Source organism: Diceros bicornis, chromosome 17 (genome assembly GCF_020826845.1).
Source record: "Diceros bicornis minor isolate mBicDic1 chromosome 17, mDicBic1.mat.cur, whole genome shotgun sequence".
NCBI lineage: Eukaryota > Metazoa > Chordata > Mammalia > Perissodactyla > Rhinocerotidae > Diceros > Diceros bicornis.
This window is the reverse complement of record NC_080756.1, coordinates 51065790-51137878: the sequence shown is the minus strand read 5'-3', so window position 1 is coordinate 51137878 and position 72089 is coordinate 51065790. Positions and strand designations below refer to the sequence as shown.

The 72089-nt window shown below is 36.4% G+C and overlaps 2 protein-coding genes across 2 annotated transcripts; both read right to left on the bottom strand.

Annotated features, from left to right (window-relative positions):
• Window positions 1-1687: 1687 nt before the first annotated feature.
• LOC131416332 (killer cell lectin-like receptor 2) lies at window positions 1688-15943 on the bottom strand. The gene is made up of 7 exons (XM_058558800.1): window positions 15842-15943; window positions 14315-14431; window positions 12804-12893; window positions 11618-11857; window positions 9769-9911; window positions 8191-8297; window positions 1688-1843 (listed from the first exon to the last, which is right to left on the bottom strand). Exons 2-7 carry the CDS (start codon window positions 14427-14429, stop codon window positions 1696-1698), a joined length of 843 nt encoding a protein of 280 aa, XP_058414783.1. The 5' UTR covers window positions 14430-14431; window positions 15842-15943; the 3' UTR covers window positions 1688-1695.
• A 13542-nt stretch (window positions 15944-29485) lies between these two features.
• LOC131416333 (killer cell lectin-like receptor 2) lies at window positions 29486-44222 on the bottom strand. Its single transcript, XM_058558801.1, has 6 exons — window positions 44108-44222; window positions 42942-43031; window positions 41463-41702; window positions 39619-39761; window positions 37093-37199; window positions 29486-30738 (listed from the first exon to the last, which is right to left on the bottom strand). The coding sequence occupies exons 1-6, from the start codon at window positions 44220-44222 to the stop codon at window positions 30591-30593; spliced, it is 843 nt and encodes a 280-aa protein (XP_058414784.1). The 3' UTR covers window positions 29486-30590.
• Between the last annotated feature and the right edge of the window lie 27867 nt (window positions 44223-72089).

The following is a 72089-nucleotide window of genomic DNA, read 5'->3' as shown; positions in this document are numbered from 1 at the left end:
ATGGGCAAATGATTGAACAGACACTTGGCTGAACAGAATATATACAAATGACCAATAAACACTAAAAAGAAGCTCAATGTCATTAGTCTTCAGGGAAATGCAAATTAAAAACCACAATGAGATACCATTACACATCCACCATAGTGGCTAAAATTAAAATGACTGAGAATATCAAGTCTTGGCAATCATATGAGGCTACTGGAACTCTCATATGTTGCTACTGGGAGAAGAAAATGATGCAACCACATTGGAAAACAAACTAGAAATTTCTTATAAAAGTAAACATGCACTTACCATAAGATTCAACAATCAAATTCCTAGGTATTTAATAAAAAGAAATGGAAACACATGTCCACACAGAGACTGGCACATAAGTGTTCATGGTAGGTTTATTCATAATAGCCAAAAACTGGAAACACATCAAATGTCCATAGGTGGATGAACAAATTATGGTATATCCATACAATGGAATACAACTTAGTAAGAAAAAAATTAACTAATGATACACAAAAGAACATGAATTAATTTCAAAAACATGCTGAGCAAAAAGAAGCCAGATACAAAAGAGCACGTGATGTATGAAATTCTACAATAGGCAACACTTATTTATAGTGACAGAAAGCATATCACTGGTAGCCTGGGGCCAGATGGGTGGAGAGGGGCAGAAAAGAACTTTTGGAGGAGATGAAAATGTTATGTGTCTTGATTTTATGGTGTTTGAGAAGTGTATACATTTGTTAAAAACCCATTGATCTCATGATTTAAAGTTGATGCATTTTACTGCATGAAAGTATAAATCTAAAGTTGATTTTTAAATGTTAAGGTCAAGAAAGACAAAAAGTCCCGAAGAACTGTCCCAGATTAAAGGAGACTAAAGTGACATCACAACTAAATGTATTGCATGATCCTGAACATGGAGGAAAATCACCTATAAATGACCTTGTGAGGACAGATGACAAAATTTGAATACGATTGTAGATAAATCACAGTACTGTAGAAATGCTAAATTTATTGATTTTGATAATTGTACTATTGTTATACAAGACAAAGTCCTTGTTCTTGTAAAATATTTAGACAAAGGGACATAATATTCCAAATTTATTATCAAAGGGATCAGTATGGAGAGAGAGAGGGAGAACTGTAAAGCGCAGCTAAAGCAAAATATAAACAAATGGTAACTATGGGTAAAGTTTATATGAGCGTTCCTGGTACTATTGTTTCAACTTTTCAATAAGTCTGAAATCATAACAAAATAAAAAAAAAATTAAATGAGAAGTAAGCATCTAGATGGGGAATGGTAAGTATACCTATTTTTTAGTTCTTAATAGTGTTATCTCCTTAAGCCTAAGGCTATGGAAATGATTTACCCTATGGGTAAGGAACAGATCCAGAGTTCTCTGACTGGCTTTGTGGGTAGTTCAGGGAATGAAGAAGAGAGACTTTCTCAGGGCCATTAAAGAGAGGAGTAACTGATTTCCAAAAACAAAATCTTCCCCTCTTCCCCAAGAAGACAGCCGGCATCTGATCTCTTAAATCACAGCCCAAAAGAGCATTTTCTTCCTCTTCCAGCTCATCTCTTTGTCCACAGTGGAATAAGTCCTGCTGTCAAAAACATTAATTTGTAAATAATCACAAATTATCCCTGGAAACAAAAAAACAAAATGACAAAATTCCATGTCACCTTTTCTTCTGTGTCTATTTGAAGCAGGCAGTGGAAACACAATCAATTCTCTTCTCACAGATACAATTATAAGGTGTAGAGCAATAAGTATTTTCTATTCTTGCTGAGCTTAAAAAAGCACATTCTTCTCTCCCAGGAGGCAAACTCATTATTGGAGAATTACTGTAGAACAGAAAACACATATGGTCCACTGTTGAATTATGAAGCTTACAATAACATAAATCATCATCTTTTTAAGTTTGTTGCCTAAAGATCTGGAATATGGACATGTTAATCACGACTTCATCACTAAAAGGCTTTCCTTTGCTCTAGCCTGTTAAATAGAATAACAGCCTCTTGATCACACCCACAATCATCCATCTTATTCCACACTGGGAATTTTTGGTCAGAAGTCAAAATTACCTTGCAGCAGTTCTGAGGGATCATGATATATAGCAAAATTGCTTTATTATGTTAATTTTTTTCAGTAAAAGTGAGAGATGAAAAAGAAGAAGAACTTAATTTCTGTGACAGAGATAACTAGGTGTCATGTGCATATACCTTAAAGAGAAAAAGCAGAATTGGAATATAGCCAGAGATGAGGTTATTTAACTGAGGTTTTCATTTGTTTTGTTTCTTTCCCTTCCCACCCCATAGCTAATAATTATTATTATATTAATAATTATAATTATTGTTTCATGACTATCCCTTGAAAGATATCTAAAAGCAAGACTTTTGCTTCAGCAAAGTGGTGGATTAGATACCAGAATTATCTTACTGTTGAAACAGTAAAATGATGAATAAAGAAAAATTTAAATGTGCTTCAACAAATTTATGAACTGGAAAGAAACAAATTCATACTCAGGCCGAGGGTTAAGAAAAAGTGGGAACATGGAAGGGTAATTGAAACTCTGAAGCCAGTTTGTCCCTTCATTGATGTAGCAGGCTGAATAATGAATTCCACCCAAGATTCTAAATAGAAGACAAGCCATAAAGAGTTGAGACCCCAAAGGAATATATCTTCAGAATAAACCACCCAAGAACTGTCTTTGAGCATTGCACTTAGGCAGAAGAGAAAAAGAATAATCCTACCTAAGACTTCAAAAGATTAAACCATCTCTCATATAATTTGCATTTGCTGTATTATTTAAGAATATTCAAATCTGCTATAGGAATGAAGAGAAACAAACAAGAAAGATAAATGAATCTGAGTAGCTTGTAAGTCATAGGCAGAACACAAAGGATGTATGAAGTATGTATAAGTTAGTTGGTAACCTCTGAGACATGTTACCTATAGATATAGAAAGTAGAGCATATGAATGGTAAACATAGGAAAGGATGAAAGAACCAAGTAGACACTAAATATAATACTCCAAATATACATGACGCACATGGATACTCAACATTCATGAGGTCTCCATGTCCTCACCCATTGGTGACACTATTTCTGGCCTTCTGCCTAAGAAACTCAAATAAAATTCATAGCTGCTCATAAGGTTTATTAGAACACTGCAGCTGTGGTCAGGCTTACATGCTCCTGCACCTCCCCAGTAGAGAAAATATGTATGCTGGGCACAAGAACCTTTGGGCCCTTTTACTCAAACCTCAAGTCTGGTCCTAGAAACCACACCATCATCAGGAAAGGGTTATGCAGCAGAGAGAGGCAGGCCATATGAAGATTGCGTAACCTAGGATTCAGGTGATCCTTTCACCCACTTGCAACTTATCCTAAGTGTGACAACCTATCGCATCCCATCCAAGTCTGAGAGCTATTCCATTTCCTTCCCCTGGAATAGTGCAATGTGGTTTAAATTGATTTAATTAACTGTGCAATTTAAGTGTATTTGTTTGGCCCATGAACCTTTCTGTTCTATGATGTCTGAGATTGTTTGCCTGAAAGTGTACTTACAGGCTATGGTCACATTAAGGTAATTTTCTGTATGACATCTTTTGTAGGTTTGCAACCCAGACCTACACATGATGCAGGGCTCATATGAGGAATTATAAGCAGCCTTAGAAAATGGGTGATGTCAGCATCATGGCAAAGTGAGCTCTTCCCTTAGACTCTCTTCCCTAAGATACAATGAAAAGGATATTCATAAACTAGCAGAGGACATTCACATAACAGTATAAATGTCTGAGAGACCCACGCAGCCATACACCTGAAGGTGGAGGTGCTGAAACTTTCAGGAGGCAGTGGAAGGAGGGAAAGGGATATCCTCTCCCTCTCCCAACTGCAGCAACCTAGGGGCACTCCAAAAAGAGGACATCAGTCTTACAAATATATATGCACCTTACACAGGAGCACTAACATACATAAAGCAACTTTTAACAGACCTAAAAGGAGACATTAATAGGAACACAACAATAGTAGGGGAACTTAACACCCCACTTACATTAATGGATACATCATACAGACAGAAAGTCAACAAAGACATAGTGGAATTCAATGAAAAACTAGACTAGACAGACTTAATAGATATATATAGAACATCCCATCCAAAAACAGCAGAATGCACATTCTTCTCAAGTGCACATGAACATTCTCAAAGATAGACCATGTGTTGGGAAACAAGGCAACCCTCAATAAAGAAGAAGATTGACATCACATTGAGCATGTTTTCTGACCATAATGTTGGAAACTAGAAATGAACTACAAGAAAAAAGCTGAGAAAGTGACAAAGATGTAGAGACTAAAAATCATGATACTGAACAACCAATGAATCATTGAAGAAATAAAAAGAGAAATTTAAAAATATCTGGAGACAAATGAAAATGAAAATATATCACACCAACTCATATGGGATGCAACAGAAGAGATCCTAAGAGAGAAATTCATAGCAATCCAAGCCCACCCTAACAAGCAAGAAAAATCTCAAATAAACAATCTTAAACTGCACCTCACATAACTGGAAAAAGATGAAAAAACAAAGCCCAATGTAGGAAGAAGAAGGGAAATAATAAAAATTAGAGCAGAAATAAACAAAATGGAAAGGAAACAAAAAAAACAAAAACAGTAGTAATGATCAAAGAAATTAAGAGCTGGTTCTTTGAGAAGATAATCAAAATTGAAAAATCCTTACCTGGACTCACTAAGAAAACAAGTATGAAGACTCAAGTAAGTAATATTAGAAGTGAAAGAGGAGAAATTAAACAAATACCGCAAAAATACCTAAGGATTATAAGACAACACTATGAAAAACTATATGCCAACAAATTGGACAATCTAGAAGAAATGGATAAATTCATAGACTCATACCTCCCATAAGTGAATCAAGAAGAAATAGAGAATCTGAATAGACCAATCACAAGTTAAGACACTGAAACAGTAATCAAAATCCTCCCAAAATGTAAAAGTCCAGGACCAGACAGCTTCTCTGGTGAATTCCACCAAAAATTCAAAGAAGATTTAATGCCTATCATTCTCAACCTATTCTAAAAAATAAAAGATGGAACACTTCCCAACACATTTTAGAAGGCCAAAATCATCCTGATCCAAAAGTCAGACAGAGATAACAGAAAGAAGGAAAATTACAGGCCAATATCGCTGACGAACATAGATGCAAAAATCCCTAAAAAATATTTTCAAACTAAATACAGCAATACCTTAAAAGTATGATATACTATGTTCAAGTGGGATTTATATCAGGTATGCAGGGATGGTTCAACACCTGCAAATCAACCAATGTGATACACCACAGTAACAAAATGAGGTATAAAAACCACTATAAGACGTTATTGAAAGAACTTGATGATGATATAAAGAAATGGAAAGGTATTCCATGCACATAGATTGGTAGAATAAACATAGTTATAATGTCCACACTACCTAAAGCAATCTACAGATTCAATGCAATCCTAATCAGAGTTTCTATAACATTCTCCATGGAAATAGAACAAAAATCCTAAAATTCATATGAGCCAACAAAAGACTCCCAAAATCTAAAGCAATCCTGAGAAAAAAGAACAAAGCTGGAGGCATCACAATCCCTGAATTAAAACTATGCTACAAAGGTATAGTAATCAAAACAGCATGGTACTCGCACAAAAACAGACACACAAGTCAGTGGAATAGAATTGGAAGCCCAGAAATGAAACCACACATCTACAGACAGCTAATCTTCGAGAGAGAAGCCAAGAATATACAATGGAGAAAGGAAAGTCTCTTCAACAACTGGTGATGGGAAAACTGGACAGCCACAAGCAAAAGATGAAAGTAGACCATTATCTTTTTCCATACATAAAAAATTAACTCAAAATGGATTAAAGAATTGAAGGTAAGATGTGAAACTATAAAACTCCGAGAAGAAAATATAGGCATTACACTCTTTGATATAAGTCTTAGAAGGATCTTTTCAAATCCCATATCTACACAGACAAGGGCAACAAAAGAAAAAGTAAATAAATGGAACTTCATCAGACTAAAGAGCTTCTGCAAGGCAAAGGAAACCAGGACTAAAATGAAAAGACAGCCCACCAGCTGGGAGAAAATATTCGCAAATCATATATCTGACAAGAAGTTAATCTCCAAAATTTATAAAGTTACACAACTCAACAACAAAAAAACCAACAACTCAATCAAAAAATGGGCAGAGGATATGAACCGACATTTTCCCAAAGAAGATATACAGATGGCCAATAGGCACATGAAAAGATGTTCAACATCACTAATCATCAGGGAAATGCTAATGAAAATGACATTGAGATATCTCTTTACACCTCTTAGAATGGCTATAACTACCAAGAAAAAAATAGCAAATGTTGGATAGGATGTGGAGAAGAGGGAACCCTCATATACTGCTGGTGGGTTTGCAAACTGGTACATCCACTGTGGAAAACAGTATGGAGATTTCTCAAAAAATTAAAAATAGTAATACCATACGTACCAGTGATCCCACTACTGGGGATTTATCCAAAGAACTTGAAATCAAGAATTCCAAGAGACTTATGCACCCCTATGTTCATTGCAGCATTATTCACTGTAGCCAAGACATGGAAGCAACACAAGTGCCCATTGACTGATGAATGGATAAAGAAGATGTGGTATATATGCACGATGGAACACTGCTCAACCATAAAAACAGACAAAATCATGGCGCCAGCCCAGTGGCATAGCAGTTAAGTTCACTCACTCGGCTTTGTTGGCCGCAGGTTAACTGCTTTTGATCTCCCATGCGAGTCTATGCACCGCTTATCAAGCCATGCTGTGGCAGCGTCCCACATAAAGCTCAGGAAGATGTGCACAGATGTTAGCCCAGGGCCAATCTTCCTCAGCAAACAACAGGAGGATTGGCAACAGATGTTAGCTCAGGGCTAATCTTCCTCAAAAAAGAAGAAAAATAACAAAATCGCCCCCTTTGCAGCAACATGCATGGCCTTTGTGCGTATTATGTTAAGCAAAATAAACCAGACAGAGAATGACAAACACCATATGATTTCACTCATATGTGGAAGATAAACAAACACATGGACAAAGAGAATAGACTAGGGGTTACCAGAGGGGATGGGGTTGGGTGTGGGCATAAGGGATAAACGGGCACATATATATGGTGATGGATAAATAATACAGTACAACGGAAATTGCACACTGTTATAAACTACTATGACCTCAATAAAAATGATAATAATAAAAACAGTGGCCCTGACTCATAGTGCCCCAAGGCATCCAACAAAAGCAAATTCTTTCTTGACGAAGCCATCTTCATCTCCATCTTTGACTAATTTCCACAGCAGCTCAAAAATGAGAAAAAAAATCACTCAACACTACAAAGAAAATGGCATCATGAATAAAAGCCAGCAGAAACAATAGAGTGGACCCACAAAACTTCATATCTAAGAATTTTCAGATGCCCAATATACAATAAGAACATTTAGTATCTTTCAAGAAATAAAGGACAGCTTGAAAATATGAGTAACTAGAAAGATTTGGAAACGTAAAACAGAATTTCTAGAAATAAATAATATAATACATAGTTCAGATTTTTAAAAAATCATTGAACAGTTTAACAGCAGATTATAACTAAATGTAAACCCAAGAGGTTACAAAATACTGCACTTCAAAATAGAAGAACCATAGTGCAGGTATATGCGTGTGTGTGTGTGTGTTTACTCACATATATTTATATTTATAAATAATATAAACCAATAATGTAAAGGCATTTAAAATGAATTCTTAGGATGCTCAAAATATTCATTTGAGGTTGTGGGAGGGATCACTTTGGCTAAGTCAGGATGGTCTGATCATTTCATATCACTTTATGATTTTATTTTATTTTGTGTACCTCATAACACATACTTCTGAGCATGTGTTTAGCATCATAATTTTAGTATTATTAATAACTCTGTAGGATGCATCTTTTATTTTTACGTATGCTTCCTAAAACACTTTCCTAATCATTCTACTTATTCTTACCAGTGATGGCTACTTGAAAGTGAGTTAAGCTGTGCATAATAAGAGAAGATTCTTTTTAGATACAATCCTTCCAGCCCTAACACCAATATTAGAGTTTGAATGCATTCCAGAGACTTACATTCCAGAAGATGTGCCATCGTCAATCCATTTCCACTTCCTTTCCTCTGCATTATATGATAATCCAATCCAGTAGCTATTTCCATAAGTCTGGGGTTGAAGGAAGGCCTATAAAGGAAACAAAACATATCATGTGACTAAATTCCCACCTGTCAGATGAATGAAAATGACAGGTAAAGGGCCCAACTGTTTCTAAGGCCACTACTCTGCTACATCATCCTTCATCCCTCCTTCTAGAAAACCTTCTCTCCCCTCAAACCCTGTATTTTCATTTTGCAAAGTAATTTTCTCCAGGATTATTTACTTATGTTAAAAATGGCTGTCAGTTTCACAGATTACTTAAAACATGCAAAAATTTAAAATCTAAATATCTCAGAATAGGAGATTGGTTAAATAATTTTTGATCTTTATAAAACCATTCAAAATCATGCTCCAGAAAAATACTTAAGGATGTAGAAAAATGATCATTACGTATTCTTAAGTGAAAACAGCTATCTTCAAAATAAATTTATTAAAACAACAAGTGTATCTGGGGAGATGTGCCTGAGAGCCTTCAGCCTTCAGCCTCATAAGAAAAAGACTGGCTGTAGTTCAGTAGTTGGAAGAGGTGAAGGGAAAAAGGGCCGTATTACGAAATATTTACTGTCCAAAAAGGTAGTGTAGCAAAGTGACACATTATGTAACTTCTGAATAAGTGATTGAATATATTTTAAAATATTGGTTTAAATTTAACTGTTTTACTGTAACAAACATAAAAAGTTATTTTATGAATTGATATCCTAAATTCTTTTATGTTGTGATTTAAAACATCTATTAGATTTGCATATGAGTTTTGTGCTGTTTTCCTAAATAATAAATAGAAGTTTCAGGCTGATCTTTACAAACAGTTCTCTATAAAAACACATTTTATGTATGTAGATCGTTGTTACTGGTAATAAATTAAAAAGATAGTTTAGAAATTGTTGCCACTGTATTTTCTCTTTTTATAATTCTTTTTGAAAGCTACACATCTTGAGAGGTTAAGTAATTTACACAACCCAGAGAGGTTAAGTTATTTACCCAAGGTCACCCAGACAGAAACTGGATTTTATCCCAGGTAGTCTGGCCCCTGTATACCTAACAGAAACTACTAGACTGTATTGCCTCTGGGTTCTTAGTTGCCACTTTACAGGAAGAAATAACTGCTGGTTCCAGGCTGCAATTTACCAAAAGGTTAAGTACTTCTTTGAAGGAAAAGCACACTTCTCTGAGAGCAGGTCTCCTATAGACTCCTTAGAGAGGGAGGTGATTGCAAAGACGCAACCTGCACCTGCAAGGAGGTTTCCATTTTAGAAATAATATTGGTCATCATGATAGATAATACATATTGAATGCTTAGTAACAAGATCATACACCTATTAGCAGGCAGGGGTCACCTGGGAGACTCTTAATTATACAACTTTTACTCATTCAACAGACACAACACAAAGAATAACTGAAGGTCCCTCTTTCTGGACCCCTCCCGATCCTCAATATCTTGGGTCCAAGGAAGAGAGACAGAGTCCAAGAGAATAAAAGTGAATGTAACAAACCATGATACCTGTTCATCTTTATCATTTATCTTCAAAAGAGATAAATTGTAACTTTGGCAAGTCTGTTTACATCCCTTCCAGGTTTTAACTTCAGTGGTAAAATAATAACAATTTACTCCACAACAGGACCAGCGGTCTTCATAGAGTTTGCCTACAACATATAAGGTGAAACAAACTTCTTGTCATCTGGAATTCTGTTAAGCAGAGGAATATATTTATCAGTCCTCTAAAAACAAACTCTTAGCTATAAATAATGATAATATGATGTTCATCAATATTCTGGATGCCAGGAGATATCTGCACCCCCATATTCATTGCAGCATTATTCACAATAACAAAGATATGGAAATAACACAAATGTCCATAGATGGATGAATGGATAGAGAAAATGTGGTATATACATACAATGGAATATCATTCAGCCTTAAAAAGAAGGAAATTCTGGCATATGAGACAATATAGATAAAGCTTGAGGATATTATGCTAAGTGAAATAAGCCAATCACAGAAGGAAATACTGCATGATTCCAATTACATGAGATATAAGATTCAGTCAAACTCAGAGAAACAGTAAGTAGAATGGTGGTTGCCGGGACTGGGGTGGGGGAATGAGGAGTTGTTGTTCAACGGGTATATAGTTTCAGTTATACAAGATGAATAAGTTCTAGAGATCTGTTGTACAACATAGTGCTTACAGTTAACAATACAGAACTGTGCACTTAAAAACTTGTTAAAAGTATAGATCTCATTTTAAGTGTTCTCACCATGCACAACAAAAGGAACATGAGGAAAGTTTGGAGGGGATGGATATTCTATTACCCACACTGTGAATGGTTTTACAGATATATACAAAGGGTAAATGCATCAAATTGTATACATTAAATATGTGCAGTTCTTTGCATAATAATAATACCTCAATAAATCTGTTTTTAAAAATACTAAATAAAATGCAAAAAAAAAAAAAGATTCTGGGATGCCTTCTAAATAAAATAAACATTATTCTTTGTGTTTTTTTCCTCCGCATGTATCTTACAATATATGAATTTTTTAAAATATTATTGACCCTCTAGTTATAGAGAGAGTAAATTTCTACTAACTACGATACCTAAATGATATTAAATATGAAAAATCTCTTTGTAAACTCTAAATCTTAAACAAATATTTATTGGTTGATTAACCAGGTCAGTTCATTTCATCATTATGCATGATAACAGAGTTTGTTGTATGAGATTTCATATTCTTATCTCTTGGTAGTTTATAATGGTAGCATCACACAGAGTCGCACAGCATCAACACTGGTGAATCTTGCAGATGTGCTGCAGAGAATGTGTATTGATCACAAATAGACCAAATACCTGAAGTCAAGGCAGAATGGAAACACACACACACACACACACACACACACACGCAGTTATCTTTACAACAGCATCCAAATAAAAGGCCTTGTGCCCATTGTAGCCTAAGTATATTTTTACTGATAGGCTCCATATTTCATGTCAGCGACAAAGTGGGAGTGTCTAATTTGCCCACAGTTCCAAAATGTTCCAAATTTGATGGGGATCTGACATAGTATTTCACCTTCTGGGAACAGTAGGAATGCAAGAACTGCCATTGAGTTTTGGAAACATAGGGGTCTACTACTCCAAACATGGCTTCTGGGATCTTAATCCTGTGTTTGAAACAAGTAAACCCAAATACCCACTACATCTAACAGGCAAAAATTACAGTTGTCCAGTAGACACAGATCTCTAGCATATACCATATGCCTGTTTGTTAGGCCTCAAAGCTTCTGGAGGGGGAAAAATAATGAAAAAACACGCAGTCTTTCATTCAAGTTTTCTTCCTGTTTCCAAAATACCTGTATTTTGCAAAGACTTTGAGAAGCTCTCCTGTTTTCTATGACATCTCTTTTTTTCTATAAAGAGTGAATCCAGTTCCTTTTTCTGCTGAAGGGTTTCATTTTTGAGAATGTCATATTCTAACGTCTTATTCAAAAGCTTCTCCTTTAAGTAGTTGTCATTTTGTATATTGTGGCACTTTTGACTGAGATTTTGTGGACTTGCCTCCTGTCGGTGCTCTTCTTGAGTGCACTGCAAAACTAAAATTAATAACATAGATATAATACAAAAAAGTACTCATAATGCTTAAATGTTGGAATTTGATACAAGAGAAAAAAGTTTCACTTTGACAACCAACCCATTTCATTACTTTAATTAGCAATTTGACATTTAGAAAGTAACACCTCCATAACCTGACCATAGAAATAGAAATATCAAATTTCTCACTATTGGCAACTTAAGCATAGAATAAATAAAATAAGGTATCTGAATAAAATTATAAAGGTAACACCTTACCATTCCTTTTAGTTTCTTTTTAACAGCGCATCATTTACAAAAAGGCACTAAAGTAAAAACCAGTCAATGAATATTTAACAACACGTTTTCTGAGTGTGAAAATCTCCACTAACAACATGAAGAAATAGCACCATTATTATTGGAGTAGATGGAATATCAGTAGGAGAAAAGAGAGGAAGATCCAAATGTGTAGTTTTATCTGAGTGTGTCATATTAGTGATTTTCTCTAAAGATGTCAAGGAATTCAAATAAAAAACAAAGGATGAAGTCAAGATCGTCTAACATCCATGTATAAAATCACTCTTTTTGCTAAACCATTTCTTCATTGTATACTGAGATAAAATCAAGAGAAAGTCATAATTTCTTTTGAATAGTTGTTTCTCAAAGAACGTCTGTCTAAAATTCACAATGATCTAAACTCAGAAGGCAGAAAATTAGGAACTCCTTATCAGAAGGAATGTTACCAAGTATTATACAGAATGAGAAAGCTCATTATAGATGCAGTCATTGGAATAGGTAAATAAAATGAAAATGACACTTTGATGTGTCTGAGGAAAAATCACCAAAAAGGAGCCACCTGGGATATTCCCTGACTACAGCCAAGGCACAATTGTAGAGCATGGTTAATATCTGCACAATTAGTGGTTGCTGCTCTTACTCAGACTTGAAAGATATATTTCTGTTACTCACTCTTTGTCCCCAACACTGTGACTGTCACCAAAAGAAGTAAACAGAAGACCCCAAGAGTCACTGCAATGAGATGCCAGGGCACTGAAAACTCTAAATAAAGAAGGAAGAAAATAATCATTAGGAATAGAGCCTAGCCACTACTAACCATAACCTAGGACACCATTGGTAACAAAAAGACAATCTTATCTAAAAATTTTACAAAAATATATCATACAAATTGATTTAAATTTATGACCTCATAGTTACAATTTTAAAGTTTCAGATTTCTGACTGACATACACCCATTGTAGAAATCTTACACACAAGAGCAGTGCTATAGGATTTTCAAAGTACATCCCTTACAAAAGCGCATATGACAATAGACACAACACACATTTATGAGAATCTGCACTGACATGCATACTCCTTCCTGTGATCGCAATTAATCATGAAGAGGAAGGACAAAGCAGTCGATATTCTTGAGAAATTGGTGGCCAATAGTGGATATTCTGAAGCCGCAAATGTGATTGGGTTTCAACCATAAAGGAGTTTCCAGAAATCAACTTCCCTTTCTTTTTCATCAATTCCTTTTTTCTCTAGTCAATGCTATATTTATCCTCATACTTTTGAGGTCCTCAGTATCTGAAAGTTGTATCTCTGTCACTAAATTAAACAAGTAACAGTTATTCTCAGTTTAGAGTTTGTGACAATATTTGAGGGGAGAGAGGATAGAAAAATTAGAATGCTTCTTTTGATGTGAATATTTTTGCTTCTTCGCTGCCATCAAGTTTTTTTTGTTTTAAAGCTGGGTCTCTTCTTCTTCTTTTTTTTTGTGAGGAAGATCATCCCTGAGCTAACATCCGTGCTAATCCTCCTCTTTTTGCTGAGGAAGACCGGCTCTGAGCTACACATCTATTGCCAATCCTCCTTCTTTTTTTCTTTTTCCCCAAAGCCCCAGTAGATAGTTGTATGTCATAGTTGCACAGCCTTCTAGTTGCTGTATGTGGGACATGGCCTCAGCATGGCCAGAGAAGCGGTGCGTCGGTGCGTGCCCGGGATCCAAACCCCGGCCGCCAATAGTGGAGCGCCCGCACTTAACCGCTAAGCCACGGGGCCGGCCCAGCCATCAAGTTTTGATAAATATTTAAGACATCTAAAATATAATTTTTCTGAAAACAAACATTGTTTCTAATGCATATTTTTCATTTCTCATTCTTTAAGACTTTTATTTCTCTAGAAGATGCAATCTTTTCTTGAGAGTCTAGTCTGTCTTTTACTTTTAAAGGCCTCATTAATTCCTCTTAAACAAATTTGGATGAAAACATTCTATTAGCCTCTCAAATTTAAAAGAATTCATTAATTTCTCTATTCTCACACACTTTGAAAGAAAAAGATTTGTTCTACTAGTCTACACAATTAGGATTTCATATTACCATCTGAAACCTGAAGCACAGATAGGGACACTTTATTCAAAAGTCTAAAGGTTGACAATCCATAAGAGACAGGTGAATCTAGATGCTTAAAACAGATACCTTTGTCATCCGTTTTCACAGGCCTTTGAGTAGCACCAGGCCTTAATCTATTTTGTGACTCTGATGGAGACTGAAGAACTTTCAAGGAGGAATAAATCACTTCCTGATTGCTCATGTCTAGAGTAAGAAGAGAAATATGTTTTGCAGTAAAACTTTGCAACAGGATAATTTCTGTATAAAGCTAAATTAAAATGTCAGTCTATAGGAACATACCACGATTAAGAGGCATGTATATTTGTATATGTGTGGGGGTGTGTTTAGTAACTCCTGTAAGTGCCTACAGCATGTAGACTCAGCTTGATTTACTCAAGAAATGGAAAACCTTTCAATATCTCTGATAAAACCATATATACTCCTAGTGATTACTGCCATAATTATGAGAAAATACAGAAAGAATTTTTTAAAGTCTACCAATAGTTTGAATAGGCTGGGTCCTATTTATCCAGCCAATATAGCTCAAAATGTTCAACATGCACAAACAGATATTAGGCAGAATTGGTACCATCCCAAATTACTGAGACACTTTTAAAACTATCAATTCAAAAAACAAAAATTCTATTTTCATAATTCTGAAAAAATATAAATATCTTGCCTTAAAAAACAATATACACATTCAGATCTTCATATAAATATTAAAAAGTTCTTGCATTCTTTTCAACTACATGACTGTACCAGAGTGTTTCCCAAAGTGTATCCCATACACCATCTGCAAAAGAATTATTGAGGGTTAACGCTGCAGACCGGTTAACATTCCAGATTCCTGTGCCCCATGCAAATTGTGCTGAATAGAATTCTCTTAGGTTGGTGCCTAGACACTTGTATTTTTAATCCCAAATGATTTCATGCATATGAAAATTTTAGAAATAATCTTCTAGTGTAAGATGTTGCCAGAGAAGCCTATGTGAAAATAAATTTGTCTGTTGGCAGTCACTAGTGAATATCCATAAAAGATTCAATCTACTAATCAATATTAATATAAACAGAAATTTATAAATAGTAAATATTTAAAATTTACCTTGCTGATTATATTAATCGGTGTGAAAAGATGATATCCATAAAACAAGAAATGTGGAAAACAAATTGTGCACGTAACTGTATTCTTTTAAAAGTTTTTTTAATTTATAAAATTTTCTAAACTTAATTATTCACATTTTCTCTAATTTCCTAACATAAAGGAATCTTTTCTATTACAGAGTCTTTTAAGATTAGTAAGATAATATGTAAATCATTAGATCAAATAAAGAGTAATTAAGCCCACAAATCCCTCTTAATTTAGATAACACAAAGCAAAAATCGTAGTATATTGAAAAAAGAAAATAACCTTCCATGAATGCTGAACTACAGTTTTCACATCCTACCCAGTTAATGCAGCCCTAAAGCAATCAATAGAGAATGATCTCACATCAATCCCACATTTGTGCCAAGTTATCCTTAATAAAATGTCATATTCCTAGAATCTTTCCTTTATAAGTAGGACTGATAGTATACTCAGATACAAAGATCTGGAGGAATGAGAGCAGATGTTACCTGTGTCTGTGCCATGCAGTGATGCAGGTGGAGGAAGCTGACCCAAAAACGAGATGGGAGAAGTTGACCTTTCCAATGCTGCATCTCCTGGGTGCCTGAGAGGCTGCAAGACGGAAGGCAGAAATGAATTGTCTCTGAGTGGTACCACCACTCAATATTTTCTGCCCCTCCTCTTGACCAAAGTGGCAAAAGGAAATTGTATGATCAAAGCTGAGGTTGACGGGAAAGGAAAAATGGTCATGAGCTATATCTTCCTCCATTTCCACTAAACAACCACTTGGTACTCTTCACAAAATAATATTCAAAATCTCTATTTGAGGACTAAGAAGATAAAGGAACACAGCTTTGTAGAAAACAAAAACTAATATCTTTAACAAATCCGGCATACTTAAAAGAAACTCATAGTAAAAACAAATGATTAAAATATATATGTATAAATATACATACATATACATAAGAAATATCATTACTAGACTTTTTACTTCTTAAATAACCTGTTAGAAACTTTCTCTTATATGTTCCTGTTGGAAAAAAATATTATCTCTTTTTCCCATTTGTGTTTATTACAAATAAACATATTTTAGAAATTATTTTAAACCTCCATAATTCCGCTATAAAAATGTTGGGGTATATTCTTCTAGGTTTTTATCTGCACATTAGGTTTACTAGCAAAGTTGCTGTCATTCCATACACAATCTATTGATCTATTATTTTCTATCAATAAGAATTTCTTCACTTAAAAAATATTTATTTAAAATGTGATTTTAACACCATATGTAGTTATTACCCATATGGATTATATCATATTTATTTAGGTAATCTTCTATTGTTGGACATGTAGGTTGTTTCCCAATTTTTGCTAGTATAAAAAATATTTAACCCGTACTTTTGAATATTTTCTTAACAAAATTTTTTAAACATGAAATTATGGGGTTAAGCTGTATATACAATGAAGAACTTTGATACATATTACCAAATGCCCTCCAGAAAAGTTCTTCCCATTTATACACCACTAAGTTGTCTATCAAAATGTTCGCTATTGATTTCTAAGAGATAATGGTGAATTATTGCTCTACTTGAGTTTTGTGTATGAATCTTACATCATGAAGACCTACAACTTTCCAGCTAAAAGAAATTCATTTCTAGAACTCTGTTTCTATGAGCCAGACCCTGCCAGAGTACATTCAAATCACTGATTGAAGTTCACTTTCGTTTGATACAGGTCTTGTCGATCTTCTGACGTACTGCTCTATGAGGCCCATTTAAATTGCTCTTCAAATCAAGTGATAGTGGTTAATACGGAGTGTGGAGGAAGAGGAGTGAGGTGTGGGACACAAGGGGAAATTGATTATGCAGAGACAAACCCACCGCTATCTCACCAGCTCTGACTAAATTCCTTGCTTATTCTCTTCTTCTCTTACCCACCTCTAGCCACAACCAAACCATCACACTTTAGAAGGCTTCCTCATTCTTCAGTTTGCTTATGCCCCCACTTCTCCTCCCAACTACTTTACAGACATGATCTATGGAGTTTTCTGACCACTAGGACCCAGTCTAGTTGTCTGCCTCTTGTTTGCCCTCAACTGGCCTACTTCTGTCCCCCGATGCAGTCCTCAATCTCTGAATCACCACTGAAGTCTGCCACTTGTCACCACGTGCAGGCAGTCCATTGAAATACGTCCCAACGACTAATTTATTTCAGTAATATAAGCAAAGTTTATGGGTGTAGTCTGGACACTTCAGGAATACTTGCTGCTCGGCATTTTCTTCCCTTTTCTCTAACCCTGGATTGGCTTTGTCAATCTCAAAACAGAGAAAGAGCCCCAGCATTCTGTTCCAATGCCAAAAATGAAGAAATAAACGAAGCTCTGCTGAGAGAACACAGGGTGTAGGGGTGGGAGAAAGAATAATGGTTGCCAAAAGGTTAGAGAGAGACGCCATCATTTATTGGAAGACCTACTGTGTGTATAACCACATTGAAACCTCTCAACACTGACTGCTATTTATTACTTTCTCCATTTCACAAATGAAGACATTAACGTTAAGAGGTTAATTGACTTGACAAAGGACACATTATTGTTAATTCTTGACCCATGTTTAAAATCAAGCCTGACTGAATACATAGAGCACAAATGAACTATGAATTGAAAAGGCCTGGATTTTCAACACACCTCTGCCACAAAGCATGAATTCTGGAACCAGGCAGATCTGGCTTGAAATACCAGCCTAGCTTCTATGTGTGACTTGAGGCAAGGCACTTCACTTCTCTAAACTTTGAATTCACCACAGTAAAATAGCGAGAATACTTTAATAATATTTAAATTAATATCAAATTAATTTATAATAATATTTAATAAGAATTAGGGTATATAAAGTGCCTAACCAGACCTGGAACATACATAGTAGGCACTCATTAAATGTCAAATATTATTATTTGAGGTCCAAGATTTAAATCCTTTCTAGCTGTAAAAATTTGAATGTGTTCAACAAGAACATCACTCACTTCACAGACTTGGAATAATTCAATGAGATTATCACTTCAGATAGCATTTCTTAGCCTTCAAAATAGGTAAATGTTCATTTTTTCTCTCTCCCAAGGTACTGTAAATAGTGTAAGAGCCAGGACTGCAACCCAGAAATCCTGATACACTGAACTAGGTTCTCTATCCTAACACGTCAGGTGTGGAGTGCAGATGCTTGGAGGAAAGCGTGTGTGTGTATTGGGGGAGGGGATGCACATTATTTAATCTAGGAGCGGGGAAACATGTGGCAGCACAACACTACCTCTCTAGAAAAGCCATTCTGTAACCTCAGATCCTGTTATTTGCCTCTGGCTTCCCCATGGAGATATTGGTAATGTTGAGCTTTTTTTTTGTTTTGTTTTGTTTTTATTTACACCCCTACATCTGGTGGAGGGTAGACAGTTCTCATGATGGAAGCTAGACAGGTGCAGAACACATTTTTACACTTAGGTAGTTGTCTCTCCTCTGTATAAACTCCATAGGGTGAGTACATCTGTCTTGTTCATTATTATAACTGCAGCATTTAGAAGAGATCTGATGCCTAGATGTACAGTTGATGAACATGTTAAAGTTAAGAGAAATTGACTACAAAATCTGGATTTTTCAGTTTTAGAAAGAGGCCTAATGAAACTAATGATTGTAAAGCCAAATTGTGTAGCTATTTCTTCAAAGCTCTAGTTTCTTCTTATTACTAAGCTTTGAATTTCTGGAAAGGAAAATATCTTCTTAAATGAGAAGACAGCCAGCATCAGAAGATTGCAACAATAACTTTAGACTGGACTAACTGAAACTCCTGGCATGGCCTTTTGTTCAGTGAAGCACAAAATTGGAAGCACAAAACTTCATCTATCCAAACAACTGTTAATAAATCAGAAACATGAGAAATTTGAAGAATGTTTTGAATGCTCTTGAATTTTGTCTTCTGAATTCATTTTTTTACAAATCACACATACACATACACAATATGACTAAATAAAGCATTCGTGTATTTATTTCCTGGCTGCCTTGCTGCAAAGCCTTTCTGCATTTGGGAAACCACACATGTCATCCATCCCTTCCTGACAATATTAACTTTGTCAGCTAGAAGCTTAGCACACAGCTTCTAGTCACACTTTCAGGCTTTCCAGTCACAACTTCAAACCTCAGTGCCTTATCATTTCACAGCAGCATGCTGTTCTTCCTGTCCTAAGCTGAAGTAAAGGATGTCCGGAACAACCACCAGCTCCCAGGGAAAGATGGTCTGCATCACTCTATCGTGAGGTATAACCTCACCTGGGCAGGTTCCTACCTCCATGGTTATTTGTCGTAATACCTAACCTTTTACACCACTGAGTGATATTAAATTTCCTGGCTTTTTGAGTAAAAACTTAAAAGACCTCTTGTTTGAGGTTTCCTGTTCCCCTAATTCATTACATCATTTTATCCGTCTTTTCTTTACAATAATAGCTATTTTAAATCACTAGAATTAAAATCCTCTATATTGTCCCATCTAGTCTCAAGCAGTCAATCAGACAGTAACCACCCTTCCTCCAATTTCTAGGTAACTAAATGAGAGAACCATTTCAGGAAATAAGTAAGCATGAAAAAATAATGGCAAAAAAAACTATTTCAGATTACTATTCAGCCTCTGTGCTACTAACGGATAAAGTCTATTCACAGGTTGAAAGGGAAAATAGTTCTGTGATGTAAGGCTATAATTAAGAATTTTGAGAGTGATGTCAGCATCATGGTGGAGTGAGTTCTTCCTTTAGACTCTCCCCCTAATACACAACAAAATGGACATTCATACACCAACAGAGCACATTTACACAACACAAAAGATTTCAGAGAGACTCATGCAGCCATACATTTGAAGATTGAGGTGCTGGACCTCTGGAGGAAATGGAAGGAGGTAAGGAGATTGCCTCTCCCTCCGGCATTGGCAGTGACCCAGGGCACAGGACCGAGCACACAGCTCTGAGAGGAGGGGGGGAGAGGTGGCTCTCAAGGAGAACACCTTCACTCTCTGAGTTCCCTCACAGCCAATGAGAAAGCCCCACACATAGGTGACTAAGCTGTTATGGGGGTATCCTCATCAAGCCAGCACCTCAGGATAGAGAGGGAAGAGTGTGAACATGCCCAGGATCATACAGGTGAAAGAAAGTGCCCCTCCCCCACCTGATGCTCCAGCTCAGCTGGTCAGCTAGAGCACCCAAGAACACCCATGTATAGAATAGAAAATCAGCAGCTGTAAGCAAGCAAGTCAGGGATCATTGTGGGCTCAGAATACACAGCTCGTGACCCCCACCCAGTGGCAGCAGGTGGAATCTGTGACCAGACACTATTACTATGTGGAGGCACAGATTCATGCCATCAAAAAGTAGGAAAAAATAATGTGCAACTATGACGTACAGCTATCCACTGGGGGGCTTTGGAGGAAAAAAAGGAGGAGGATTAGGCAATGGATGTTAGCTCCAAGCTGGTCTTCCTCAGCAAAAAGAGGAGGATTAGCACAGATGTTAGCTCAGGGCTGATCTTCCTCACACACACACAAAAAAAGTAGGAAAAAATATATTAATACTCAGAATAGAAGGAAAATTGCAAGCACCCAGAAATCAATCTCAAAGGTACAGAAATTTATAATCTAAATGACAAAGAAATCAAAAGAGCTGTCATAAAAATACTCAACAAGTTACAAGAAAATACAGATAGAAAGTTCAATGAAATCAGGAACTTCAAAAAAGAGATTGAAACTAAAAAGAAACACCAATTAGAAATTCTGAGATGAAAAACACAATGGATGAGATAAAGAAAAATCTGAACTCCCTGAATAACAGAGTTGATATTATGGAGGAGAGAATAAGCAGTCTGGAGGGAAGAAATATAGAAATGCTTCAGATGGAGGAAGAAAAGAATTAAGACTAAAAAGAAATGAAGAAATTCTCTGAGAAATATCTAACTCAATTAGGAAAGGCACCATAAGGACTATAGGTATTCCAGAGGGAGAAGAGAAGGAAAATGGAGCAGAAAGTTTTTTCAAAGTAATAAAAGCTGAGAACAAACCAAACCTGGGGAAAGAGCTGGAAATACAAGTGAAAGAAGCTATTAAAACTCTTAACAGTATCAATGGAAAAAGACCTTCTCCAAGGCATATAGTAGCAAAGTTCACAAAAGTCAATGCCAAAAAAAAAATACTAAGAGCAGCAAGGTAGAGGAAAGTAACTTACAAAGGGTTGCCTATCAGGCTTTCAGTGGATTTCTTATCAGAAAAATTACAGGCTAAGAGACAGTGGAATGCTATATTCAAAATTCCAAAGACAAAATCTTTCTGCTGAGAATACTCTATCCAGTGAAAATATCGTTCAGATATGATGGAGAAATAAAACGTTTTCCAGATAAACAAAAGCTAAGAGACTTCATTGTCACAAGACCCACCCTCCCACAAGAAATGCTCAAGAAGGCCATCATACCAGAAAAAAAAAAAATAGAAAAGGGATACAAAGCCTTGATGAAGGAGAAAAATAAGTAGACAAAACCAGAACAATTGAAGCTCTCTATCAGAACAGGTTAGCAAACACTTAATATCAACAACAAAATAAAGAGAAGGAAAACACCAAAAATAAATATAATCTCATCATTTTAACCACAAATTCACAACAGAAGATGGAATCAACTGTGCAATAATAACTTAGAGGGGGAAGAGGAAAGGAATGGAATCAGCTTAGTCCAAAGAAATAAGAGGCTATCAGAAAATAGACGATCTCTTCTATGAGATTTTTTATGCAAACCTCATGGTAACCACTAAACAAATCATCAAAACAGAGACACATATGATAAATAAAGAGAAAACTAAGAAAACCCTCACAGAGAACTACCAAACTGAATTGGTAGTCTGAAACACAGGGGTCGATAAACACAGGAAATGCAGATGAATTGGAAAACAAGAGATAAAATAACAGCATTAAGCCCTCATATATCAATAATCACTCCAAATGTAAATAGATTTAAATCTCCAATCAAAAGACACACAGTGGCAGGATGGATTAAAAACAAGACACAACGATATGCTGCCTCTAGGAAAGACATCTCAGCTCTGAAGACAAACATAGGCTGAGAGTGAGGGGATGGAAGATGATACTCCAAACTAATGGCAGATAAAAGAAAGCAGGTGTTGCCATGCTTATATCAGACAAAGTAGACTTCAAGATAAAACAGGTAATGAGATACAAAGAAGGGAAATAAATAATAATAAAAGGGACACTCCATCAAGAAGACATAAAACTTACAAATATATATGCACCAAACACAAGAGCACCAAAGTATACAAAGCAAATATTAACAAACCTATAAGGAGATATTAACAACAATACAATAATAGTAGGGGACCTTAACACCCTACTTACATCAATGGATACATCATCCAGACAGAAAGTCAACAAGGAAATAGTGTACTTAAATGAAAATCCAGACCAGATGGACTTAATAGACATATATAGAGTGCTACACCCCAAAACAGCAGGATGCACATTGTTCTTAAGCACACATGGAACATTCTCAAGGATAAAAAATATGTTAGAATATAAGGTAAGCCTCCATAAATTTATGAATACTGAAATCATAACAAACATCTTTTCTGACCATAATGCTATGAAACTAGAAATCAACTACAAGAAAAAAACTGGGAAAGCTACGCAGATGCAGAGACAAACAACATGCTATTGAACAACCAATTGATCATTGAAGAAATTAAAGGAGAAATTAAAAAATGCCTGGAGACAAATGAAAATGAAAACACACCATACACCATACCTACTTATATGGGATGCAGCAAAAGCAGTCCTGAGAGGGAAATGCATAGCAATGCAGGCCCTCCTTAACAAACAAGAAAAATATCAAATAAGCAATCTTAAACTGCACCTAACAGAATTAGAAAAAGAGGAAGAAACAAAGCCCAAAGTCAGCAGAATGAAGGAAATCATAAAATTAGAGCAGAAATAAATGAAATTGAAACCAAAATACAATAGAAAGGATCAATAAAACTAAGAGCTGGTTCTTTGAAATGACAAAGTTGACAAATCCTTAGCCAGACTCACAAAGAAACAAAGAGAGAAGGCTCAAATAAATAAAATCAGAAATGAGAGAGAAGAAATTACAATGGATCCAACGGAAATACAAAGGATTGTAAGAGAATACTATGAAAAACTATATGCCAACAAATTGGACAATCTAGAAGAGTTGGATAAATTCTTAGACTAATACAACCTCAAAAACTGAATCAAGAAGAAACAGAGAATCTGAGCAGACCAATCACTTGTCAAGAGACAGAAACAGTAATCAAAATCCTCCCCCAAAATAAAAGTCTTGGACTAGATGGCTTCCCTGGAGAATTTTACCAAACATTCAAAGAAGATTTAATACCTATCCTTCTAAAACTTTTCAAGAAAATAGAGGAAGAAGGAACAGTTACACATTCTATAAGGCCAACATCACCCTGATACCAAAGCCAGACAAGGACAATACAAAAAAGGAAAATTGCAGACCTATATCGCTGATGAATGTAGACGCAAAATTCCTCAGCAAAATATTGGCAAACTGAATACAGCAACACATTAAAAAGAACATACACCATGATCAAGTGGGATTTATACCAGGGATAGTGGGATGGTTCAACATGCAACCACAAATCAATCAATGTGAAACACCACATTAACAAAATGAGGAATAAAAACATGATCAGCTCAATAGATGCAGAGAAAGCATTTGGCAAGATTCAACAGATTTATGATAAAACTCTCAATAAAATGGGTATAGAAGGGAAGCACCTCAACATAATAAAGGTCACATATGAAAAACCCATAGCTAACATCATACTTAATGGGGAAAGACTAAAGCCATTCCTCTGAGAACAGGAACAAGACAAGGGTGCCCGCTCTTGCCACTCTTATTCAAGATAGTACTGTAGGTTTTGGACAGAGCAATTAGGCAGGAAAAGGAATTAAGGGAATTCAAATAGACAATGAAGAAGTGAAACTCTTGCTGTTTGCTGATGACATGATTTTATATATAGAAAACCTTAAAAAATCCATTGGAAAGCTATTAGAAATAATAAACAAATACAGCAAGTTGCAGGGTACAAAATCGACTTAGAAAAATCAGTTGCATTTCTATACTCTAATAATGAACTAACAGAAAGATTACTCAGGATGACTATCCCATTTACAGTCGCAACAACAACAGCAAAAATATGTAGAAGAAATAAATTTACCCAAGGAGGTGAAAGAGCAATACAATGAAAATGATAAGACATTATTGAAAGAAATTGATGATTGCATAAAGAAATGGAAAGATATCCCATGCACACAGATCAGAAGAATAAACGTAGTTAAAACGTCCATATTACCTAAAGCAATCTACAGATTCAACACAATCTCAACAAGATTCCCAATGAAATTCTTCATGGAAATAGAACAAAGAATCCTAAAATTCAAATGTGGCAAGAAAAGACCCTGAAATTCTAAAGCAATCCTGAGAAAAAAGAACAAAGCTGGAGGCATCCTATTCCCTGAATTAAAAATATGCTATAAAGCTATAGCATATAACTAAACATTTTATGGGGGAAGAGATTTGAGTTCTCATTTTCTAAGCAGCATAAGACAGGCATGAGGCCAGCTGTCCCTATACCTACTCTCTGGGTATGGTATGGATCCCAAGGAAGGGACTGAAGATAATATAGAATTCTACCTTCTGTGATATTGTAAACATTATAGCCTTTCTCACTGGCTAATGGTATATGTGCTTATTTAGAGAGGGGTTATACGATGTGGACCAAATCCTCATTCCAAGCTCCTCTGTATGTCTACAATCCTGCCTTTCATTAGATGGCACCATCTTAACCCAGGGTTTCTTGGAAAACAGAGCTTGAGTGTGATAACACCTAATGGGGGGAAGGAGTAAAATGCAAAGGAAGGAAGAAGGAGAGGCAAAAGGAAAGGAAAGTGAGTCAGGGAAGGAAGAAAAGGAAGTACAAGATGATACATTTTCAGAAGCTGGCCACAACTTCATAAGAAAACAGATTTTTACTCATTCACATGGAACATCTTCAAGGATCCCATGCACAAACACTGCATACAAAAAGAGTTCATCAGGATGGAGGAGGGGGCTAGCAGTTCATTGACAGCCTCATTGCTGTCTTTTGTCTTTTTCTGGTGAAAATTTGCCATAGACGGCCTTTACATCCCTGCATTTCTAGATTGTGTTACCTGAACCCTTCAGGCCACCTCTGAAAGCCACAGCCTCTGAGGGATTTGGTCAATCTGGGCACTGAATCTGCTGTGGTTCCTGCCAAGGTGGACATGATGGAGGCTGTGCCAAAGTCTGGCCATTGTACAGGTCATGATAAGCTAGTTTTACAACCATGGCTACAAAACAAGCATTTCTGCGGCTGCTCTGGCTAGGAAGCTGGGCAAGCATCCAGGTGAGTGAGACAGACGGGCTGAGAGACCGGGGAAAGCACATGAACTAGGTCTAGTATACTGCCCAATGATAGGAGATGCTTGAACCAGTATATCAAAAGATTTATTATGAACGTTCCATGTTTAACTTTGATCTCATACATGCAAAGATCTAGTTTGACAAGAGAATATATAAGTTTTCACTTAAAAAGCCATGGATAAAGTCAGTTATAATAAGTGGAAGAGGGAAAATCATAAAGAAAAAAGATGAAATAAATAAGATGGGAAATGGACAAACATAAAAAAATCAATGAAACAAAAAGCTGGTTGATCACCAAGATCAATAAAATTGATATAAAGCTCTAGCTAGACTGATCAAGAAAGAAAAACACAATATACAAGATTAGAAGTACAAACAATATCAGAAAGAAAGCACATGATTACAGATTCTACCAACAGTAGACAGATAATAAGGAAATATTATTGTTATGGGTTGAATCGTGTCTTCCCAAAAGATACGTTTAAGTTCTAGCCCTGGTACCTATGAATGCGACCTTATTTGGAGATAGGGTCCTTGTAAATGTAATCAACTTAGGATGAGGTCGTTAAAGTGGTCCCTAATCCAATAGGACTAGTGTCCTCATAAGAAGTGGAAACAGCAAGTAAAGACAGAGACACACAGGTAAAAATGCCATGTGATGACAGAGGCAGCAATTGATGAAGGCAGCTACAAGCCAAGTAATGGCAAGGATGGACAGCCACAACCAGAAGCCAGGAAGAGGCAAGGGAAGTTTCCACACAGTCTCAGAGAAAGCATACTGACACCTTGGTGTTGGACTTCTGTCTTCCAGAACAGTGAGGGAATACATTTCAGTTGTTTTAAGCCATCAGATTTGCGGTCCTTTGTTACTGCAGCCCTAGGAAACTAATACAATTTGGAAAATAATATGTTAATAAATTTGACAATTTAAACAAAATGGACAAATTCCTTGAAAGATAAAAATTATCAAAATTGACATGAAACAGAAGGTCTAAATAGCCCTAAGTCTATTAAAGAAATGGTATTCCTGATTGGATGCCTTCTCCCAAAGAAAATTTTAGACCTAGATTATTTCACTAGTAAATTTGATCAAACATTTAAGGAATGAAAATATAAATCCTATCGCCCCAAAAGAGATAGATATTAAAAAAATGCCACATGACTATATAAGGCCTGTATTTCTCCAATGCCATAACCATAAAAAGACATTTTAAAAACGAAAATAACAGACCAATATCCATTATGAATATAAACACAAAATTCCTTAACAAAACATTACCCAAGCAAATCTAGCTTTGAGTATCCTACAAAAAAGTAGGATAAATACAGCATGACCAAGTGGCATTTATCCAAGAAGTGTAAGTTGTGTTTAACATTCAAACCAATCAAAGGAATCTATCGTATTAAGTGACTAACAGAGAAAATCTATAGAATCATCTCAATAGACGCAGAAAATCAAATAACAAAAATCAACTCCCATTCATGATGAAAGACTCAATCAATAATAGAAGGGAATTTCCTCAACATGATAAAGAGGATCTACAGAAAACTTACAGCTGACCTCACACATCATAGTAAAAGACTAAACACTTCTCTATGTAAGACTGGAAAAAGGCAAGGATGCCTACTATCATCACTCCTCCCCAAACAGAGGTCCTAACCAGTACAATAAAGCAAGAGAAAAAAATGAAAGAAAAGGATAAATATAACTCTATATACTCATAGGACATGATTATGTACATAGAAAAGAAAAATTCTCAGGAATACAAAAGGAAAAAAACAATCTACAGGAAATAAGTAAATTTCGCAAGGTGATAGAACATGAGGTTAATTTACAAAAAACAATTTCATTACTGTAAACTAATAACAAATAATTTGATAAAATGTTAAATGCCATTTATAATAGAATCAAAAATAAAAATTTAACAAAATACATATGAGACTTATATCTTGAAATGTATCATATTGCTGAGAAAAATTTAAAAAGACCTAACTAAATGGAGAGAGAGAAATCATATTCATGAACTCTAACACTCAAAATTGCTAAGATAGCAATTCTCCCAAATTAATCTACAGATTCACTGCTGTCCCAGGCAAAATCTCATCAAGAATTTTTGAAGAAATGTTGAGAAAATACAAAATCCCAGAATAGCCAATATACATTTGAAAAAGAACAAATTTAGAGGATTAGCGCATCTGACTCCAAGACTTACTTATACAGCTACGTAAAGGAGACAGTACAGTATTACTGCAAGAATATGCATATAGATCACTGAGACAAAATGGAGAATCCAAAAAGAAACCCACACAGATATGGTCCATTAATTTTCTACAAAGTCACCAAAGTAATTGAATGGAGGATACGGATGTCTTTTCAAATATAATGCAAAAAAACTGGATATCTATATGAATTAATAGTAAGCCTCAAACCTTTTCTAATACACAAAAATTAATTTGAAATGGGTATAAGCTAAACATGTAAGTTAAAACTATAAAAATTCTAGAAGAAAACATAGAAGAAAAGTCTCTATGATCTTGATGTAGGCAAACATTTCTTAGATAGGACATAAAAGGTACAAAAAAAAAGAAAAAAATGATAAAGTATGCTTCATCAAAATTTTAAAATTTATGCTTCTTGAAAGACACTATCAAGAAAATGGAAAGTGGGGGCCGGCCCCGTGGAGTAGCAGTTAAGTGTGTGCACTCCACTGTTGGCAGTCGCGGTTCAGATCACAGGCACGCACCAATGCACCGCTTGTCAGGCCATGCTGTGGCGGCGTCCCGTATAAAAAAGTAGAGGAAGATGGGCACGGATATTAGCCCAGGGCCAGTCTTCCTCAGCAAACAGAGGAGGATTGGTATGGATGTTAGCTCAGGGCTGAACTTCCTCACAAAAAAAAAAAAAAAAAAGAAAGAAAGAAAATGGAAAGGGAAGACATAGACTGGGAGAAAGTATCTGCATTACATATATCTACCATGGGATTTGTACCCAAATTACGTAAAGAACTGTTACAACTCTATAATAAGACAGACAAGCCCAGTTTTTAAAAACATAGAACAGACAGTTCAATGGGCAAATGATTGAACAGATACCTGGCTGAACAAAATACATATAAATGACCAATAAACATTAAAAAGATGCTCAATGTCATTAGTCTTCAGGGAAATGCAAATTAAAAACCACAATGAGATACCATTACACATCCACCATAGTGGCTAAAATTAAAATGACTGAGAATATCAAGTCTTGGCAATGATATGAGGCTACTGGAACTCTCATATGTTGCTACTTGGAAAAGAAAATGATGCAACCACATTGGAAAACAAACTAGAAATTTCTTATAAAAGTAAACATGCACTTACCATAAGATTCAACAATCAAATTCCTAGGTATTTAATAAAAAGAAATGGAAACACATGTCCACACAGAGACTGGCACATAAGTGTTCATGGTAGGTTTATTCATAATAGACAAAAACTGGAAACACATCAATGTCCATAGGTGGATGAACAAATTATGGTATATCCATACAATGGAATACAACTTAGTAACAAAAAGTGTGAACTAATGATACATGAAAGAACATGAATTAACTTCAAAAACATGCTGAGCAAAAGAAGCCAGATACAAAAGAGCACGTGGTGTATGAAATTCTACAATAGGCAACACTTATTTATAGTGACAGGAAGCATATAACTTGTAGCATGGGGCCAGGTGGGTGGGGAGGGGCAGAAAAGAACTTTTGGAGGTGATGAAAATGTTGTATGTCTTGATTTGATGGGATTTGAGAAGTGTATACATTTGTTAAAAACACATTGATCTCATGATTTAAAGTCGATGCATTTTATTGCATGAAAGTATAAATCTAAAGTTGACTTTTAAAATGTTAAGGTCAAGAAAGAAAAAAGTCCTGAAGAACTGTCCCAGATTAAAGGAGACTAAAGTGACATCACAACTAAATGTATTGCATGATCCTGAACATGGAGGAAAATCACCTATAAATGACCTTGTCGAGACAGATGACAAAATTTGAATACGGATTGTAGATAAATCACAGTACTGTAGAAATGCTAAATTTATTGATTTTGACAATTGTACTATGGTTATACAAGACAAAGTCCTTGTTGTTGTAAAATATTTAGACAAAGGGATATAATATCCCAAATTTATTATCAAACGGATCAGTATGGAGAGAGAGAGAGAGAACTGTAAAGTGCAGCTAGAGCAAAATATAAACAAATGGTAACTATGGGTAAAGTTTATACGAGAGTTCCTGGTACTATTGTTTCAACTTTTCAATAAGTTTGAAATCATAACAAAATAAAAAAAAAAATGAAATGAGAGGTAAGCATCTAGATGGGGAATGGGCAGGATATCTATTTTTTAGTTCTTAATTGTGCTATCTCCTCAAGCCTAAGGCTATGGAAATGATGTACCCTATGGGTAAGGAACAGATCCAGAGTTCTCTGACTGGCTTTGTGGGTAGTTCAGGGAATGAAGAAGAGAGACTTTCTCAGGGCCATTAAAGAGAGGGGTAACTGATTTCCAAAAACAAAATCTTCCGCTCTTCCCCAAGAAGACAGCCGGCATCTGATCTCTTAAATCACAGCCCAAAAGAGCATTTTCTTCCTCTTCCAACTCATCTCTTTGTCCACAGTGGAATAAGTCCTGCTGTCAAAAACATTAATTTGTAAATAATCACAAATTATCCCTGGAAACAAAATGACAAAATTCCATTTCACCTTTTCTTCTGTGTCTATTTGAAGCAGGCAGTGGAAACACAATCAATTCTCTTCTCACAGATACAATTATAAGGTGTAAAGCAATAAGTATTTTCTATTCTTGCTGAGCTTAAAAAAGCACATTCTTCTCTCCCAGGAGGCGTACTCATTACTGGAGAATTACTGTAAAACAGAAAACACATATGGTCCACTGTTGAATTATGAAGCTTACAATAACATAAATCATCATCTTTTTAAGTGTGTTGCCTAAAGATCTGGAATATGGAAATGTTAATTACGACTTCATCACTAAAAGGCTTTCCTTTGCTCTAGCCTGTTAAATAGAATAACAGCCTCTTGATCACACCCACAATCATCCATCTTATTCCACACTGGGAGTTTTTGGTCAGAAGTCAAAATTACCTTGCAGCAGTGCTGAGGGATCATGATATATAGCAAAATTGCTTTCTTATGTTAATTTTTTTCAGTCAAAGTGAGAGATGAAAAAGAAGAAGAACTTAATTTCTGTGACAGAGATAACTGGTTCTCATGTGCATATACCTTAAAGAGATAAAGCAGAATTGGACTATAGCGAGAGATGAGGTTATTTAATTGAGGTTTTCATTTGTTTTGTTTCTTTCCCTTCCCACCCCATAGCTAATAATTATTATTATATTAATAATTATAATTATTATTTCATGACTATCCCTTGAAAGATATCGAAAAGCAGGACTTTTGCTTCAGCAAAGTGGTGGATTAGATACCAGAATTATCTTACTGTTGAAACAGTAAAATGATGAATAAAGAAAAATTTAAATGTGCTTCAACAAATTTATGAACTGGAAAGAAACAAATTCATATTCAGGCCAAGGGTTAAGAGAAAGTGGGAACCTGGAAGGGTAATTGAAGCTCTGAAGCCAGTTCTTCCCTTCATTGATGTAGCAGGCTGAATCATGAATTCCACCCAAGATTCTAAATAGAAGACAAGCCATAAAGAGTTGAGACCCCAAAGGAATATATCTTCAGTATAAACCACCCAAGAACTGTCTTTGAGCATTGCACTTAGGCAGAAGAGAAAAAGAACAATCCTACCTAAGACGTCAAAAGATTAAACCATCTCTCATATAATTTGCATTTGCTATATTATTTAAGAATATTCAAATCTGCTATAGGAATGAAGAGAAACAAACAGGAAAGATAAACGAATCTGAGTAGCTGGTAAGTCATAGGCAGAACACATAGGATGTATGAAGTATGTATAAGTAAGTTGGTAACCTCTGAGACATGTTAGGTATAGATATAGAAAGTAGAGCATATGAATGGTAAACATAGGAAAGGATGAAAGAACCAAGTAGAGACTAAATATAATACTCCAAATATACATGACGCACATAGATACTCAACATTCATGAGGTCTCCATGTCCCCACCCATTGGTGACACTATTTCTGGCCTTCTGCCTAAGAAACTCAAATAAAATTCATAGCTGCTCATAAGGTTTATTAGAACACTGCAGCTGTGGTCACGCTTACATGCTCCTGCATCTCTCCAGTAGAGAAAATATGTATGCTGGGCACAAGAACCTTCTATCTGTTGGGCCCTCTTACTCAAACCTCAAGTCTGGTCCTAGAAACCACACCATCATCAAGAAAGGGTTATGCAGCAGAGAGAGGCAGGCCATATGAAGATTGCGTAACCTAGGATTCAGGTGATCCTTTCACCCACTTGCTACTTATCCTAAGTGTGACAACCTATCGCATCCCATCCAAGTCTGAGAGCTATTCCATTTCCTTCCCCTGGAATAGTGCAATGTGGTTTAAATTGATTTAATTAACTGTGCAATTTAAGTGTATTTATTTGGACCATGAGCCTTTCTGTTCTATGATGTCTGAGATTGTTTGCCTGAAAGTGTACTTACAGGCTATGGTCACATTAAGGTAATTTTCTGTATGACATCTTTTGTAGGTTTGCAGCCCAGATCTACACTACTTGCAGGGCTCATATTTAGAATTAAAAGCAGCCTTGGAAAACTGGTGATGTCAGCATCATGGCAAAGTGAGCTCTTCCCTTAGACTCTCTTCCCTAAGATACAATGAAAAGGATATTCATAAACCAGCAGAGGACATTCACACAACAGTATAAATGTCTGAGAGACCCACGCAGCCATACACCTGAAGGTGGAGGTGCTGAAACTTCCAGGAGGCAGTGGAAGGAGGGAAAGGGATATCCTCTCCCTCTCCCAACTGCAGCAACCTAGGGGCACTCCAAAAAGAGGACATCAGTCTTACAAATATATATGCACCTTAAACAGGAGCACCAACATACATAAAGCAACTTTTAACAGACCTAAAAGGAGACATTAATAGGAACACAACAATAGTAGGGGAACTTAACACCCCACTTACATTAATGGATACATCATACAGACAGAAAGTCAACAAGGAAATAGTGGAATTCAATGAAAAACTAGACCAGAAGGACTTAATAGATATATATAGAACATCCCATCCAAAAACAGCAGAATGCACATTCTTCTCAAGTGCACGTGAACATTCACAAAGATAGACCATGTGTTGGGAAACAAGGCAACCCTCAATAAAGAAGAAGATTGACATCACATTGAGCATGTTTTCTGACCATAATGTTGGAAACTAGAAATGAACTACAAGAAAAAAGCTGAGAAAGTGACAAAGATGTGGATACTAAAAATCATGATACTGAACAACCAATGAATCATTCAATAAATCAAAAAAGAAATTTAAAAATATCTGGAGACAAATGAAAATGAAAATATATCACACCAACTCATATGGGATGCAACAGAAGAGATCCTAAGAGAGAAATTCATAGCAATCCAAGCCCACCCTAACAAGCAAGAAAAATCTCAAATAAACAATCTTAAACTGCACCTAACATAACCGGAAAAAGATGAAAAAACAAAGCCCAATGTAGGAAGAAGGAGGGAAATAATAAAAAATTAGAACAGAAATAAACAAAATGGAAAGGAAACAAAAAAAACAAAAACAGTAGTAAGGATCAAAGAAATTAAGAGCTGGTTCTTTGAGAAGATAAACAAAATTGAAAAATCCTTACCTGGACTCACTAAGAAAACAAGTATGAAGACTCAATTAAGTAATAGTAGAAGTGAAAGAGGAGAAATTAAACAAATACTGCAAAAATACCAAAGGATTATAAGACAACACTATGAAAAACTATATGCCAACAAATTGGACAATCTAGAAGAATGGATATATTCATAGACTCATACTTCCCATAAGTGAATCAAGAAGAAATAGAGAATCTGAATAGACCAATCACAAGTAAAGACACTGAAACAGTAATAAAGTCCTCCCAAAATGTAAAAGTCCAGGACCAGACGGCTTCTCTGGTGAATTCCACCAAAAATTCAAAGAAGATTTAATACCTATCATTCTCAACCTATTCTAAAAAATAAAAGATGGAACACTTCCCAACACATTTTAGAAGGCCAAAATCATCCTGATCCAAAAGTCAGACAAAGATAACAGAAAGAAGGAAAATTACAGGCCAATATCGCTGACGAACATAGATGCAAAAATCCTTAAAAAAATATTGGCAAACCAAATACAGCAATACATTAAAAGGATGATATACCATGTTCAAGTGGGATTTATATCAGGTATGCAGGGATGGTTCAACACCTGCAAATCAACCAATGCGATACACCACATTAACAAAATGAAGTATAAAAACCACTATAAGACGTTATTGAAAGAAATTGATGATGACATAAAGAAATGGAAAGGTATTGCATGCACATAGATTGGTAGAATAAATATAGTTATAATGTCCACACTACCTAAAGCAATCTACAGATTCAATGCAATCCTAATAAGAATTTCTATAACATTCTCCATGGAAATAGAACAAAGAATCCTAAAATTCATATGAGCCAACAAAAGACCCCAAAAAGTTAAAGCAATCCTGAGAAAAAAGAACAAAACTGGAGGCATCACAATCCCTGAATTAAAACTACACTACAAAGGTATAGTAATAAAAACAGCATGGTACTGACACAAAAACAGACACACAGGTCAGTGGAACAAAATTGAAAGCACAGAAAGGAAACCACACAACTACAGGCAGCTAATCTTCGAGAGAGGAGCCGAGAACATACAACGGAGAAAAGAAAGTCTCTTCAACAACTGGTGTTGGGAAAACTGGACAGCCACAAGCAAAAGAATGAAAGTAGACCATTATCTTTTTCCATACATAAAAAATTAACTCGAAATGGATTAAAGACTTGAAGGTAAGACATGAAACTATAAAACTCCTAGAAGAAAATATAGGCATTACACTCTTTGATATAAGTCTTAGAAGGATCTTTTCAAATCCCATATCTACACAGACAAGGGCAACAAAAGAAAAAGTAAATAGATGGGACTTCATCAGACTAAAGAGCTTCTGCAAGGCAAAGGAAACCAGGACTAAAATGAAAAGACAGCCCACCAGCTGGGAGAAAGTATTTGCAAATCATATATCTGACAAGAAGTTAATCTCCAAAATTTATACAGATACACAACCCCACAACAAAAAAACAAACAACTCAATCAAAAAATGGGCAGAGGATATGAACCGACATTTTCCCAAAGAAGATATACAGATGGCCAATAGGCACATGAAAAGATGTTCAACATCACTAATCGTCAGGGAAATGCAAATGAAAATGACATTGAGATATCTCTTTACACCTCTTAGAATGGCTATAACTACCAAGAAAAAAATAGCAAATGTTGGATAGGATGTGGAGAAGAGGGAACCCTCATATACTGCTGGTGGGTTTGCAAACTGGTACAGCCACTATGGAAAACAGTATGGAGATTTCTCAAAAAATTAAAAATACTACTACCATACGAACCAGTTATCCCACTACTGGGTATTTATCCAAAGGACTTGAAATCAAGAATTCCAAGAGACTTATGCACCCCTATGTTCATTGCAGCATTATTCACTGTAGCCAAGACATGGAAACAACACAAGTGCCCATTGACTGATGAATGGATAAAGAAGATGTGCTATATATGCACGATGGAACACTACTCAGCCATAAAAACAGACAAAATCGTGGCGCCAGCCCAGTGGCATAGCAGTTAAGTTCACTGTTCGGCTTTGTTGGCACCAAGTTCGCCGCTTTTGATCTCCCACGCGAGTCTATGTACCGCTTATCAAGCCATGCTGTGGCAGCGTCCCACATACAGCTCAGGAAGATGGGCTCAGATGTTAGCCCAGGGCCAATCTTCCTCAGCAACAAAGAGGAGGATTGGCAACAGATGTTAGCTCAGGGCTAATCTTCCTCAAAAAAGAAGAAAAATAACAAAATCGCCCCCTTTGCAGCAACATGGATGGCCTTTGTGAGTATTATGTTGAGCAAAATAAACCAGACAGAGAACGACAAACACCATATGATTTCACTCATATGTAGAAGATAAACAAATACATGGACAAAGAGAACAGACTAGGGGTTACCAGAGGGGATGGGGTTGGATGAGGGCATAAGGGATAAACGGGCACCTATATATGGTGATGGATAAATAATACAGTACAACGGAAATTGCACACTGTTATAAACTATTATACCTCAATAAAAATGATAATAATAAAAACAGTGGCCCTGACTCATAGTGCCCCAAGGCATCCAACAAAAGCAAATTCTTTCTTGACGAAGCCATCTTCATCTCCATCCTTGACTAATTTCCACAGCAGCTCAAAAATGAGAAAAAAAATCACTCAACACTACAAAGAAAATGGCATCATGAACAAAAGCCAGCAGAACCAATAGAGTGGACCCACAAAACTTCATATCTAAGAATTTTCAGATGCCCAATATACAATAAGAACATTTAGTATCTTTCAAGAAATAAAGGACAGCTTGAAAATATGAGTAACTAGAAAGATTTGAAAACATAAAACAGAATTTCTAGAAATAAATAATATAATACATAGTTCAGATTTTTAAAAAATCATTGAACAGTTTAACAGCAGATTATAACTAAATGTAAACCCAGGAGGTTACAAAATACTGCACTTCAAAATAGAAGAACCATAGTGCAAGTATATGCGTGTGTGTGTGTGTGTATACTCATGTATATTTATATTTATAAATAATATAAACCAATAATGTAAAGGAGTTTAAAATGAATTCTTAGGATGCTCAAAATATTCATTTGAGGTTGTGGGAGGGATCACTTTGGCTAAGTCAGGATGGTCTGATCATTTCATATCACTTTATGATTTTGTTTTATTTTGTGTACCTCATAACACATACTTTTGAGCATGTGTTTAGCATCATAATTTTAGTATTATTAATAACTCTGTAGGATGCATCTTTTATTTTTAAGTATGCTTCCTGAAACACTTTCTTAATCATTCTACTTATTCTTACCAGTGATGGCTACTTGAAAATGAGTTAAGCTGTGCATAATAAGAGAAGATTCTTTTTAGATACAATCCTTCCAGCCCTAACACCAATATTAGAGTTTTATGCATTCCAGAGACTTACATTCCAGAAGATGTGCCATCGTCAATCCATTTCCACTTCCTTTCCTCTGCATTGTATGATAACCCAATCCAGTAGTAGTTTCCATAAGTCTGGGGTTGAAGGAAGGCCTATAAAGGAAACAAAACATATCATGTGACTAAATTCCCACCTGTCAGATGAATGAAAATGACAGGTAAAGGGCCCAACTCTTTCTAAGGCCACTACTCTGCTACATCATCCTTCATCCCTCCTTCCTAGAAAAACTTCTCTCCCCTCAAACCCTGTATTTCATTTTGCAAAGTAATTTTCTCCAGGATTATTTACTTATGTTAAAAATGGCTGCCAGTTTCACAGACTACTTAAAACATGCAAAAATTTAAAATCTAAATATCTCAGAATAGGAGATTGGTTAAATAATTTTTGATCTTTATAAAACCATTCAAAATCATGCTCCAGAACAATACTTAAGGATGCAGAAAAATGATCATTACATATTCTTAAGTGAAAACAGCTATCTTCAAAATAAATTTATTAAAACAACAAGTGTATCTGGGGAGATGTGTCTGAGAGCCTTCAGCCTTCAGCCTCATAAGAAAAAGATTGGCTGTAGTTCAGTAGTTGGAAGAGGTGAAGGGAAAAAGGGCCGTATTACGAAATATTTACTGTCCAAAAATGTAGTGTAGCAAAGTGACACATTACATAACTTCTGAATAAGTGATTGAATATATTTTAAATTATTGGTTTAAATTTAACTGTGTTTTCAATTGAACAACAAAAAAAACAAACAACCCGATCAAAAAATGGGCAGAGGAAATGAACAGACACTTCTCCAAGGAAGATATACAGATGGCCAATAGGCGCATGAAAAGATGCTCAACATCACTAATCATCAGGGAAATGCAAATCAAAACAACACTAAGATACCACCTCACGCCCATTAGAATGGCTATAATCACCAAGACAAAAAACAACAAATGTTGGAGAGGATGTGGAGAAACAGGAACCCTCATACACAGCTGGTGGGAATGCAAATTGGTGCAGCCTCTATGGAAAACGGTATGGAGATTCCTCAAAGAATTAAAAATAGAGATGCCCTATGATCCAGCCATCCCACTACTGGGAATCTATCCAACGCACCTGAAATCAACAATCCAAAGAGGCTTATGCACCCCTATGTTCATTGCAGCATTATTCACCATAGCCAAGAAGTGGAAGCAACCTAAGTGTCCCTCGACTGACGATTGGATTAAGAAAATGTGGTATATATATACAATGGACTACTACTCAGCCATAAAAAAAGACAAAATCGTCCCATTTGCAACAACATGGATGGGCCTGGAGCGTATTATGTTAAGTGAAATAAGCCAGAAAGAGAAAGACAAACACTGTATGATCTCACTCATATGTGGAATATAAACCAACACATGGACAGAGAAAACTGGACTGTGGTTACCCGGGAAGTGGGGGTGGGGTGTGGGCACAAGGGGTGAAGGGAGTCATATATGGGGTGATGGACAAACAAAAATGTACAACCCAAAATTTCACAATGTTAGAAACCATTAAAACATCAATAAAAAAAAAAAATTTAACTGTGTTTTACTGTAACAAACATAAAAAGTTATTTTATGAATTGATATCCTAAATTCTTTTATGTTGTGATTTAAAACATCTATTAGATTTGCATATGAATTTTGTGTTGTTTTCCTAAATAATAAATAGAAGTTTCAGGCTGATCTTTACAAACCTTTCTCTATAAAAACACATTTTATGTATGTAGATACTGGTAATAAATTAAAAAGATAGTTTAGAAATTGTTGCCACTGTATTTTCTCTTTTTATAATTCTTTTTGAAAGCTACACATCTTGATGTACTATATAAGAATATTGATCAAGTAAATGTTACCTACAGATGCAATGAAAATCACCATAAGGCTAATTTGTAAAAGTGTGACCACTTTTATGTTCCTCATTATTATCTCCCTTTTGCAAATAGGAAAACTGGGGCCCAGAGAGGTTAAGTAATTTACCCAAGGTCACCCAGACAGAAACTGGATTTTATCCCAGGTAGTCTGGCCCCTGTATACCTAACAGAAACTACTAGACTGTATTGCCTCTGGGATCTTAGTTGCCACTTTATAGGAAGAAATAACTGCTCGTTCCAGGCTGCAATTTAACAAAGGGTTAAGTACTTCTTTGAAGGAAAAGCACACTTCTCCGAGAGCAGGTCTCCTATAGATTCCTTAGAGAGGGAGGTGATTGCAAAGATGCAAACTGCATCTGCAAGGAGGTTTCCTTTTTAGAAATAATATTTGTCATCGTGATAGATAATACGTATTGAATGCTTAGTAACAAGATCATACACCTATTAGCAGGCAGGGGTCACCTGGGAGACTCTTAATTATACAACTTTTGCTCATTCAACAGACACAACACAAAGAATAACTGAAGGTCCCTCTTTCTGGACCCCTCCCGGTCCTCAATATCTTGGGTCCAAGGAAGAGAGACAGAGTCCAAGAGAATAAAAGTGAATGTAACAAATCATGATACCTGTTCATCTTTATCATTTATCTTCAAAAGAGATAAATTGTAACCTTGGCAAGTCTGTTTACATCCCTTCCAGGTTTTAACTTCAGTGGTAAAATAATAACAGTTTACTCCACAACAGGACCAGCGGTCTGCATAGAGTTTGCCTACAATATATAAGGTGAAACATTAAACTTCTTGTCATCTGGAATTCTGTTAAGCACAGGAATATATTTATCAGTCCTCTATAAATAAACTCTTAGCTATAAATAATGATAATAAGAGGTTCATGAATATTCTGGAAGGCCTAGAGATATTGGCACTCCCATATTCATTGCAGCATTATTCACAATAACAAAGATATGGAAACAACCCAAATGTACACTCAGGGATGAATGGATAGAAAAAATGTGGTATATACATACAATGGAATATTATCCAGCCTTAAAAAAGGAAATCCTGGCTTGTGAGACAATATAGCTAAAGCTTGAGGATATTATGCTAAGTGAAATAAGCCAATCACAGAAGGAAATACTGCATGATTTCAATTACATGAGATATAAGAAGTAGTCAAACTCAGAGAAACAGAAAGTAGAATGGTGGTTGCCGGGCTGGGGTGGGGAGGGGGCGGGAGAATGAGGAGTTGTTGTTCAATGGGTATATAGTTTCAGTTATGCAAGATGAATAAGTTCTAGAGATCTGTTGTACAACATAGTGCTTACAGTTAACAATACTGAATTGTGCACTTAAAAACATGTTAAAAGTGTAGATCTCATTTTAAGTGTTCTTACCATGCACAAACAAAGGAACATGAGGAAACTTTTGGAGGTGATGGATATGTCTATTACCCACACTGTGAATGGTTTTACAGCTATGTGCAAAGGCTAAATGCATCAAATTGCATATATTAAATATGTGCAGTTTTTGCATAATAATAATAACTCAATAAAGCTGTTTTTAAAAATAAAATAAAATGCAAAAAAAAAAAATTCTGGAATGCCTTCTAAATAAAATAAACATTATTCTTTGTGTTTTTTTCCTCCTCATGTATCTTACAATATATGAAATTTTTAAAATAATATTGACCCTCTAGTAATAGAGAGAGTAAATTTCTACTAACTACCATACCTAAATGATATTAAACATGCAAAATATCTTTGTAAACTCTAAATCATAAACAAATATTTATTAGTTGATTGACCAGGTCAGTTCATTTCATTGTTATGCATGATAACAGAGTCTATTGTATGAGATTTCATATTCTCATCTCTTCGTAGTTTATAATGGTATCATCACACAGAGTCTCACAAGCGTCAACACTGGTGAATCTTGCAGATGTGCTGCAGGGAATGTGTATTGATCACAAATAGACCAAATACCTGAAGTCAAGGCAGAATGGAAACACACACACACACACAGTTATCTTTGCAACAGCATCCAAATAAAAAGCCTTGTGCCCATTGTAGCCTCAGTATATTTTTACTGATAGCCTCTGTATTTCATGTCAGTGACAAAGTGAGAGTGTCTAACTGGCCCACAGTTCCACAATGACACAGATTTTCAGGGGAGCAGACAGACTATTTCACCTTCTGGGAGCAGTAGGAATGCAAGGACTGCCATTGAGTTTTCGAAACACAGGGCTCTACTACTCCAAACATGGCTTCTGGGGTCTTAATCCTATATTGGAAACAAGTAAACACAAATACCCGTACTACATATAAGATGCACAAATTGCAGTTGTCGAGTAGACACAGATCTCTAGCATATACCGTACGCCTGTTTGTTAGGCCTCAAAGCCTCTGGAGGGGAAAATATAACGAAAAATCATGCAATCTTTCATTCAAGATTTCCTCCTGTATCCAAAATACCTGTATTTTGCAGAGACTTTGAAAAGCTCTCCTGTTTTCTATGACATCTCTTCTTTTCTATAAAGAGTGAGTCCAGTTCCTTTTTCTGCTGAAGGGTTTCATTTTTGAGAATGTCATATTCTAAAGTCTTATTCAAAAGCTGCTCCTTTAAGTAGTTGTCATCTTGTATATTGTGGCACTTTTGACTGAGATTTCGTGGAATTGCCTCCTGTTGGTGCTTTTCTTGAGTGCACTGCAAAACTAAAATTAATAACATTCATATAATACAAAAAAGTACTCATAATGCTTAAGTGTTGGAATTTGATACAAGAGAAAAAGTCTCACTTTGACAACCAAGCCATTTCATTACTTTAATTATTAATTTGACATTTAGAAAGTAACACCTCAATAAACTGACCACAGAAATAGAAACATCAAATTTCCCACTATTAGCAACTTAAGCGTAGAAGAAATAAAATAAGGTATCTGAATGGAATTATAATGGTAACACCTTACCGTTCAGTTTAGTTTTGTGGGTGTGTGTGTGTGAAGATCGGCCCTGAGCTAACATCTACCAATCCTCCTGTTTTTTATTTTTTGTTGAGGAAGCCTGGCCATGGGCTAACATCCATGCCCATCCACTTTATATGAGACGCTGCCACAGCATGGCTAGCCAAGCGGTGCATCGGTGAGCACCCGGGACCTGAACGCGCGAACCCCGGGCCGCCATATCGGGGGATCTGAACGGGCGAACTCCGGGCCGCCATATCGGACCGCGCACACTTAACCGCTTGTTCCATCAGGCTGGCCCCTCAGTTTAGTTTCTTTTTAACTGTTAGCGCATCATGTACAAACAGGCACTAAAGTAAAAATCAGTCTATGAATATTTAGTAACATGTTTTCTGAGTATGAAAATCTGCACTAATAACGAAGTAATGGCATCGTTATTATTGGAGTAGACAGAATATCTGTAGGAGAAAAGAGAGGAAGATCCAAATATTTAATTTTATCTGAGTGTGTCATATTAGTGATTTTCTCTAAAGATGTCAAGGAATTCAAATAAACAATAAAGGTCGAAGTCGAGATCATCTAACATCCATGTATAAAATCACTCTTTTTACTAAACCATTTCTTCATTGTATACTTAGAAAAAATCAAGAGAAAGTCATAATTTCTTTTGAATAGTTGTTTCTCAAAGAATGTCTACCTAAAATTTACGATGATCTAAACTCGGAAGGCAGAAAATTACTAATTCTTTATCAGAAGGAATGTTACCATGTATTATACAGAATGAGAAAGCTCATTACAGGTCCAGTCATTGGAACAGGCAAATAAAATGAAAATGACACTGAGATGTGTCTGAGGAAAAATCAACAAGATAGAGCCACCTGGGGCATTCCCCCATTACAGCCAAGGCACAATGGTAGGAGCCTGGTTAATCCGCAGAATTGATGGTTATTGCTGTTACTCAGACTTGAAGGATATATTTCAATTACTCACTCTTTGTCTCCAACACTCTGACTGTCACCAAAAGAAGTAAACAGAAGATTCCAAGAGTCACTACAATGAGATGCCATGGCACTGAAAACTCTTTAATTAAAGAAGGAAGAAAATAATCATTAGGAATAGAGCCTGGCCCACTACTAACCTTAACCTAGGACATCATTTGGCACAAAAAGACAGTCTTCTACCAAAATTTTACAAAATATATCATACAAATGGATTTAAATTTGTGATCTAGTCATTACAGTTTTAAAGTTTCAGATTTCTGACTGACATACACCCATTGTGGAAATCCTACACACAAGAACAGTCCTATAGGATTTTAAAAGTACATCACTTACAAAAGCACAGATGGCAACAGACACAATACACCTTTATGAGAATCCACACTGACATGTATACTCCTTCCTGTGATCACTAGTAATCATGAAAAGGACAAAGCAGTCAATAATCTTGAGAAATTGGTGGCCAATAGTGGATATTCTGAAGCTGCAAATGTGATTGGGGTTCAACCTTAAAGGAGTTTCCAGAAATCAACTTCCCTTTCTGTTTCATCAATTCTATTTAGCTCTAGTCAGTACTATATTGATCCTCCTACTTTTGAGGTCTTCAGTGTCTAAAAGTTATATCTCTGTCACTAAATTAAACAGGTAACAGTTGTTCTCTGTTTAGAGTTTGTGACAATATTTGAGGGGAGAGAGAATAGAAAAATTAGAATGTGCCTTTCGATTTGAATATTTTTGCTTCTTCACTGCCATCGAGTTTTGATAAATATTTAAGACATCTAAAATATCTTTTTTCTGGAAAAAACATTGTTTCTAATGAATATTTTTCATTTCTCATTCTTTAAGACTTTTATTTCTCCAGAAGATGCAATCTTTTCTTGGGACTCTAGGCTGGCCTTTTTTTAAAGGCCTCATGAATTCCTATTAAGCAAATTTGAATGAAAGTATTCTATTACCATCTCAAATTTAAAAGAATTCATTAATTTCTCCATTCTCACAAACTTTAAAAAAAAAAAAGACTTGTTCTACTAGTCTGCATAATTATGATTTCATATTACCATCCGAGAACCTGAAGCACAGATAGGAACACATTTTTCAAAAGTCTAAAGTTTGACAATCCATAAGAGACAGGTGAATCTAGATGCTTAAGGCAGATACCTTTGTCATGAGTTTTCCCAGGACTTGGAGCACTACCAGGCCTTGATCTATTTTGTGACTCTGAAGGAGACTGAAGAACTCTCATGGAGGAAAAACTCACTTCCTGATTGCTCATGTCTAGAGTAAGAAGAGAAATAATGTTTTGCATTAAAACTTTGCCACAGGATGACTTCTGCCTAAAGAAAAATTAATAGGTCAGTCTATAGGCGCATACCAGGATTAAGAGGCATGTGTGTATATTTGTATGTGTATGCGGGCGTGTGTTTATTAACTCCGTTAAGTGCCTAAAGCATGTAGACTGAGCTTGATTTATGTAAGAAATGGAAAACCTTTCAATAACTCTGGTAAAATTATTTATAGTCCTCATGACTACTGTCATAATTATTAGAAAATAGGGAAAGAATTTTCTTGAAAATCTACCTATGGGGTGAATAGGCAGGGTCCTATTTACCCAGCCAATATAGCTCAAAATGTTCAACATACATGTACAAATGTTAGGCAGAATTGGTACCATCCGAAATTACTGAGACACTTTTAAAACTATCAATTGAAAAAACATTTATCCATAAATGTTTTTGAAATTCTGAAAAAATATAAATATCTTGGCTTAAGAACAACTTAATATACATGTTCAGATCCGGATATAAATATTAAAAGGTTTTTGCATTCTTTTCAGTTACAACATGACTCTACCAGAGTGTTTCCCAAAGTGTATCTTATACACCATCTGGAAAAGAATTATTGAGAGTTCACATTGCAGACTGGTTAACATTCCAGATTCCAGTGCCCCATGTGAGATGTGTTGATTGGAACTCTCTTACGTTGGAGCCTAGACAGTTGTATTTTTAATCCCAAATGATTTCACGTATATTAAAATTTTTGGAAATAATCTTCTATAGTATGATGTTGCCAGAGAAGCCTATGTGAAAATAAATTCATCTGGTTGCAATCATTAGTTAATATCCATCAAGAATTCAATCTATTAATGATATTAATATAAAAAGAATATTTTAAAGAGTAAATACTTCAAATTTACTTGCTGCTTATATTAATCAGTGCGAAAAGATGACATCCAGAAAACAAGAAATATGGAAAACAAATTGCACATGTAACTATTCTTTTAAAAGTGTTTTTAATTTATAAAATTTTCTAAACTCAATTATTCACATTTTCTCTAAGTCCCTAAGGAAAAGGAGTCTTTTCTATTACAGAATCCTTTAAGATTGATAAGATAATATGTAAATCATTAGATCCAAATGAAAAGTAATTAACCCCCCCAAATCCCTCTTCATTTAGATAGCACAAAGCAAAAATCGTTGTGTGTTGAAAAAAAGAAAACAACTTTCTGTGAATGCTGAACTGCAGTATTCACATCCTTCCGAGTTAACACAGCCCTAAAGCAATCAATAGAGAATTCTTTCTCATCAATCCCATATTCATGACAAGTCATTTGTAATAAAATGCCATATTCCTAGAATATTTTCTTTATAAGTAGGACTGATAGTATACCCAGGTACAAAGATCTGGAGGAATGAGAGCAGATGTTACCTGTGTCTGTGTCATGCAGTGATGCAGGTAGAGGAAGCTGACCCGAAAACGAGATTGGAGAAGTTGGTCTTTCCAATCCGGAATCCCTTGGATGCGTGAGAGGCTGCAAGACAGAAGTGAATTGTCTCTGAGTGGTACTACAACTCAAAATTTTCTGCCCCTCCTCTTGACCAAAGTAGTAAAAGGAAATTGTATGATAAAAGCTGAGGTTGACGGGAAAGCAATAATGGTCATGAGCTATATCTTCCTTATTTCAACTAACCAACCACTTAGTACTCTTCACAAAATAACATTCAATGCCTCTATTTGAGGACTGAAAAGATAACGAAACACAGCTTTGTAGAAAACAAAAACTAATATCTTTAACAAAAACCAGCATGCTTAAAAGACTACTAGTAAGAACAAATGATTAAAATGTATATGTATAAATATATATACACATATACACATAAGAAATATTATGACTAGACTCTTTACCTCTTAAATAATTTCTTGGAAACTTTCTCTTATATGTTGCTATTTGAAAAAAAGATTATTTCTTTTTTCCATTTATGTTTATTGCAGATAAATTTATTTTAGAAATTATTTTAAAACATCCATAATTCCACTATAAAAATTTTGGTGTATATTCTTCTAGGTGTTTATCCATAAATTAGGCTTACAATGAAAGTTGTTATCCCATACACAATGTTTTTGATCTATTATTTTCTAATAAATAAGAATTTATTCACTTAAAAATTATTTTTCTGATATATGACTTTGAAAGCATATGTAGTTATTACCCATATGGATTATACCATTTTTTTTTTAGGGAATCTCCTACTATTGCACATTTAGGTTGTTCCCAAATTTTTGCTAGTATTAAAAATATTTGGCCTGGACTTTTGAATATTTTCTTAGGAAAATTTTTTAAACATGAAATTATGGAGTCAACGGATATATAAAATGAAGAACTTTGATACAGATTATCAAATGTCCTCCAGAAAATTTGTTCCCATTTATGTACCACTAAGTTCTGTATGAAAATGTTTGCTATTGATTTCTAAGAGATACTGGTGAATTATTCCTCTACTTAGGTTTTGTGTGCAAATCTTACTTCATGAAGACCTACAACCTTCCAGCAAAAAGCTATTCATTTCTAGAACTCTTGTTACCATGAGCCAGACCCAGCCAGAATACACTCAAATCTCTCATTGAAGTTCAATTTCGTTTGACACAGGCCCTGTCGATCTTCTGATATACCTCTATGAGGCCCATTTACATTGCTCTTCAAATCAAGTGACAGTGGTTAATATGGAGTGTGGAGGAAGAGCAGTGAGATGTGGGACACAAGGGGAAATCGATTATGCAGAGACAAACCCACACCTACTTCACCAACTTTGACTAAATTCCTTGTTTTTTCCTTTTGTCTCTTACCCACCTCTAGCCACAGCTAAACCAACACACTTTTGAAGGCATCCCCATTCATCAGTTTACTCATGGCACCACCTCTCCTCCCAACTACTTTACAGACATGGTCTACTGAGTGTTCTCACCACTAGGACCCAGTCTAGTTGTCTGCCTGTTGTTTGTCCTCAACTGGCCTACTTCTGTCTCCCGATGAAGTCCTTAATCTCTGAATCACGACTGAGGTCTGCCACTTGTCACCATGTGCAGGCAGTCTGCTGAATTACCTCCCAGAGACTAATTTAATTCAATAATATAAGCAAAGTTTCATGAGTGGAGTCTGGACACTTCAGGAATACTTGTTGCTGGGCATTTTCTTCTCTTTACCTTAATCCTGGATTGGCTTTGACAATCACAAAACAGAGAAAGATCCCAGCCCTCTATCCCAATGCCAAAATTGAAGAAATAAAAGAAGCTCTGCTGAGAGAACGTAGGGTATAGGGGTGGGAGAAAGAGTAATGGTTGCCAAAAGGTGGCAGAGAGAGACACTATCATTTATTGGAGGACCTACTGTGTGTATGACCATACTGAAACCATCAACACTGACAACTATTTATTATTGTCCCCATTTTACAAATGAAGAAATTAATGTTGAGGTTAATTGACTTGGCAAAGGACACATTATTGCTAATGCTTGACCTGTGTTTAAAGTCAGACCTGACTGAATACAAAGAGCACAAATGGACTATGGATTGAAAAGGACCTGGATTTTCAACAAACCAATGTCACAAAGCAGGAATTCTGGAACCAGGCAGATCCGGCCTCGAATACCAGCCTAGCTTCTATGTGTGACATGTGGCAAGTCACTTCACTTCTCTAAACATTGAATTTACCACAGTAAAATAGGGATAATACTTTAATAATATTTAATATGAGATAGGGTATATAAAGTGCCTAGTATATATAGTAGGCACTCATTAAGGGTTAAATATTATTATTTGAGGTCCAAGAGTCAAATACTTTCTAGCTGTATAAATTTGAACATGTTCAATAAAATATCACTCACTTCATAGACTTGGAAGAATTCAATAAGTTTATCACTATAGATAGGATTTCTTAGACTTAAAAATAGGTAAATATTCATTTTTTGATCTCTCTCCCAAGATGCTATAAATAGTGGAAAAGCCAGGACTGCAATCCACAAATCCTGACACACTGATCTGGGTTCTCCATTCTAACATGTCATGTTTGGAGCGCAGATGCTTGGAGGAAAGTATGTGTATATTGGGGGATGGGATGCACATTACTATAATTTAGGAGCTGAGAATCATGTGGCAGCATACCACTACCTCTCTAGAAAAGCCATTCTGTAACCTTAGATCTGGTTATTTACATCTTGCTTCCCCATAGAGATATTGGTAATTTTGAGCTGTTTCTCCTGTTTTGATTTATACCCTTGTAGCTGGTGGAAGGTAGACAGGTACAGAATACTTTTTTACACTTGCATAATTGTCTGTCCCCTCTATATAAATTCCATAGGGTGAATACATCTGTATTGTTCATTATTATAACTGCAGCACGTAGAAGAGATACGATGCCTACATCTGCACTCGATGAATATGTTACAGTTAACAGAAATTGACTACAAAATCTAGTTTTTTCAGTTTTAGAAAAAGGCAGAATGAAATTAATGATTGAAAAGACAAATTGTGTAACTGTTCCCTCTAAGCACTAGTTTCTTTTTATCCCTAAACTCTGAATTTCTGGAAAAGGCAAATTTCTTAAATGAGAAGACAACCAGCATCAGAACATAACAGCAATAACTTCAGATGGGACCAACGGAAACTCCTAGCATGGCCCTTTGATCAAAGAAGCACAAAATTGGGAGTATCAAACTTCATCTATCCCAATTACTGTTAATAAAACAGAAAGGTGGGAAATTTGAAGAATGTTTTGTATGCTTGAACATTGTCTTCCATAATAACTTTTTTGCAAAAAACACATACACATACACAATATGACTAAATAAAGCATTCATATATGTATTTCCTTTCTGCTTTGCTGCAAAGCCTTTTTTCATTTGGGAAACCACATATTTAACCTATCTCTTCCTGACGATGTTAACTTTCTCAGCTAGAAGCTTAGCACACAGCTTCTAGTCACACCTTCAAGCTTTCTGGTCACACCTTCAAACCTCAGTGACATCATTTCACAGCAGCATGCTGTTCTTCCTGACCTAAGCTGAAGTAAAGTGTGTCTGGAATAACCACAGCTCCCAGGGAAAGATGGTCTGTATGACTCTATTGTGAGGAGTAACCTCACCTGGGCAGGTTCCTACATCCATGGTGATTTGTCTTAATGCCTAACCTTTACACCACTGAGTGATATTAAATTTCCTGTCTCTTACAGTAAAAACTCAAAAGCCTCTTGTTTGAGTTTCCTGTTCCCCTAATTAGCTATCTCATTTTCTCCTTCTTGTCTTTACAATAAAAACAATTCTAATGCTCTAGAGTTAAAGTCCTCTATTTGTACCAACTGGCCTCCAGCAGTCAATCAGACAGTAACCATCCTTCCTCCAATTTCTAGGTAACTAAATGAGAGGGCCATCTCAGGATATAAGTAAGCAAGAAAAAATAATGGCAGAAAGTATTTCAGATTGCTATTTGGTCTCTGTACCACTAAAGGATAAAATCTATTCACAGGGTGAAAGGGAAAATAGTTCTGTGAAGTAGGGCTATAACTAAGACTTTTGAGAGAATGACATCAGCATCATGGTGGAGTGAGCTCGGCCCTTAGACTCTTCTCTCTAAGGTGCAATGAAATGGACACTCATATACCAACAGAGGATATTCACACAACACAAAAGATGTCTGAGGGATGCATGCAGCCATATGTCTGAAGCCTGAGGTGCTGGACCTCTGGAGGAAGTGGAAAGAGGTAAGAGGATCTCCTCTCCGTCCCCCAAAGCAGTGACCCAGGTCATGGGACCACACACACAGCTCTGAGAGGAGAGGGGGAGGGGCGGCCCTCACCAGGAACACCTTTGCTCTCCAAGTTCCCTCACAGCCCATGGGAAAGCCCCACACAGAGGTGAAGAAGCTATTATGGGGGTGTCTTCATCAAGCCAGTACCCCAGGAGAGCAGATGGCAAGGGCAGTGAAAGAACATCGCCAGGATAGTGCAAGTAAAAGAAAGCTCTCCTTCCCCAAACTGGTGCTCCAGCTCAACCTGTTGGCCAGAGCACCCATCCATACAATAGAAAACCAGCAGCTGAGAGCAAGCAAGCCAGGGATGGTGGTGGGCTCAGAATACACAGCTCTTGACTCCCACCCAGTGGCAGCATGTGGAATCTTCGACCAGACACTACTGCTACGTGGAGGCACAAATCCATGCATCAAAGAGTATGTAAAAATATATTAATACTCTAGACCAGAAGGAAAATGACAAGCCAAGAAATCAATCCTGGAGGCACATAAATTTATAATCTAAATGACAGAGCATTCAAAATAACTATCATAAGAAAAATCAATGAGTTGCGCAAAATAGAAATAGAAAGTTCAATGAAATCAGGAACTTCTTCACAAAGAGATTAAAACTAAAAAGAAACTCCAATCAGAAATTTTGGAGATAAAAAACACAATGCATGAGATAAAGAAAAATCTGGACTCACTGAATAACAGCTGATATCATGGAGGAGAGAATGAGCAGTGTGGAGGACAGAAACGTAGAAATGCTTCAGATGGAGGAGGAGAGAGAATTAAGACTAAAAAAAGATGAATAAATTCTCTGAGAAATATCCAACTCAATTAGCAAATGCAACATAAGCATTATAGGTATTCTAGAGCGAGAAGAGAGGGAGAACAGAGCAGAAAGCTTTTTTAAAGTAATAAAAGCTGAGAACTTCCCAAACGTGGGGAAAGAGCTGGAAATACAAGTGAAAGAAGCAGTTTTAACTCCTAATTATATCAATGTTAAAAGACTTTCCCCAAGGTCTACAGTAGTAAAACTGGCAGAAGTTTATGACAAAGACAAATATTAAGGGCAGCAAGGCACAAGACAATAACTTGCAAAGACATACCTATCACGCTTTAAATGGATTGCTCAGCAGAAACCTTACAGGCTAGGAGAGTGTGGGATGGTATATTCAAAATTCTGAAAGGCAAAAATTTTCAGCCAAGAATACTCTATCCAGTGAAAATTTCCTTCAGATATGATGGAGAAATGAAAATTTTCCCAGATATACAAAAACTGAGGGAGTTCATCACCACAAGACGTCCCCCCCCCAAAGCAAATGCTCAAGAATCCGTCATACCAGGAAAACAAACAAACAAAAAAAGAACAGAAAGGGGATCAAGGAGTAAAAGAGGTATACCAAACCAGACCAATTGAAGCTCTCTATCAGAACAGGATAGGAAACAATTATAACACCAAAATAAAAGGAAAGAAAACACCAAAAATAAAGATAATCTCATCATTTTAACCACAAACAAGACAAGACAGACAAGCTGTGACAATAATAACTTAGAAGGGGAAGAGGTAAGGGATGGAATCGACTTAGTCTAAGGAAATAAGAGGCTATCAGAAAATGGACTATCTCATCTATGACATTTTTTATATAAACCTCATGGTAACCACCAAACAAATAATCAGAACAAAGACACAAATGAATGATAAATAAAGAGAAAACTATCACAGAGAACTACCAAACTGATTTAGTAGTCTGAAACACAATGGTTGAGAAACAAAGAAAATGTAGAAAAACTGGAAAATGAATGATAAAATTGCAGCATTAAGATTTCATATATCAATAATCATTCTAAATGTAAATAGACCAAATTCTCAAATGAAAAGACACAGAGTGGAAGGGTAAATTAACAAGAAAGACCCAACAATACGCTGACTCAAGGAAACACATCTCAGCTATAAGATAAACACAGGCGCAGAGTGAGAGGATGGAAGACAATACTCCAAGCTAGTGGCAAACAAAAGAAAGCAGTGCTGCCATACTTATATCAGACAAAGTAGACTTCAAGATAAAACAGGTAATGAGAGAGAAAGAGGGGCAATATATAATGGTAAAAGGGACACCTCACCAAGAAGACATATCACTTATAAATTTATGTGCACCCAACACAGGAGCACGAAAGTACATAAAGTAAGTATTAACAAACCTACAAGGAGATATTAGAAACAATATAATAATAGTAGGGGACCTTAACACCCTACGTACATCAATGGATAGATCATCCAGACAGAAAGTCAACAAGGAAATAGCGTACTTAAATTAAAAACTAGACCAGATGGACTTAATAGACTTATATAGAGCACTACATTCTCAAACAGCAGAATACACATTATTCTCAAGTGCACATGGAACATTCTCAAGGATAGACAATATGTTGGGAAACACGGTAAGCCTTCATAAATTTAAGAATATTGAAATCATAACAAGCATCTTTTCTGACCATAATGCTATGAAACTAGTAATTAACTACAAGAGAAAAACTAGGAATGCAACAAAGATGTGGAGAAAAACAACATATTACTGAACAACCAATGGACTGTTGAAAAAATTAAAGGAGAAATTAAAAAATATCTGGAGACAAATTAAAATGAAAACACACCGTACCAACAAATATGGACTGCAGCAAGAGCAGTCCTGAAAGGGAAACGCATAACAATACAGGCCCACTTCAATAAATAAGAAAAATCTTAAATAAGCGGTCTTAAACTACAACTAACAGAATTAGAAAAAGAAGAACAAACAAAGCCCAATGTCAGCAGAAAGAGAGAAATAATAAAAATTAGAGCAGAAATAAATGAAACTGAATCCAAAAAAACAATAGAAAGGATCAATGAAACTAGGAGCTGGTTCTTTGAGAAGATAAACAAAATTGATAAACCCTTAGCCAGACTCACTATGTAAAAGAGAGGGAGGCTCAAATATACAAAATCAGACCTGAAAGAGGAGAAATTACAACAGATCTCACAGAAATACAAAGGATTATAGGAGAATACTCTGAAAAACTATATGCCAACAAATTGGACAATCTAGAAGAAATACAAAAATTGTTTGACTCATAAAACCTCCCAAAACTGAATCAAGAAGAAATACAGAATCTGAATACACCAATCACAAGTACAGAGATGGAAACAGTAATCAAAAATCTCCCAAAAAATAAAAGTCCAGAACCATATGGCTTCTCTGTAGAATTCTATCAACCATTCAGGGAAGATTTAATACCTATCCTTCTCAAACTATTCTCAAAAATACAAGAAGATGGAACACTTCATAACACATTCTGTGAGGCCATCATCACCCTGATACCAAAAGCCAGACAAGGCCAATACTAACAAGGAAAATCATAGGCCAATATCAAGGATAAACATAGATGAAAAAAAACTCAACAAAATATTGGCAAACTGAATATAGCAATACATTAAAAAGATCATGCACAACGATCAAGGGATATTTACACCAGGGACACGGAGATGGTTCAACATGCATCTGCAAATCAATCAGTGTGATACACCACACTAACAAAACAAGGAATAAATACCAGATGATCATCTCAATAGATGCAGAGAAAGCATTTGACAAGATATACATTCCATTTATGATAAAAACTCTCAAAAAATGGCTATAGAAGGAAAGTACCTCAGCACAATAAAGGCCATATATGACAAACCCACAGCCAACATCATACTCAATGGGGAAAACCTGAAATCCATCCCTCTGAGAACAGGAACAAGTGTGCCCACACTTGCCACTCTTATTCAACATGGTACTGGAGGTATTGGACAGAGCAATTAGGCAAGAAAAGGAATAAAAGGATTTCCAATAGGCAATGAAGAAGTGAAACTCTGTTTTCAGATGACACAATTTTATATATAGAAAACCCTAAAGAATCCATTGGATAACTATTAGAAATAATCAAGAACTACAGCAAAGTTGCAGGGTATAAAATCAACTTAGAAAAACCAGTTGCATTTCTATACTCTAATAATCAATTAACAGAAAGAGAACTCAAGAATACAATCCCACTTACAATCACAACAAAAACAAATAAAATATCTAGGAATAAATTTAACCAAGGAGGTGAAAGAGCTGTACAATGAAAACTGTGAGACATTATTGAAAGAAATCGATGAGGACTTCAAGAAATAGAAAGATATCCAATGAACATGGATTGGAAGAATAAACATAGTTAAAATGTCTCCATCCAACGTAAAGCAAGCTACAGATTCAATGCAATCCCAATAAGAATCCCAATGACATTCTTAATGGAAACAGAACAAAGAATCCTAAAATTCATATGTGGCAACAAAAGACCCTGAAAAGCTAAAACAAGCCAGAGAAAAAAGAACAAAGCTGGAGGCATCACAATCCCTAACGTCAAAATATACTACAAAGCTATAATAATCAAAACAGGATGGTGCTGGTACAAAAATAGACACACAGATCAATGGAAAAGAATTGAAAGCCCAGAAATAAAACTACACATCTGCAGACTGCTAATCTTTGAGAGAGGAGCCAAGAACATACAACGGACAAAGGAAAGTCTCTTCAATGAATGGTGCTGGGAAAACTGGACAGCCACACGCAAAAGAATGAAAGTAGAACATTATCTTTCACCATACACAAAAATTAGCTCAAAATGGATCAAAGACTTGAAGGTAGGGCTGAAACTATAAAACTCCTAGAAGAAAATATCGGAAGTACACTCTGTGACGTAGGTCTTAGAGGGATCTTTTTGAATTCCATGTCTACTTGGACAAGGAAAGCAAATGAAGAAATAAACAACTTGGACTTCCTCAGACTAAAGAGCTTCTGCAAGGCAAAAGAAACCAGGAAAAAAGTGAAAAGACAATCCACCAGCTAAGAGAAAATATTTTCAAATCATATAACTGATAAGGTTTTAGCTCCATAATACATAAAGAACTCACACAATTGAAGAACAAAAAAACAAAAAAATTGATCAAAACATGGACAGAAGATATGAACAGACATTTTTCTAAAGAAGATAAACAGATGGCCAATAGGCACATGAAAAAATGTTCAACATCAGTAATCATCACCAGGGAAATAAAAATCAAAACTACACTAAGGTATCACCTTACATGAATTTGAATGGCTATAATCAAAGAGATAAAAAATAACAAGTGTTGAAGAGGCTGTGGAGAAAAGGAAATCCTCATGCACTCACACACTGCTGGAGGGAATGAAAACTGGTGCAGCCTCTATGGAAAACAGTATGGATATTCTCCAAATAATTAAAAATAGAAATACCATATGACCCAGCTATCCTACAACTGGGTATTTATCCAAAAAACTTGAAATCAACAATCCAAAGAGAATTATGCACCCCTATGTTCATTGCAGCATGATTCACTATAGCCAAGAAGTGGAAGCAACCCAAGTATCCAGTGACTGATGATTGAATAAAGAAGATGTGGTATATATAGACAATGGAATACTACTCAGGCAGAAAAAGATACAAAATCGTCACATTCACAACCACATGGATATACCTTGAAGGGATTATGTTAAGTGAAATAAGCCAGACAGAGGACGATAAACACCGCATGATTTCATTTATATGTGGAAGATAAACTAACACACAGACAGAGAGAACAGTTTGGTGGTGACCAGAGGGGAAGTGGGTTGAGGGGTGGGCACGAGGGGTGAAGCGATGCATTTGCATGGTGACTGACAAATAATAATGTACAACTGAAATTTCACAATGTTATAAGCTATTATGACCTCAATAAAAAAATAAAAAAGGGAAGATTGACAACAGATCTTAGCTCAGGGTCAATGTTCATCACAAACAAAACAAAACATAAAAAACAAATAAAATGTTTATCATTAAAAAAAAAGAAGTAAGATGGCCATAGTGTTAAAATCTTGTAGATGGAAGCCCTACATTAATGGTAGTTTCCATTCATGATATTCAAATTTTTATTCCATGGAGTTGAAAGCTCTCTTTCACCCTATTTTGTAAGAATAAAATAAAGTGGTTGTAAATTAGAGAATTATGTGAGGATTAATATTAACTAGATCTAGCTATTAAAATAGATTCAAAAGAGCTCTTGGTAAGAAGGTTCCTTGAGAAGATCAATAAAATTGATAAATGTCTAACCAGACTGAGCATGAAAAATAGAGAGAAGACACAAATGACCAAAATCAAGAATGAGATTACATCGCTAAAGATTCTACAGACATTAAAAGGAAAATAGGGGCCAGCCCCGTGGCTTAGCGGTTAAGGGCGCATGCTCCGCTGCTGGCGGCCTGGGTTCGGATCTCTGGCGCGCACTGAGGCACTGCTTCTCCGGCCATGCTGAGGCCGTGTCCCACATACAGCAACTAGAAGGATGTGCAGCTATGACATACAACTATCTTCTGGGGCGTTGTGGGAAAAGATAAATAAATAAAATTAAAAAAAAAAAAAGGAAAAGAAGACAACATTGTGAACAATTTTATACCAATAAACCCAACAACTTAGATGAAATGGGCTAAATCTTAAAGTCACAATCTCACAAAGCTCACTCAAGAAAAAATAGACAACCTGAATAAGCCCTATGTGTAGTAAGGAAATTTATGTTTTAGTTAAAAATATCTCCACAGGAATAAAATAAACAAAAACCCACAAAACCAAGGTCAGACAGCTTCACTAGAGAATTCTACTAAACATTAAACAAGAAATATTATCAATTCTATAAAATTCTTCTGGAAATTTTTGAAGGAAGAAAATGCTTCCCAATTTATTCTATGACCTCAGCTACACTCTTCATACCTATAAAAGTGGCTACTCTTAAAAATCAGAAAATAGTAAGTGTTAACAAGGATGTGGAGAAATTGGAATCCTTGTGCACTGTTGACGGGAGTGTATAATGGTGCAGCCACTCAAGTTCCACATAAATAATCTGAAAGCCTCTCTGTGCGCCCTGGAGGAGACCCCTACCCCTTACAGCCACAGGGCTGAGATTGCTGAAAATCAAATGCAGAATCTCATCCTACTTCTACTTGAATCACAACACAAATTAAATCTCAACCTCACAGGGTGTCTACTGTTAAAGTCAGGGCATTGATTGGGAAAGAAAGAGATGCTGTTAATTTGGAATGGGGACATGTAGGAAGACCCTGGTGAAGCTGGAGACCTTGATTCCAGAAATTCTGATGAATTTTCTTTGCCAGTGGAAGAGGCCTCCTCACCCACTGCACAAGTGGCCTCTCCAACTCTAGTGGTAGCAGCTTCCCTACCCCCACTGATGGCAGCTCCTCCATCCCTGTTTGAGAGGATTAACCCCGCATTGCCTGAGAAAAACTGTGATGGCCTCCCCTGAAGCAGTAGCCATGCAAGACAATATTGATTCTCCTCAGGGCAGACCCTCAATATGCCTCTTTGCTTCTACATCTATAACTAGATTCAAGTCCCAGCAGGCCCTTAAGGGTGTGACACATGATGGGATGCGCTACATTCCAAAGGAATACTTGAGTTTTCTAATTAGTATATACAGAAATCCAGAAAACTTGTGTGAGAATGGATACTAAGGGTGTGGGATAATGGTAGAAGGAAAATAGAGTTGGATGAGTCTGAATATATTAATATGGACTCAAGAAGCAGAGATTCAGCATTTAATGTTGCAGCTCAGCATGCTAGGAAGGGCTCTAACAAAATGTCTGGTTGGTTGCTTGGCTGAAATATGAACCAAAAGTTGCCCACAGAGAGAAAACTGGAAATTCCAGACCTGCCTTGGTTAATGAAGAGGGAGGGATTCAAAGGCTTAGCTTCGAAGATTGGAGTGTTAGAGCAGATTTATCATTTAACACATACTCAAGCACATGGGAATGGTACAGAAGACACAACTGTCACTCCCAATGTGAGAAATAAATGTTTGAGGGGAGTGCCAGCAACCTTGAAGAGCTCTGTGATAACTCTTCCATTAGGCCAGAACTTACAGTAGGAGCTGTAGTCACTGAATTGGGAAACCTAGATGCAAAGGGAGTAATTGGATCCCAGGGTGCAGGGGCCAAGTGGTGGCCCTCAATCGTCAAGTGAAACATTGGCACAGTTCCCATAATGTGCAGCAGAGTCAAAGCGGCAGTCAGAATAGTCTGACTTGTGCAGACCTACGCCATTGGCTAGTTCATTATGGTATTCCTGGAAGTGAAATAGATGAGAAACCTAATAAATTCTTCCTTGATCTGAATAAGTAGAAAAGTTCCAGGTCAAATGCACCAATATCTAACCTGAATAACAAAGAGAGAGAGTCATCCTCTCAATCAAACCCCAGACTGGAGCCAGTTTTAGATGCACACTCCCTGAATGAAGAGGAGGCCAGGTCCCCTTGAGGAAGGACCTTGGAACACTACCAAATATTTATACTGTTACTTTTTCTCCCAGCCTTCCCCCAAGATACCTATAACCTTTCACCAGGATAACTGTGCATTGGGGAAAAGAAAATAATCAGAACTTTTAGGGACTACTAGACACTGGCTCTGAACTGACACTAATTCTAGTGTCAAATCATCAAAACATCAAATCAAAACATCGCCGTGGTCCACAAGTCAGAACTGGGGCTTATGGAGGTCAGGTGATAAATAAAGTTTTAGCTCAGATCTGTGTCAGTGAGAGCCCAGTGGGTCCTTGAACCCATGCTGTGGTTATTTCTCCAGCTTCAGATAGCACAATTGAAAGAGATATACTCATCAGCAGAATCACCATGTTGGTTCCCTGACCTATGGAGTGAGGGCTATTATGGAGGAAAAGGCCAAGTTCAAGCCACTAAAACTATCTCAACCTAGGAAATAGTAAAAAACAAAAAAAAAAAAAATCAGTCTTGTATTCCTGAAAGTATTAATTAGTGCCACCATTAAGGTCTCGAAGTATACAGAGACGGTGATTCTCATCACATATTCATTGAACTTGTTCATAGGAGACACAAGAATCTTGGAGAATGACAACAATTACCGTAAGCTTAGCCAGGTGGTACCTCCAATTGTAGCCTCAGTACCAGATATGATTTCATTGCCTGAGCAATGATCTATTTTCTAAATACTACCCCCTCCTAACTTGCTCAGAACTAAAAGTTTTTTGGTGGAGTCGTTAGGATTTTCCATATATAAGATCATGCCATCAATATATAAAGACAATAATACTTCTTCCTTTCTGATTCTGATGCTTTTTATTTGTTTTTCTTGCCTGATTCATCTGACTAGGACCACTAGCACGATGTTGAATAGGAGCAGTAAAAGTGGGCACCGTTGTCTTATTCCTAATCTTAGGGGAAAAGACTTCAACCTTTCACCATTGAGCATGATGTTAGCTGGGGGCTTGTCATATATGGCATTTACTACATTGTGGTACGTTCCTTCTATATCCAGTATGTTGAGAGTTTTTATTACGAAAGGGGTTGTGTTTTGTAAAATGCTTTTTCTGGATCTATTAGGATGAGCGTGTGATTTTTATCTTTCATTCTACTAATATGATGGAACATATTTATTAATTTGTGTATGTTGAACCATCCTTGCATCTTGGGGATGACTTACCCTTAATCATGAAGTATAATCCTTTTAGGTGCTGATGAATTTGGTTTAGTAATATTTTGTTTAGAATTTTTTCATCTATATTTATCAGGGATATTAACCTGTAGTTTTCTTTTCTTGTAGTGTCCTTATCTGCCTTGGGTAACAGGATAATGCTGGCCTCGTAAAATAAGATTCAGTGTTCCTTCTCCTTCAGTTTTTTGAAGAGTTTGAGAAGGATTGGCATTAATTCTTTTTCAAATGTTTGGTAAAATTTACCACTGAAATCATCTGGCTGTGGGCTTTTCTTTTTCGGGAGGCTTTTGATCACTGATTCAATCTCCTTACTTGTTACAGATCTGTTCAGATTTTCTATGTCTTCATGATTCAATATTTGTAGGTTGTATGTTTCTAAAAATGTATCCATTTCTTTATGGGTTATCCAATTTGTTGACATATACTTGTTCATAGGAGTCTCTTCTCTGCCTTATATTTCTGTGGTATCAGTTGCAAGGTCTCCACTTTCATTTTTAATCTTATTTGAGTCCTCTCTCATTAGCTTGCCAGTTTATCTTTTCAAAGAACCAGATCTTAGTTTTGTTCATTTTTCTATTGTTTTCCTTTCTCTGTTTCATTTATTTCAGCTCTTATCTTAATGATTTCCTTCCCTCTGCTAACATTGGACTTAGTTTTTAATCTTTTGCTAGTTCTTTGAGGTGTTAAGTTAAGTTGTTTATTTGAGAGCTTTCTTTTCTTTTTTTTTTTTTTTTGTGGGGAAGATCAGCCCTGGGCTAACATCTGCCAATCCTCTTCTTTTTGCTGAGGAAGACTGGCTCTGGGGGAACATCTGTGCCCATCTTCCTCCACTTTATATGGGATGCCACCACAGCATGGCTTGACAAGTGGTGTGTCAGTGTGTGCCCAGGATCTGAACCCCAGGCTGCCACAGCAGAGTGCTTGCACTTAACCTCTATGCCACTGTGCCAGCCCCTCTTTTTTCTTGATGTATGTGTTTATCGCTATGAACTTCCCTCTTAGAATTGCTTTTGATGCAGCTCATAAGTTTTGACATGTTATGTTTACAATTTTTGTTTCTCTCAAAATATTTTTTATTTCACTTTTGATTTATTTCCCTTTTGATTTTTGGTTCCATTGGTTGTTTAACAGTGTGTTAACTTCCATGTATCTGTGAATTTTCCAATTTTCCACCGGCTATTGATTTCTACTTTCTTATCATTGTAGTCAGAAAAGGAATTTGGCATGATTTCAATCTTTTTACATTTGCGAAGACTTGTTTGTGGCCTCTTATATGGTCTATTTTAGAAACTGTTCTATGTGTACTCGAGAGGAATGTGTACTGTAATGTTGTTGGATGGAACGTTTTGTTCACATTTGTTAGGTGCATTTGGTCAACAGTGTTGTCAAATCCCCTGTTTGCTTATCGATTCTCTGTCTAGATGATCCACTCATTGTTGAGAGACGAGTATGAAAGAACTCAAATTTGTTGTATTGCTGTTTGTTTCTACTTTTGGTTCTGCTAGTATTTGCTTTATATATTTAGGTGCTCTAATGTTGGGTGCATAAATATTCATAATTGTTATATCTTCTTGATAAATTCACCCATTTATCATTAGTTACTGACCTTCTTTGTCAGTTTTGACCATCTTTAGCTTAAAGTCTATTTTGTCTGATAAAAATATACCTACTTCTTCTTTCTTTTGGTTCTCATTTACTTGAAATAACTTTTTCCATCCTTTCACTTTTAGTAAATGTGTGTCTTTAAATGTGAAGTGAGTCTCTTGTCAGCAGTATATCATTAGGTCTTGTATTTTTTTGTCCTGTCAGCCATTTTATGTCTTTTCATTGGAGAATTTATGTCTTATGTTTCTTGTAAGGCAGGTCTAGTGGTGAAGAACTCCCTCAGCTTGTCTTTGTTCAGGAAAGTCTCTCTCTCCTTCATTTCTGTAGGGCAGCTTTGCTCTGTATAGTATTCTTGGTGGACTGTTTTTTCTTTCAATATTTTGAATATACCATCCCGCCATCTCCTGGCCTGTAAAGTTTCTGTTGAGAAATCAGCCTGTGGGGGTTTCCTTGTACGTGACATGTTGTTCTTTCTTGCTTCTTTCAAAGTTCTCTTTGTCTTTTACTTTTAACAATTTAATTATAGTGTGTTTTGGTTTAGCTCTTTTCAAGGTCGACTTATTTGGGGTCCTTTCTGTCTCACGAATATGGATGTCCATTTCTCTCACCAAGTTTCAGAAATTTTCAGACGTTATTAGTTTACATATAGTTTCTGTCTCTTTCTCTTTCGCTTCTCCTGGGATTCCCATAATGCATATATCATTTCTTTTGATGGCGTTTCATATGTACCATAGGCTTTCTTCACTCCTTTTTCTTTTTGTTCCTCTGCTGGATAACTTCAAATGGCCTATGTTCCAGTCCACTAAGTCTTTTTTTCTTTTGCTTGGTCAAGTGATGTTGAAGCTCTCTACTGAATTCTTCTGGTCACTCCTTCTATTCTTCAACTCTAGGCTTTCTATTTTGTTTTATTTATTTATTTATATATTTATTTTGGTTTCTATTTCTTTGTTGAACTTCTTGTTTTTTCCTTCATTGTTGTCCTAATTTCATTTAGTCGTCTGTCTGTGTGTCATTGTAGACCAATAAGTGTCTTTAAGAGGATTATTCTGAATTCTTTGTCAGTTCAGAAATCTCCATTTCTATAGGGTTAGTTATTAGAGCCTTGTGAGTTTCCTTTGGTGTTGTCATGTTTACCTGATTCTGATCCATTATTCTTGGTATCTGCACAGCTGAGTCAGTCATCTTCTCTTCCAGACTTTACAAGTTCACTTTGGCAGAAACAGTCCTTCATCAGTCAGCTTAGTTTGAGGTTCTGGGCTGGTCAGCTGGTAGCACCCTTGGGCATATGGGGATTGCTATTGGGGTTTCTTTTTCAGTGAGGCCACTGCCTGAGCTCTGAGGTTGGGAGGTGCCACTGGCTGGGAACACTTGGATAGAACTACTGGCTTAGTTTCCTGCCAAGCATGGATCTAGGATTGTCTCAGCAGTTTCTCAGACTATCTGATCAGACTTCCTAGTTGAAGGGGACTGAGCGTTCTATTCAGCAGTTAGTTGGGTCTGCAAAATTGCCCCCTTGTCTGAGTGAAGCCTAAATTGAGCTCCATGGCCATTATAGCTCAATGACTGGGTACTCAAATCAGGAAGAGCTCCTTGGCCAGACAGGGCCACCAGCTCAGCTTTGTAGATGGGCAGAGCCACTGCCTGGCTTTCTGCTTGGGTGCCATTGTGAGTGCATCTATAGGATAGGCTATGCAGCTTTACAGATGTTCTGATTAGGCTTCCTGGTTGGCCATGGCTGGAGGGTATATTCAGGCCAGGGTAGGGCTTTGAATTTGCTTCCCAACCCAGGCAAGGCCATAGACAGGCTCCACATCAGTACAGCTAGTTGGCTGGGGATCTAAATCAGGCAGAACTATCCACCAAGTTTCCCGGTCAGCTCAGATTTGCAGATGAGCAGAGCTACTGGCTTTGAGCTCTGCTCAAGCACTGCTGTGACTTGGGTTGTAGGGGAGACTATGCAGCCTCCTGGGTACTTTGGCTAGGCTTCCTTGTTGGGTGGAACTAAAGGCTATACTCAGCAGTAGGCGGAACCATGAACCCACTGCCCTGCCCTGGCAGGGCAACAGATCAGGCTCCAAGAAAAGCACAGTGGCTTGGCTGGGGGACCAAATGAGGCAGAAATTTGCACTGATTGCTCTGGCCGGACTAAGGCCAACAGCTCGGCTCTGCAAATGGGCATAGTTGCTGACTGTGGTCTCTGCTCAAATGCCACTGTAAGCAGGCTATAGAATGGGCTATACAGCGTCCCAGGCACTCTGGTTAGATTTCCTGTTTGGATGGGGCTGGGTGTGTATTCAGCAGTAGGAGGGACTATGGATTATCTTTCCTGCCGGGGAGAGGCAGCAGAACAGGCTCCAAGGTCTGCACACCTTATTGTTTTGGGTCACAAATCAGGCAAAACTGCACACTGAGTTCTCTGACAGCTTGGTTCTACAGCTGGGCAAAGCTGCTGGCTGAGATCTCTACTCAGGTGCCACTGTGAGGAGAAACATGGCCTCCAAGATCCAAGTGCTGGTTGCTCTCAGCCCCAATCCCCTTCTCTGTCCCAATTTGATCTCTAGCCATCAAGCCCCACAAATTCCTCCCACACTCCCTGTGAGGTAAGCCCCAAGTGGTCTTCCTGGGAAGTGATCCACAATGCTGGGGGAGTTGGATGTCCACCTTGGGCTCTCTTTTACACACCGGAGAAACTGTAGGCCCAGGAGTGCCCCCTCTATGCAGTGCTGTGCTGGCCTGGGGAAAGGGCGATGTGTTCAGATTGTAGCCACTCCTCTTATCCTTCTGATATTGTCCTTCTTAGTCTCTGTGTCTCAGGGTGGCGCTTCAACTTCTCCTCCATGTCCTGGGATTTTCACAGTGGTGTGTTGTCTAGAGGTAGCTGCTAGTTAGTCTTCTTGTGAGGCGGACTCTGCTTTAAAATATTTGAATACTATATACTAAATTTTTGGCCTGATATATTAGTTTTACAAGAGAAAAGTGCTTCAATAAGTTTAATATTAATTAAAATCCAAGTAAGTAAGAGTACATATTTCAGTTCACAGACACACTCACCTATTCCAGAAATTAAAAGTTCCCTAAACAATAAAAAGATAAAAGATTATTTTAAATATTTGGGATAAAACACCTTCCTATATAACGCCTGAACTCCAAGAGTCATAAAGGAAAATATTGTCATATATATATGACATAAATACATATGACATATATACAATATGTATAATAAAAATCATGAAAAACTAAGCCAAAAATACTAAAAGTATACTCAGTAAAAATATAGAAGACATAAAGAATTTTTTGTAATCACTAAAAAAAAGGAAGAAAACAAATAGAAAAATCAGTAAGTAAAGAAAATAACACAGCCATCCACAGAAGAATGAGTGACCAATAAACACAAGATGCTTTATGTCTCAGGTAATATTGAAAGTATTAGTTAAAACAACAGAAAAGAACATTTGTTTCCATTAAAAAATTGATAATATAAAATATTAGTGAGGATTTGAAAAAACGATGTGAGTTCTAATTGACAGCACTTGTAGAAGGTAAATATTTATTTATATTTCAGGATTTAAAAGATGCATACAATTTAACATCGCAGTTTCTCTTCTAGGTTTCTACTTTACAGAATTATTTAGATACATTCACAGAGATATATACGTAATAAAGGTTCATGCCTTATTTGTAGCAAATGCTAGAAAAAAATGTCTGGAAAGATAAAAACCAAATTATCAGTGTACACTGGAGAGGCGAAGAAAGTAGGAGAAGGGAATGTAGAGTCAGTTTTTGTACAATGTACTTCTACTTTATTTTTAATTTTTAACTATTAATTCTTATATTAATTGTGAAGGCTTGTGAAACGTAAAGGTGATATAACGGAAGTTACAGAAATGAGACTCATTCTATCTGAAGGTAATAATATACTTCCCAGAAAAAGGAAAATGTATGTGAATAGCCATTTCATAGTGCATCTTGATCAGAAGGGGTATTTCATGAAAATCAATTCAAAAAAAACTCAAATGTATTGGTCATTTCTTCACAAAGTATATAAGTGATAACAATATGTTGCAAGAAAATCCAGCTAAAGTGGAAGAAGAAAGAATATCATCAATTGTTTCTGAATTACAATTATTTTTCATCAAAATAAATGCAACTGGAAATCAAGTCAAAGAAGCTGCTTGTCAACCCACTTCCTATGCAGATGAAACTCTAACACTCAAAATATCTACACCAAATTACAAGTTTTCTTACACAAGCCATTAAGCTCGCAAATAAAGCAATGCCAAGAGCACAGAGCACTTATCGGCATCCTGCAGATAAAAAGTAGATCCACCAGATTGTTCATTACTTCATTTACTTTCACTAAATTTGAGATCAACATTAATATAATTCTTCTCACAAATAAAGAAAAACTGCTTGGTGCAGGGAGTGGCAACCACTTTAGTTGCTGTGATACACACACAGTTGTTGTTTATATTTGAAACTTTCAGAGCTCTGCTAATGAGGGGAAAAAGAAAAACTGAGCCTAATGATCAGATATATTTCATATTCTCATTGGATAAACTATATAGACAAGAAGATAGTTATATATTTGGGTATTTCTTTGTTTGTTCACTCAATAAACATTTTTATAGCACCACCATACATCAAGTCCCTGAAATACCAATACAGAGAAAATCTATTCCTGTCCTCAAGGAGTCTACATTCAGAGGGAATGACACATCCACTGGCCATTGAAGAGGGGTTCATAACTCAAACAAGGGGGAAAGAGTTAGCGAGGAAAAGCTATTTGGATGTGGTAACATTTAAGCTGAGTCTTAAAGAAGATACACACACTTTGTGATGAAGGACTATGTCCACCTTGCTTTCCATTATATATCCAGCCACTACACAGAACCTGGTGCATGGCTTATGAAGGATTAATCAATGTATGCATGAATAAATAAATGACTGATCTAATTATCTAATACAATATTGAATAGGATCTAACAAGATGAAGAGTGGAGTTAAAGGTAATCCAGATAAAGGGTATAGCATAGGCAAATATGGAGATATATAAAACAGCATATCTCATGTGAGAAACTGCAAATCTGAAGCAAAAATGTAGCAAAGAGGAAAGCACTCTGCCATTAATAGTTGTTAGGACTTTCTTAGTTTATGGAGCATCTGTAAAAAGAAATTCATCTGATCTCCAACGTTACTTATAGTTCTAAAATTCTATAATTCAGTGGATCATAGAAAAATATATCAAGAAAATATGGAAAAAAATATTACACTGAGCCCCATCCAACTCATTTTCAAATTGTCTCTTGTTAGTCTATACTTGTTTGTGCTATGGAATGTGCTTTACTAGATAGTAAAGACTATCTATATAGATAGTAAAAAGAAACACAGCATAGCACTGTATAACTATTTAGAACATGGCACTAGTCATCGAAACTCCAAATTTCTGGCTACCCTCTCTCTATATATTTCCAAATCTAGAAAAATTTATTACTAACCATATTGAGAAATTTTTAAAATTTTGTTAAACAACCACCAAGTATTATGTGTTGTGTGCTGCGGGTGAACAAGAGATGAGAGACACTAAACTCTAGATTGGACATGACATGGTAAAAGGAAAAAAGGTGATTTAGGATCATAGAGGAGGAATGAATTCCAAAATAGGAGATCAAGAATGGCTTCAAAGAGAAAGTGAATTTAAACTGAGAGTCCCAAGGGAAAACCATTGCTGGTTGAGGAAACCACAGGAATACAAATATAGAAGCATGGAAGTCTGCTGTGATTTTCTAACGCCTAAGGTGTTTTATGAAACTAAAATTCATCTGTTAGAGTTGCTGTTGAGGTCAGAAAACCCTGCTTTGTGAAACTTGTCTGAGTAACTCATTTTCATAGTGAATAACAAATAAACTGAGATCTCAAGTGTGTCTTGAATACTCACAAATTATAATTCATCCAGGAGCCATCTTTCCACATCCAGGGGCTGACGACCCCTTTTCAAGATAACCCAATCTAGTGAAAATAAGACACCAAAGATTGAATAAATTTCTGTGAAGGAAGAACTCTTCATGTGATTTAGTCCTTCTGTCTCTTTTTAACAATACAACCATGAAAATAATGTGAACACAAAGAATGATAATTTTTAAAACTCTTTTTATGTTTCTATTAGGATTGATTGTCATTGCCTAATCATTCCCTATGGGCCACAAGTATTCACACACTAAAAGATCCATTATTATCAATGGGATTCAAAACACAACAACATGGGAACAGGACAACTCCCTTGATAGCTTCAGGAGAGATGTTATTTTTTCCAGAAACTTCAGTTTGCTTCCTAGAGCAGACACAGAGCATCATCACGAGAGCTTAAAGCTTTGTCCCTAAACAGAAATATAACTCTGACACAGTAGTTCTCAATAACGAGCGAGTGCTTTTATTTCCCATAAATCATTCCATTTGACTTGCAAAGATAACTCATTGTCATTTAACAAACCCATCTTTATTGTTTTCAGCTGTTTTTAAAATTTTTTAAATCAATTTTCTCCTTGGATACAAAATATATGGGAAAAATTACCATTTCAAAACTCATTACCTGTTCATCCTGATCCTCTGTCTTCAAAAGATGGGATCCCAGGCTGATGCAGAATTTACGATTCTCTTCCAAGTTTTTATCTCTGTCAGAAAAATAGTAGCATTTTTCTCCACAGTGAGACCATTTGTTTTTGTACGCTTCTCCATACTTTTCTCTAAAAAAAAAAAAAAGTTAGTTTGATTCTCTTTGGAAAGTTTCTGCTCTTGGGAGCTGTGATCCAGACACCTTTTCCTGTCCTACAGTATTATTACTCTCCATGGAATCTGAGGGCATCATTGCTGCCTCAGGAGGCAAAAATAACATATTTGTTGTTGAGAGGAAAATAACAGTTTTCTTTTTCTGCGAAGCTTTCTCCAATGCCATGAGCACCAAGGAATGAGTGCAAAAGAGGAAATATTCAAGAATTTACAAACTGCATTGCTCTCATCATTTAATTTTTGTACCTAAACTAAGAACCCTTTTCATCCATGACTCTTTTAACTTCATAAAATGGGTAACTATTTGTTTAAAGAAAGAAAATAATCCATTTCTCCCTTCTCCTATCCATCAAATTTTTCGATCTGAAAATTGTAAAAACGAAAGATATAGTTTACCAAAAAGTCATCCTCAAAGTTATTTTCACAGAAGGCAAAACCAAGATAACTGAATTATACTCTAGCAGGAGAATTTTAGGGAAAGTTGTAGTGATGGGCAATATGGACAGAAGGTGAAAGTCCTACCACAGTTTTTACATAAAATCAGTAAATGTACGTGGATACGACTTCTGCTGAATTGGCTGTTTCAGTTAATGACTTAAGGAAGGGAAGTTCCCTGATTTTCAGTTTATTCATGACTTTGAGAGACAGATGGAATTGCCTGCAAGGTGAACTTCACCCACATGAGCAAGTCAGGTGTTAGGATTTGTTTTAAAGAAGTCTAGTTAGTACAACCTACCTTCCATAGTAAAGCTTTACAAAGGATTAATGGACAATATTGTCTGATAGCCAAATATGAAACTACAAAACAATTATACTATACCATATGCATACTATAAACAAAATGCACTGAAAAAGATCATCTGCTGATTGATATGGCTCTGAAAGAGGTTCAAAAACTATTTAATTTCCCCTATTATTTGCAAAGTCAATTAGCTGTTTGGTCAATGAACAGAAACTACTAAACTTTGATTATCCCCAATTCAAAGATGTTGGAAGACCATGTGATAAGAAATTGCAATCCCCTTGAAAAATATATCTACCATACTTAACTTTTGTAGCTCATTAGTTTAATAATGAAATGGAGGTTGTCTGGCAATAACTTGTTACACCAATTTTTAATTAGTAATGCCTATTTGTTACTGCATACCTGAATTTAATGGATCCTTTCAAAAGCACTTATTTTTCATGTGAATCACGGAGTTCCCATATTCCCGGGTGTCATTATCCAACATATTCTGATATTTACAAGAAGCTTGAAAGTCTGAAATTCATCAGCACAAGAGAGTTAGGTTAATAGGTAAAACATAACCCTGTTAAACTAAGATTTCCTTTTCATTTTCAAAATGAACAAAATATGTGCATAATATTTAAAAAAAACAGAAAAGAAAATCAAATTTCTTCTCCCAAAATTTTAATCTACTTTCCTGTAATTTAGGAATTATATGAGACAGTGACCTTGTCAAAATGCTGACGTAAATCATTCCCACCTTCAGTCCTATTCACAAGACCACCCAGCAGCTATCCACAGATGAGAAACGATTGTGGAAATCCCAGAACCTGGAGATAAGTCTGAAGCACCCGTATGAACCACAGAGACTGAGAAGGACAGCATTAGAGGAGCAAGAGGAACAGACATTCTGACTGCAGTGCCCCTCCCCCAGGCCAGCACAGAGCCTCACCAAGAGGGTCCCCTGGGGCCTATGGTTTCTCCAGTGGGAAAAAGAGACCTGAAGGTAGACATCCACTTTCACCAGAAAGAAGCACTTAGAGCACTTCCCAAGAGGCCCACTTTGGTCTTGCCTCACAGGGATCATTGGGGAAATTTGTGTGGCTTGACTATAACCAGTGCTCAGACATTGGTTGGACCATATGCCTACTTACAGCTGTGTCCCAGTGGTGCTGCCCATCTGCAAAGCTGAGCCAGTGGCCCCATCTGGCCAGGGAGCACAGTGGACAGTTCTGCCTGGTTCAGGTCACCAGCCAGTGAGCTGCACTGACCATAGGACCTGTCTTATGGCCCTGCACAGGCAGGGAAGCTAACTCAAAGGCCCACCTACTGCTGAATATAGCCTCCAGTCTTACCAGATCAGAAAGCCTATTTAGATAAACTTGGGCATTTGAACAGCCCATCCTATAGTCATGCTTGGAGCAGCATCCAAGTAGAAAGCCCAACCAGTGGCTCTGCCCATCTGCAGAGCTGAGCTGGTGACCCTGTCTGGCCAGGGAGCTCAAGGGTGGTTTTCCCTGGATCAAGTCACTAGTGAGCAAGCCATGCTGGCTGTGGAGCCCATTTAACAGCCTGCCTGGGCAGATAATAAACTTTACAGCCTGTCCCCCACCCCCCATCTGCTGAGTACAGCCTCTAGTCCTGCTCTACCAGGAAGTCAGACTAGAGGATTGGGGCAGCTATGGAGCCCATCCGATGGCAACACGTGGGCAGGGAAAGAAGCCAGCAGTCTTGTCCAACTGTTAAATATAGCCTCTGGCTCTGTGTAAACAAAGAGCATAACAGTGACTCTGGACAGCCTCAGAACTCACTCTATGGTACCACCCGTCCATAGAGACCAGCCTGCAGCCTCTTCCCACAGAAGAACCCAGCCTATGGCCTTGCCTGATTGCTGAACACAACCTGTGGCCTCACCCAAGCAAGGAGCCAAGCTAGTGACCCTGTCTAATTACAAAGCACTGCCTGTGGCCCCAACTGATGAGAGAACTTGGACAGAATTCTGCCTGACTGTGGCACGCAGTTTCTAGCCACATGCAACTGCAGGACACACAAGAGGACCCTCTCAACCAAAAAGCCAGGCCAGTGACCTTGCACAATGGTAGAGCACAGCCGGTGTTCCTGCCCAATGTCTGATAACATTCTGCAGCCTCAACTGATTGCAATATTTATATCAGACAAAGCAAACTTTAAGTAAAAATGGTCAAAAGAGGAAAAATCATTATAGGATGATATATGGATCAATTCATCTAAAGATATAACAATTGTAAATATTTATACCCTAACATCAAACTTCCTAAGTCTATAAAAAGGATATTAAAAAAAATAAATGGAGAAATAAATAGCAATACAATAGCATTTGGGGATTTTAATATCCCCCTCTCAACAAAGGATAGATCATCCTGACAGAAAATAAATAAGGAAACAGAGGATTTTAACAACACTAAAGACCAGATAAACTTAACATATATAGACTAATCCATCCAACAGTAGCAGAATACTTATTCTTCTCAAGTGCACATGGAACATTTTCTAGGATAGATAATAGGTTAGGACACTAAACAAGAATCAAAATTTTATAGATAAATAATACCAAGTATCTTTTCCAAACACAATTAAATGTAACTGGACATCAATTACAGGATGAAAGCTGAAAAATTCAAAATACATGGAAATTAAACAACACAGTGCTAAACAAACAATGGATCAAAGAAGAAATCAAAAGGGAAATAAAAAAAATATCATAAGTCAAACAAAAATGGAAACACAACATACCAAAACCTATGTGATGGAGAAAAGAAAGTTGTAACAGGGAAACTTTACTGTGACGAATGCATACATAAAGAAAAAGTAAAGATCTCAAATAAACAACACAACTTTACATCTAAGAAACTATAAAAGTCATAACAACTAAGCCAAAAGATAGTTGAATGAAGGAAATAATGAAGATCAAAGCAGGAAGAAGTGAAATAGAGAAAAAGAAAACAATAGAAAAATTAACAAAACTAGGATTTGGTTCTTTGAATAGATAAACAAAATGGACAAAACTTTAGCTAGAATAACCAAGAAAAAAGAGAGAGGACCCAAATAAATAAAATTATAAATGAAAGCAGAGACATTGTAATGGATACCACAGAAATATAAAGGAGATAGGCATCTACTACAAACAAGTATGAACAGGTTCTCTGGACAAGAATCCAAAAAATTGGACAACCTAGAATAAATGGATATGTTCATGGAAACATGCAACCTATAATGACTGAATCATGAGGAAATAGAAAATCTGAACAGACCATTAATAAATAAGGAGATTGAATCAGTAATCAAAAACGTCCCAACAAAGAAAAGTCAAGGAACAGATGATTTCACTG

Excerpts from the sequence above, each read along its gene's own strand:
- LOC131416332 (XM_058558800.1), bottom strand. The coding sequence starts at position 14,429 with ATGAGCAATCAGGAAGTGATTTATTCCTCCTTGAAAGTTCTTCAGTCT. Across the intron at positions 12,894-14,314 it reads TGTGAAAACGGATGACAAAG|AGTTTTCAGTGCCCTGGCAT; the intron begins GTATCTGTTTTA and ends TTCTTTATTTAG. Across the intron at positions 11,858-12,803 it reads CACAGTGTTGGGGACAAAGA|TTTTGCAGTGCACTCAAGAA; the intron begins GTGAGTAACAGA and ends TATTAATTTTAG.
- LOC131416333 (XM_058558801.1), bottom strand. The coding sequence starts at position 44,222 with ATGAGCAATCAGGAAGTGAGTTTTTCCTCCATGAGAGTTCTTCAGTCT. Across the intron at positions 43,032-44,107 it reads TGGGAAAACTCATGACAAAG|AGTTTTCAGTGCCATGGCAT; the intron begins GTATCTGCCTTA and ends CTTTAATTAAAG. Across the intron at positions 39,762-41,462 it reads AAAGTCTCTGCAAAATACAG|GCAAACTCTATGCAGACCGC; the intron begins GTATTTTGGATA and ends TATATATTGTAG.